General features: G+C 49.6%; 1 protein-coding gene across 4 annotated transcripts; it reads left to right on the top strand.

The window, feature by feature from the left end:
* The first annotated feature begins 388 nt into the window (after positions 1-388).
* On the top strand, positions 389-30,448 carry UBE2D2 (ubiquitin conjugating enzyme E2 D2). Of its 4 annotated transcripts, none has more exons than XM_037396404.1 (7): positions 389-683; positions 10,242-10,305; positions 14,793-14,824; positions 14,916-14,993; positions 15,075-15,180; positions 26,857-26,950; positions 28,796-30,448. In XM_037396404.1, exons 1-7 carry the CDS (start codon positions 660-662, stop codon positions 28,839-28,841), a joined length of 444 nt encoding a protein of 147 aa, XP_037252301.1. In that variant the 5' UTR covers positions 389-659; the 3' UTR covers positions 28,842-30,448. The 4 variants fall into 4 exon arrangements, with proteins under 4 accessions (XP_037252301.1, XP_037252303.1, XP_037252302.1 ...); XM_037396406.1 differs by lacking the exon at positions 28,796-30,448 and adding an exon at positions 27,651-28,788; XM_037396405.1 differs by lacking the exon at positions 28,796-30,448 and adding an exon at positions 27,092-27,638.
* Positions 30,449-56,813: the final 26,365 nt, after the last annotated feature.

A 56,813-nucleotide genomic window follows, 5' to 3' on the forward strand; every position in this document is an offset into this window, starting at 1 on the left:
CCGGCGCCTCAGGCCCGGCCCCACAGCGGCGGCGCGGCCGGGACTCGTTCCCATCCCGCTTTCTCGCGAGATCACTCCGTCACGCGCGCCGCCGTATCCTTCCGCGCTCTCCCCCTCCCCCTTCTGGAGAGTTCTGCACGGCGGCCGCAGGACAAATAGTCCTCCTCCGTCCTCCCTCTCCCCCACCCGGCCGCCTCCGCTCTCCTCCAGCCCGCCCTCGGCTCCCCGCTTCCCGCGCCGTCGCAGCGGCCGCCTCCGTGCCGCCAAGTGCGGGCCGTCGTCGGGCGGCGGAGCGCGGCGGGGGCAGGGGAGCCGCGGCGGAGTGATACGCGGAAGGCCGGCGAGGAGGCGCCAGCGCATAAAGCGGCGGCGGAGGGATGCGGTAGGAGCTGCGGCAGCGAGCTCTAGCTCAGCGGCGCCGCCGGGCAGCACCGCCAGGCCGGCTCGCCGCCGGCCGCCGCCGCCGCCTTCAGGGGGGGGCCCCCTTCCCTTCCTCCTTCCCTCCCCCCCTTCTCTCTCTCCTTCCCCTCCCCCCTTCTCCTCCCCCCCCTCTTCCGCGCCGCCACCTCCGCGCTCCTCCTCCCCCCCTCCCCCTCGGAAAATAGTCCCCGCGGGCTGCCCCCTCCCCGCCCGCTCCTCCTCGCCGCCTCGCGCACACAATGGCGCTGAAGAGAATCCACAAGGTAAGGGCAGGGCCCCGCCGCCCCGGCCCGGCCCCGGCTCGCCTTACATAACCCGCGCGGGCCGCTGCCGCCGCCCGGGCCTGGCGCGGGGGGGGAGGCTGGGCCGGGGCCGCCCCGGCTGCGCGGGGTCCCCGGCCCCCCCGTACCCCCCCCCCCCCCCGGGTCCGCGGACGCCACTCCCCGCCCGCGCTGAGGGGCCGGCGGCGGCGAAGTTCCCCCGGCGGGGCGGGCCCGGGGGCTGAGGCCTGCCGGGCCGCTTTGTTTGCTCCGCCGACCGGGAGGGTCCCGCTGCGGCGGGGCCGGGGGCCGCTCTCCGCGGCGGGCGGGCCCCTCGGAGGCAACGTGGCCCCCGGAGGCCGGGCCCGGGGGCCGCGAGGGGGCGCCGGCGGCGGGGCACGGCGGCGGGCCCGGGGGTGGCAGCGGCCGCCGCCGCTTGGCGGGTGCCGGAGCCGCACCGGGCGTGGAGCGGGGCAGCGTGGGCCCGGCGGCCCCGCGCGGGAAGCGCTGGCGGCGCTCCCCGGGAGTGGCGAGCGGCCCCGCTGCGCCCTCGGGGGCCGCGTGTTCGGTGCCGGGTGCTGAAGCGTGAGCCAAGCGTAGTAAACTTGTCATGTTAGACTAGTCAAAATAGTGTGATTTGTGGTTTTAAAGGAGCTGGTTCTGTTGGAACATCCTGAGTCATCTAGTAGACTTGTAGGGGAAGCCACGCGAGGTGCCTTCTCCCGGAGCAGGAGCTGCACCGCACTTGGTGTCCCAGCATTTTAGAAGAACGCTGCTGCTGACCCCCCTGTAGTCTTAGAACTATGCTTTGCTGGATTCGCACAGTATCTTTTACCAGGAGGCAAAAAAAAACCCAAACAACGGATTATGGAAGTATACTTTTACTACATTGGTGAGTCGAGTCAGGCAGGGAATTTCTGTCCTTTTCCCTGCAAAACCTGTAACTGTCAGTTTGGAGTCCCCATGCAAGGTTCAGGTGTAGAAGCCAGTCCCTCCTGTAGAGTTTCTAGTCTCTGTTACTATGTAAATGTAGTTTTTGTCCCAAACCAGATGTGAACCAGCTACCTAATATTCAGCATTGGTTTGCTGCCTCTGTTTTGTTGTGTGGTGTGTCAGGTTTGGCTTATGCGTTTACATCTCTGCTTTGATTGTAGGTTATCTTGAAGTTTTTGTGAAGCTTCATGTGTAATACTGATCGAATTAAAGATAAGGTGGAGAAGAAAACTGGAGAGCTTATGTATGCTTGTGGAATAAATAGAGCTTGAAAGGAAAGGATTTTAATTTTAGTGTATTGAAATCTCCAGATAAGTGTATGGTAGGGGGCTACATAAGGAAGTTGGCCTGCAGCTGAGTATTGCTTGTCTGCAACATTCTGTCACGTTAGTGATACTCAGTACACTGTGAGGACTGCTCTGTGGCATGTGTGTGGCCTTGCAGGTGTTTTGAAAGAGCATGTGTCCTCCTTGGGAGTGGGACGTGTGCTTGCCATCGGAATAGACCTAGGAGACACGGCAGCGAATGCTGCACAGGGTAAATGTGACTGCTGTGGGTGGGGGGACACGTGCAGATAGCACAGGGCTTTTGTGGGGAGGGTATATCTTCTATTGGGTAACTTGTGAAGCAGGGAAAGCTGCTTTGTTGTAGTTTGGTGCGTGCTGAGGTTCAAGATTCAACACTCAGCGCTTCTGTTGCTGGCCGGTGGTTTTTGACAGGAGAGAAGCCAGATGTGTTGGGCCTTTGTTAATGCTAGGTGCTTGTGGACCGACTCTTCGTGCTGCTTTTCAAAGATAAAAGAATCCTGAGGGATAATGGGGGCTGCGTAAAGTTACGAAGCATATGAAGGGAAATGAATCAGCTTGTTCTAGTAGTCCAGATGCTTTAAAAGTTATATGGGAGTTAAACTATAGGCTGGGAAGGAGGAGCACTCTTAATTTGAGTTACTGTGGCTGTCTCACTTAAGTAGTAATCACTGCTTGTTTACACTCCTGCTATTAAACCCTGTGGAGAGTGTTCCTATCATCATCTTTTTATTCTCATTTCTGGGAAAAGCAGTGGTATCTTAAGCATAGTGACCATCCCTGTCAAGGTAATGAGGAAACAGCCAAGTTTCTGACCTTTGCTGTTGCACCTTGTGGCAAGAACAAAAGCCTGCGGAATGTGGATCAAGTAGAAATAATCCCAATAGACTTGAGCACAAAGAAAGGATGGGAAGGAAAGCTGCTGCTTAGGCATTTTTAGAGAGTTTTATCAGTCTTGATACATCTGGGTTCAGGTCTCAGTCTTGCCACTGGCTCTTGTGCTTGGTGGTTTTGTTCTTGACCACAGGCTATGAGGCTTTCTCCAAAATTTTTGTGTCCTTGGATAATACAAGGATGGGAGCTCCGAAGCAAGCAGAAAATCCCAAGAGTAAACCTTAGATACAGTGTTACTGAAATGGCCTCTTGCATGTTGAACTCTTCTGGGCTGGAAGAGGGGTAAACAAGAAGTTTTTTGCAGCTGGGTAAGTACTGTTGTTACTGATGTGTGAGGTAGTGCCAGAGCCTGTGCGTTTCATCCGAGGGTGTCTGGTGATGCAGTTCCTCTTGGGGTTGTGCAGAGGCTCAAGCTGGGATAAGTGTGCATGAAGCAGCAGCTGTTCTTTAAGCAGATGCTCTGAAAGAGCTCAGACTTAAGACCTGCTATCAGATTGCTGCTTGTATTATTTGCTACGATCTTTGAGGCAGTGGTGGACTTGATTCTTGCTTAGGTGCTTGCTGGCTTGCAAATCTAAAACTTGGAACTTTTTTTTTCCCCTTGTGAGAAATGTTTGATGTGTAAGAAATCATGCCAGCCAGAGTCCTCATGAAGTGTGGGGATAGCAATGAAGTGTAACACTTGTTAATTTTTTATATATATAAAACTGATCTATTTTATCATGGATATATTTTAGAAGAAATGGATTGTGAAGATATCCAGAGGTAGGATGGGAGTGATACTGGAGGCCTGTAATGAATAGTTTCCATTTTAACATTTAAGCTGAAGTACTTTGGATTCAGCTGCATCCTCATCTGTTGCTTATCTTTAGGAAATGCATTACCTGAAAGTGAATAACGAGGGCACTGTTTGTAGCGGGCACTGTTTGTAGCGCTTTGAGTGGGAGAGCAAGTAGAAAGTTCATTGTCTTTTATGGGTTCCCCCATGTTAACTGCTTGATGGACCCTGCAGTGGGGGGCAGTTGGATGCTGTGCTTCAGCCCTGCTGAAGTAAAACATTTTCTTACAGCAGAGGAATGGTGGCTTATTACTGCTTATAATGTGGAGGCCCAAAAAACAGGTAATGCTTTGCAGAACTAAACTGCATGTTCCACAGCTATTTCCCTGTTAAAGTGCAGAAGACAATGGGCTTGCCAGTAGTCCAGAGCTGCTTGACCTCCTGAGATGCTCAAGTATCACTTCTGCCAAAATGAACACTAGTGGTGGATGGGATGTGTTGGATAGATTGGCTAGGTAAACAATGTTCACAGAATTGTATGCATGCCACCTGTGCTGGAGCAAACTTTGTGTTATTTTTGTGCTACCAGTTCTGCTTTACAACAGCCAGTGGGAACAACTTGGTTCTTCCGTTACGGCCTCTTGCTGTGTTTGTGGAGCTGCCAGCGCAGCCCATCTGTGTTAAATATCTTGTGTGTTGCTAGTACAGAGACTACTGGTTAAGCTTCTGTTGGCTAGTTTGGCTTTTTAATACTTGGATTCCACACCAGGAGGAAGTTATACATCACTCTGGTGATCTTCTTGATGTTTGGGCTTTTAAAAAAGTGAGTTACATCAGAGCTTGTTTGTAACTTGTGCTTTGGTTATTCCTGTATTTAATGCAGCTTGACTCTTCTCATGCTACTCACTTAACTGCTTGCCTTCTGACTTTTGCAGAGCCTTGTAAGAAGTCAAAGTCAGTGGATCTGAGCCACTTCAAGCATTGAGAAAGGAGATTCTGTCAAAGGGAAAGGATTAAAATATTTCTGAAGATTAAAATGCTCTGTTAATAGGGGTAGCAGCCTTAGAACGGCAGATGCTCTGGAATCACAAAAGTCCTGTAGACTGGGAGAGCACCGACAGATGCTGTAGGGAATTGGTGATCTGACCACGGTGCGCATGTGTGAGTGCTACCTTGTACGGAGGTACTGTTTGGCAAGTAGGGAGCAGCTGATGAAATGCATGATGGATGTATGCTCTTGCACCTCACCTGACACAGTACCTTCAGCAACAGGTAAAGGTAGAACCTGCTGGCCCAGGGAGTGTGCAGCAGGGTCTGGCCTAACCTAATGTCTGCATCAGACCTGCACAGGTAGCTGGCAGCTGCTTGTCTGCGCCATGGTCTCGCTGCTGAGGTAAGGCAGAGTGCTATTGATTTGGCTTTGGCCCTGATTCCGTACTGCTTGGCAGTGCTCTGGTGAAAGCTGCTAGCAGTTCATGGTTGAGTGGCTGAAAGTTGTTTTTTGGTTGGGTAAGTCACGATTTTGTAACATGGCCCTAGACTGCCTGTCACAGAAGGGTTCAGGCAAATAAACTTGCTGAAGTTTAATTAAAAGTTTGCTTTGCTTATAGCAGCAACCTGAAGCAAAAATTAGGCTTATGATCAAGCTAATGATGTGGTCCCTGAGTAAATTAGGTTTTGAAAACAGCTCAAACCGTAGTAGAGAGGAAAGATCATGGAGTCCAACCTAAAAGGACTTTGACTGTTTGTAGGCATATACAAAGTGTTTTGGAGTGTATTTGAGAAACTGTGCTGTGTACCAAAGCATTAAAATTGCTGGAAATAACTGGCGCTTTACTTGCTTGATGTTGCTAGTTACGTTGATGGTTCTTACTAAAGGCTGTATTGGCATTAACTTAATCCTTAAAACCAGCCTTATTCTGGCCAGACCAGCTTTTACCAGTACTATGTTAGACTGGGGAGGGAATTGTTGTCTAGAGGAATAACTCAAACTGCAACAAATGTCTTTAGAGTTTACAGTTACAACTAATTATAACTTTAAACATGTGCAGGGTTAAACTTTAAGGTAAGACTTTAAACACTTGTGTGTGGTAGTGCTTTAAAAACTTCCTGTGCAATTTGTGAAATGCTTGATCAAGACATGTTTGAGATGCAATGTTATGGCTGCTGGGAAATAGACTGTGGGGAGGAGGGTGGTGTGGGCCTGAGTGAGACTTGAGGCACTGACTTCCCTGTGTGCCCTGAGGCCTCGCTAGCTGCTGATGCTTTTCATGGTTTGGGAAGTGCAGCTTGGGATTCAGTGGCATAAGCACACTCCCATCTTCCTTAAAATGCTCTCCTGGAACCCCTGAGTAGTTTGTAGTGTTGGGAGCTTAGGAGCACAATAAAATCTACTTTTGGAGCTTAAATGTCAGTTCCATGTGCGAGTTTAGTAGCTTTTGGGATATCTAGTTTATGCATGCAACAGTAGTTTCATTCAGCTTGGCCTTGGGCAGGACACTTGAAACCTTTGTGCCATGCTTCCACTTCATTTTTTTGCTGAGGAACTAATACTTTTAGCTGTGAGATGGGTGAAGTTAATGGCATGATCTGCAGCAGTGGGCCCAACCTCAAGGGTATTTTGCTGTAGGGGAGACGGCAAAAACTTTAAATTCTGTAAGTTGGCTTTCTAGCTGAAGGCAGCTTGTGAGGTGGCCTCCTGGAAGCTGAGTAACTCAAACTGAAACGTCATCCAAAGGCTGCTTGAATCCTCACTTTTAAGTTCCTAAAGCAAAATGTTCTACATGTGCTTAAGTATCAGAAACTGTCTCAAATGGTAACCAGCTATGGCTTTCTTCAGGTTTTGGTTCAAAATCAGTGCTGCCAAGGTCAGACTGGATCATTGACCAGCAAGCCTTCCCAGATTGCAGGGAAACACAGCAGACTTTGCAGCTTAGGATCAGATTCATGCAGTAATGGCTGGCTTGTAGATGATACTAAGCTGTAGTTGAATCCTCCATGTATTGCGAGTTCCAGTTTTATGTGAACTCCAGAGTAACTTGTTCTGAGTTACAACTAGCTGGTTGTCAGTCTCCTTCAGCAGCATCTGGAAGCAAAGACCTCACTAGGTCTGGTGTTGGGCTAGCAGTACCTTGGAAAACTGCACAGAAGTTTTCAAAAGGCAAAGTAACCTCTCTGATAGATGTAGAGGCTTGGCACTGTGCTGCAGCAGTGGATGCTCCCCTCCATTTGTACCTGGATAAATGCAGCTCTCTATAGCTACCATTCCTGTTTTTAAATGTGGCTCTGCAGGTCTGACAAGCGCATAGTGGGAGTATTACTAGTGTGTCAGCAGCTTGGAGAGAATGGCTTGTTAAAGCGATAATCTGTGCCCTCCAGGAAATCTGGTAATGTGTTAGCCTCTCCGGTGGGCAGAGGCAACTGCCAGTCTACTGCAGCTAGTGGCTGTGCTCCAGAGATGTCTTGTGGAGGTTATGCTCCCTCATTGTTACCTGAGCTATTGTTCTGCATGGGCTTGAGTTGAGAATAGTTGCTAGACTTTTCCAAGCGTGAGGAGTGTATATGTTGCTTTTTACATGGTACTTTTAATCTGTGATGTTGCAGTCTGAATTTATAGAGCAGAACATGAAATGCTGCTTTGGGTGAGAACTGTATCACTGAGACAAGTGGTATGAGTGTTCCCTGTAAGTCATCTCTTCCCAGTAAGATACTACACATGGCTTCAGAACACTGAAGTATTCCTTCTAGCTGGAACTGAAGATTGAAAAGAAATAGTATTTTGATGAGAAACAGGGTTGCTACTAACTGAACTTCATAGTTGCCTCTGCATATGTTGTGAGATTTACACTGTGCTGTCACTGAAGGTGTGGGTTTCATCCAGTTCAGTTAAGTGGCGCTTTTTAGCAGTGGGACATAAGGTAAATGTCAGGGCAGCTTTAGAGCTGTGTATCTACTAGATCAGGGGTCCTCAAACTACAGCCCGCAGGCTGGATACAGCCCCCCAGGGTCCTCAGTCCGGCCCTCAGTATTTACAGAACCTCCCTGCCAGGGGTTGGGGGGAACCAAGCAGCCGCAGATGACTGCCTGCCACTTCATCCACATGCCGGCCCCCCGGTTAAAAAGTTTGAGGACCCCTGTACTAGATGGTAGAGTATGGGCTCATGCTGCAGCCTGTGTTTTTAACTATTTCTCCTTTGTAGGAGGGAAGGTGTGTACTAGGTTCTTAAATACAGTTCATAGTAGGTTGTGGTCTTACACAGAAAACATGGGTTCTTACAATTGTGCTTCTTCAGGATCTAGTGTTGTTGCATTGTATTTAGGTGTAAAACAGGAGTGAAGGGGATGAGAAATGGTAAGGAAGAGAGGTTTCAATATATGGTGTTTTTTAACAGATGTTTGGGGTTTTGAGTACCGTAGCATTAAATTATTTTTTTCAGAGGAGTTCAATAGCATTTAGAAGTCGACCATACTCTATACACCTTTAGTAAGAGTGGGTATATTCCTGTTTTTAAGTTTTCATGCCCATGCTTCTGGATTTGTGCATGTGGAGACTCACTTCATTCTTTTTAGCTGTGGCTAGACTGATTACGAAGGTGTGGCCTTCAAGTGCCAGTGAAGTTGTGTGTAAGTGGCTGCATGTTCCTTCACTGCACTGATGGCACAGGGTGTCTCTTGGTTTGCTGATGCTGAAGTAGAACACAGTGGTGTCTGCTACTCTGTATTTTTCAGACTGTTGCCATCTGAGAACTTTGTAGTACATGCACTTCTCTAGGTTAGAGCAGTATTCTTCATTGCTCAGGATGCTCCTTGACACATTTAATGTTCTGGAGTTAAAACAGAGGTGTACAGCAGGTGGTGTGAAGTGTGCTGGTGGGGAGTGAGTGCATTACTGATCTTTGTGCTAGCTGATGGTTGCAACCAGGAAGTAAGGAGGGAGTCCTCAGGTGGATGAGGTTGGCTGCTCTGAGTTTACATGCGTAACTGACAACTGTGAAGGGCTTTCCTCCTTCAGAGGGTATCTGGGAGGTACTCCTCACCTTCAGGAGGGAGTAGGCTCTTGAGCGAGTGCTGCATGCTCAGTACCTACTCCTGCCGAAGTTCGTGCTGAACCACAAAGTATGGGGGCAAGGTTTGCTTGGGTCAGCAAAGAAGCTTGGTAGGAGCACTAGCAGAGTGTCAGGAGACTTTCAGCTGGGTTCTTTAGAAGTTGGGAGCTACTGCAAGCAAAACCAGTACTCAGGGTATGTGAAGCTTTATTTCCACTGCCAGGCTTCTGGGGGAGTGCATACTGAGGAAAATCCTGAGATTCACCTGTTTGATGTAAGGCAGTGTTCTTGTGTTGTAGAAGAGGGTTTGGTTAGTGGTGGCCTCCCACCCAGTCCATGGGAAGTAGAAGCTGAAACTCCTAGAGATCATCTATTCAAGAACTTAAATATTGCCTGTAAATAACAAAAGGCTGTTAAGTGGCAAGCTTTTTCCATTCCTGCAGTCAGCTTGTCTTGGTCATTGTACTTAAGTGTTTTGTCTATCAAAACTTCAGATAAGTCTGGTATCTGAGAGTCCACTGTGGACTGTGGCTTGCAACCCGTGAGGTGAAAAGCTGAATGTGCAGAGGGCCAGGGACAGCATAGGATGTTGTTTCCTGAATGCTAGATTTAGTTGTCCGTGTAATGGTTGTCTGGTGTTTGTTTAGCTTTCTAGACTGAGCTAGCACAGAAAAAAGTTGGTATGTTTGGGTCCATCATGCAAAGCAGGTCAGTGGCTGAGCCAGAAATAGAGCAGACGAAGTTTGACTTTAAAGTTTTACTCTATTTGCACTTGCCACTAAACGTCCACTTCCTGAGCAGATTGCCCATGTGAGTTACTGGTGACAATGTGTGGCCTCTCTGATCTGGGCTGAGATTTTGCTTCAAATTGAAACTTGGCATATAGTTCAGAAATACTCTGAATGACTCAACCTGTCCAGTCAGAGCAATTGAGACTCATAATAGGATTTTTTCAGAGGAAAACTTGACTTGACGCTTGACTTAACCACCTGTATCCACAGATGCACACATCTGGAAACGGAACAACCACAGGCTATTGAAGTTTTGCATACTGCATAAAGGCTACTGCAGGCTTGGATGATAAACTAGATTACTATAGCTGGAGCAGCCTGGGAGCCCTTACAATGCAGGGGATGAAATACAGCTGATATTGAGAATTGCTGGATTGAGGCCATTTTAGCGCTCTGACCTGGAGATAGTGGAATATATATTCACCTTGGTAGTGCTTGCGATTTCTTAAGTTCTGTTATCAAAGAATTTAAATCTGAAAAGATTGGGGATTGCTGTTACTTAATCCTCTGTGGAAACCTAGAGGGGTAACTAGTGCATATGCCAAATGTGTTTCCTGAATTTAAGATGCAACTTTGCTTTCTGAGGTCCTGGCTATTAGTCTTGTACTGTTGCCATTCTTGTGGTTTCAGGAAACTGATAGGAGCATTCTGTTTGTGAGCAAGAATGATGGCCAAAGTGCCACCAACAGGGTTTGGTTTTTTTTAGCAATGGTGTGATTGGTTTTGAAATTATATAAATTGTTCATGTTTTTCAGGAGTTGAATGATCTGGCACGTGATCCTCCAGCACAGTGTTCAGCAGGGCCTGTTGGTGATGACAGTAAGTATGCTGCTATCAGACACCTGCAGTCTCTTAACTCTTTTCCTTTCTTCTAAAACGGGGTGTCCAGCTCCTTAGCAAGGAGAACCCTTCTGTTTCTTTATAGAGTACTAGATGCTACTCCACATGCTAATCATAAATTTGTTGCCCTTCAGTATATATTACAGAATACCTGCCTTATGTATCATTGAAGATTTGTGTTACTCCCATTTTATTGATTGAGCAACTCTACACTGAAGACATGCCAAGTTAGACCTTTTGAATTAACTGTTCTCATAGGGTGTGAAGTTATAAACTCTGCAGGTCTGTGGCCAAACCAGCCAGCAGCTGCATACAGCTTTCTGAACTTTTTTGATATCTGAACTGTATATGATGTGGTCACATGGTCCTGTAGAAGCAAAACAGTCTGTTCCTAATACTAGATGCTAGCACAGCAAAATCAGGGCTGACTGTATTTTGCACAGGAGTGAGTTAACACTTTAAGAGTGTTACATGCAGTCTTTGGGGATAAGAGGTTAAAAAGTGAACAGAGGAAAAAGTAGTTGGTAAATTAAAGTTTAAATCATAAAGTAATGTTAGTTTTCTTAATTTTTAGGCAGGATTTCACACAGTTTGGAATACTGCTTGTGGCTTTCTCAGTAAGCAAAATCAAAATGTCTAAATCCTGCTTCTGGTTTGATTTGGACATAGCTGCTTAGGTATGAGATAGGAAGTGCAGGCAGAGCATCCTTAAATCACATAGTACTGTTATGTTTGAAAGCTGTACTCAAGTCAGTTGGCCCTGCCAGGTTCCATGTAAGGCAGCCTAGGACAGTCTCTTTGGCTGAAACATCAGCTGGTCATGTTTCCTATGCAAAATTGTTCACCTGGTGCATGATTTGGAGTTCTTATTTTGTCCTTTTGAAGCTCAAGGAGCTGTGTTAAAGCAGAAAAAAGCAGTTACTTTAAAGTCCTACCCTGAATTTTTTTGTATAACATAATTTTATAGTAAGAAGATGTATTGTCACCTTGTGCATGCATTTTTGCCTAGGGAGGAGGGCAAGATACATTGTGTGATTTGACTTAATGGTGTTTGTATGGATACTTCTTTGTCTTGGTTATAGGTAATGTTCCCCAGTCTGCTTTGATTAGCTGTGAATGAGGCAATGTAATTGTTGCCCTGTACATTACGGTGGCTTTCTGTGAGAGGCCTTTAAACTGCAATGGTTTTGCAAGCTTTACGGTCTTACCTGTATTGACTAGGATTTTACACTTTCTGGTGAACTGCTTTTTTTGTAGCAGCATTAAACTCTTGGTTAGGTGAGCAAGATCAGTAGGATATTTGCAATGAGACAAGAACACTTGCAAATTCACCACCTGCTTTATAACTTTACCATGGGCCCTGGGGTAAATTCAGGTACTTGCATTATAAAATGCTTGAGATGAGGGCATGTGTTTACACTCTTTCTAGCAGTTCTGCTGTGTAGAGAAGGCTATGTAAGAAGCCTTCTGTGTAAGAACTCTCTACTCTTCTATGTAAGAACTCTTTACACGGTTCTGCTGTGTAGAGAAGGCTACTTGGAGGCATTGACTGGCATGCCCATTAAATAGCATGCATTGAACTTGCTGTGCAGTGTGGTCTCTCTGACAAGTGTGCTGTTCAGCAAAGCATCCAAGCTTGTGAGAGTAGGGGATATTTAGGTAGGGAAACCCTCAATCTACGTGCTAAGAGCTCTAAGCTTAGGTATACTTTCTAAAAGGAAAAAATTACCTGGCAAGGTCTTCCTGAATCATTTGTGAACTATGCAGAAATGCTGAAATGTACAGAAATGTATGTTCCTTTGGAAATCTAGGACTAGATTAAAAAAAAGCACTTGAAACCTGAGAACGAAAATACTGAAAGTAGTGGAGATCTTACTGTTCAGCAATGTTTTCCAACAAGTGAAAGCTGTGTTTTGTTTTGAGGGTTTTCAACAGCAGCATTAAGCTTCTAGCTATTCCACATCTTATTTCTGCTTTGGAAATAGTATTTTGGAGAAGGTTGTAGTTTCATGGAAGAGTAATTACTAGGGCATAGAGCCAGCTGAGGCTTTTTTCCCTTAAATTAGCAAGTGTGATTTGTGCCATGATAAACTACTTTGTAGTTTCCAAAGACTATCAAAGGTGGAGATTGTCTGGTGGTGAAGTTGGTAATGTAAGTTTGAGTGCTTATAATGGAAAGTTACTACTGAATACAGAAAGCTTTAAAGTAATACTCAATTCTTCTCCTCTGTGCCACCTTTCTGAAAGCCCTCTGATGAAAGACACTGTTGAGACCAGCCCTTTGGGTGTATGTAAGTGGATAGCAGTGGCAGCAATGGAAATGTGCCTTCTCTGAGATACCTGTGTTCTAGGTCTGCCTTAATTGTCTTGAGAGAAAGACGTTTCTGAAAGCTCAGAACATACTGTGCTTGCAGAGTGGCATCTTGTGGTTAGTCTGCTGATGTAAACTGTCCCCAGTTATAAGCTTCTCATCCCCATAGTTCATAAACTTTGGAAAGTGAGGAGCCATTCCTGCCTTGCTAACTGTGGGGACAGGATTTTCTTTCTCTTAATAATTTTAGCCCTCTTCCACCCACCTCTGGCCTTTGTTTTGGAAATATGCTTGGGACTGCAGAATGCTATGCGGTAGCTTAGCTCACTTCCAGACGTACACCTGTGTTTAGCTACTGAAAGTTAGCAATCCTCTTACTTTGTAAATAACTTTGAGTGGCAGATTTCAAAGTAAAGAATCAATTTTAAAAAGCCCTCCATGACAAATCCATCTCTTAGTTCATCAGACTTGTCCTGGATATTGTGAGAATTCAAAGCTTAGTATAAACAAGCACTTTCCTTGAGTCTGAGTGGGAGTGAAGGGCAGGGGATGGATCCAGACAACTAAATGGCCCTTCTAGCTTGTAAAATGTTAAGTTCTACTATGAAAGTGTTCTTCTTTTCTGGGTTTTTCTTGGGTTTAAGACTATATGTGGTTGTATCAGCTTCTCTTTTCAGTGTGCAGAGGTATTTGGGTTAAGGTCCATTGCAGTCACAGTGAACCTTATCAGCATCCTACTGATGCCTAGGGAATTCATGGTGGCTTTTCTGTGGTGACCTGCCATCTCCACTGCAGGGTTTCTGCTGTTCCTTTGTCCTCTTGCTCTAGGTTTCTCAGTGTCTTGCTATGGGTGATAGGGTTCAGACAGCCTCACAGGAGTCTTTTAAAATGAGTGAATGCTACATATGAGCACATGAACCGCTCTCTCTATTCGCTGATTCTGCACTGAATGTAGAGTTTTACCAGCTGCAGTACCCTTTGTAACAAACATGTTGCTCTAACCAAACATTCTTCTCCCCTTACCTTGGCAGGGCTGTTCCTAGCTGTAATGCCTGTACCACAGGTAGTTAAAAACTGCTCATGCTAGATTAGAACAGGTAGCCCACTGTGGGCCAAGATTGCTTTTGACCCAGGTAGTCCTGCAAGCTGTAGACACCAGCTGCAAGTGAAGTATGCAGCTGCAGGTGGCTTCAGCTTCTGTGTCTTGAAGCAACAACAGGAGTCTTCTGTACAGTTCCCCAGTTCTGAAGATACTATGTAGCTGACATGCATACAGAGGGAAACTTCCCATGGTACTGTTTCACAGATAATTTGTTAAGCTAGTACTCTTTGCAGGGACTAGCAGTAGGGCCTTTAGAGAACACAAGCCCCAAGAACTTCCTAACATGCATTATACAGAGTAACAGCTTTGTTTTCCTTGTGTTCTGCAGCATAAAGACATTCTTCGTGAATCTTCTGTATTACCAGATTAAGATGTTCTCTTGGACAGATGCATATGAGTGAGACTCCATTTAACCTAAAGTGTGTACTAGCACATCCTGGCTCCAAGTATCGAGCAGACAGACTCTTGTCATTCTTGCATTCTCTTAAGACTTGTATTGCTTTCTGCTGCTTTAATGAAATCTTGAGGCGTCTGTGGAGATTAAGCTTAAACATTCAGTCAAGATACTACTGGTTTTGCCTCTTTACATATGGTGTATGCAAACTTTAGGCTTACTCTCCATTTGACTAAGGATCTGTGTAGGAGAGATCCTACCTAGGAAAGGTATGACTTCATACTGTACTTTTGTTGTAGCTTGTTCCAAGAGGGCAGTCATCGGAGACTGGACTTTAATTCGGGTGCTTCACTGGAAACAACAAAGCTGAAGTAACAATTTGTTGGGTCTGAAAAGCTGACTATAACTGTCTAGATTTCATTGTAATGGGATTTTTTTGCAGGGCACATGTGGGGTACCACAGCAATCCCAAAGTGTGGACCAAGCGATTGTGGAGTGTTGAGTACTTTGCTCTGTGTCTGTTTAATTCGTTGGCTGGCTTCCCTGCAGCCTTTCAGAAGGCTTTGTTTTTAAAATAGACTTCTCTGCTGCTTTGTCTGGAAGAAAGTAGTTCATTACTTGAGCTTCTACAAACTGAAGTAAATCTTTCTCTTTTTCAGTGTTCCACTGGCAAGCTACAATAATGGGACCAGTAAGTATGAGGGAATTGATGTTCATAGCTTTTTATGACTAGTCTTCTTGTAGTAACTTCTCAAACTGCAATGATTCTTTCTCATTAACAGAATGACAGTCCCTATCAAGGTGGAGTATTTTTCTTGACAATTCACTTCCCAACAGATTATCCCTTCAAACCACCTAAGGTGAGTGGCTGGTACCATAAATCTATTCATTACCATGTGATGTAATGTGTATCCCATACTGAAATTTTCTTTCTTCTGCAGGTTGCATTTACAACAAGAATCTATCATCCAAATATTAACAGTAATGGCAGCATTTGTCTTGATATTCTACGATCACAGTGGTCCCCAGCACTAACTATTTCAAAAGGTACCTCCAATGCTCATTTAATTTTTACTCTGCTAAAATGAGTTACTGATATTTGGATTTGGAATGTAAAAACTACTGCATTCCCGCTGTCAACCATTTCTGTGCTCACTGCTTCAGTCTTGTGACTCTACATCTAGCTTGCAGCCAATTCATGAACACAGGATGCTTTGGACATCCAGTTTCCCTGCGGCCATAGGGACACTGTTCAACTCTACTCAGTGTAGTACAACTTCTCTGATCCACTGGAACACAGTTGTGCCACTTCACCTCAGACTCTGAACACTTTAACTAAAAAATAAAAATGTAGTGTGTGAAAATGGAAGACTTCAATGTTCAAAATACACACCAAGTAAAATACATAGGGGAACAGTTGCAGCTTTTTCAATGGTCAAGCTGCTTTGATTCTGTCATCTTCCAAAAAAAAGTCCCTCTTTCAAGGGAACATCAGAACTCCATGTCGGTCATTTTTAACAAAATCTTTGAATGACAACTTAAGAAGGACATGAACCTGTTGAAGCAAGTCCAGAGGGGGCCACGAAGGTGATCAGAGGGCTGGAGCCCCTCTCCTATGCAGACAGGCTGAGAGGGTTGGGGTTGTTCAGCCTGGAGAAGAGAAGGCGCTGGGGAGACCTTACAGCAGCTTCTAGTACCTAAAGGGGCTGACCACAAAGCTGGAGAGGGTCTTTATACAGGGGCGTGCAGTGATAGGACAAGGGGTAATGGCTTTAAGCTTGAAGAGGGTAGACTTGGATTATATGTTAGGAGGAAATCCTTTCCTGTGAGGGTGGTGAGGCACGGGCACCGGTTGCCTAGAGAAGTTGTGGGTGCCCCGTCCCTGGCAGTGCTCAGGACCAGGTTGGACTGGGCTTTGAGCAGCCTTGTCTAATGGAAGGTGTCCCTGCCCATGGCAGGGGGTTGGAACTAGATGATCTTTAAGGTCCCTTCTAACCCAGACTGCTCTAGGATTTTATGACATGGGCTAAAATATGTTTTGAAACTTAACTAGCTTGCACTATCTTAAGTTTGGGGGGGTTTTTGCTTAGCTAAAAACATCTGTGTGTGAACTGTGTTAGGTTGTGGGGCACTGGAATATATCCTTTGCCTGGTAAAGCAGTATTCATGTTTAAAGCCTACTATTTACATTAAACACCTTGAAAGAAGACTCAGGTTTGAATTTTGATTTTTCTGGCTATTGAAACTGTAGATCTGCAGTTTGTAGATGTAGCCATGGCTATGAGGAATATTTTGGGTCTCTTCTATGCATGGACCATGTCTTGACCATTCTATTTTGTAGCTTCGCACAGTCTTTGTAATTAAATATGTGATAACTGCAGCATTTAACTACAGTATCTTCCACATCATGTCCCACCTCTGAGGCTATCCTGTTGCCTGTAATTCTTCTCTTCAACTGCCTGTGGTGTTCCTGGATACTCTTGGGTTCAGCAGCTGACTCTTGGTACCCTTCCCTTGGACATCGTAATTGCCTCCCTTCTACTGAACTCACAAAAGTTCCTACCTTCTCTGTCCAGCTAAAGGTTTCTGCCTCTGTAGAAACAGTTGGAAAGGCAAAACAATGTGTTGACTTGCCTCTTGACAGAAGTGAATCTGCTAGTGCAGGAAGCTGGAAGTCTTCACTGTGAGTTGAAAGATCTAAAGAAATGGTGTAAGTAAAGGGAAAATGATTGTCAGGTTGATGCAGCTTTCATTACAAATTCTTTCAGTTGAGTACTGGTGACTGCTAAAGCACTAAGTTAGTGTAAGTACTGACACCTGCTATGTTTTGATTAAATTGCTTTATAACTGGTTAGAATGTTGTATTGGAGAATGTGTATCTTTTCTTTTAGAGAGCCTAAAATTACCATATAGGCAGTGGAGTGATAGCCTGCAATTAGGATAGTGGGAAAAAGATTGGGCAAGAATGTAAGAGGTTAGTTAAGGGCATCAGTAAACTTGTCTATTAATGGTAGTCAGCTTTAATCACTCCTATATCCTCATTAACTTTGCAACCCAAATACTGTTGCAATATGCTTTTAACATCTCTTATCTCCTGTTTTCTGCCTTGAACTTCTTACCTTCTCCAAACTGCATCCTTGTGGCTTGGCTGGACTAAGTCATGGGATCGATGTGGCCATTCTGTGCTACTTAGCCCATTCTGTTGCTCCATCTCCCTCCCAGATTATGCTCCCTGAGATGAGGTGCCTTTATACTGCTGATCGTTTTTCACTCATTGCAGAAGAGCTTGTGTGAATACATAAACTCCTACTTATAGCACAAAACATACAGATCTAACGAGTGAGAAAACAATCTTACCTTGTCTGAGTTCCCTTGGTGTTCATTTCATTAAGGGAATTAAAGGCAGCAAAAGAAATTCTTTGAGATGACTCCATAGGAATTCAGAATACTCCTCAGAAATAACAGGGATGGCTTGCCAGAAAGCAGACCTCAACTTAAGAAGAGAGAGCTGATGCTTGTAAGAAGCATTCCCATCTTGAACAAGTGTAAATAAATTCCATGAAGGCAACCTGAATCTTTTAGGGTGGAAATCTTGTTTTTAGTCAGGTTAAAACTGTGTCATTAGAGAGCCTGAAATAGCAGCAAAGTCTATAGTTAACTCTTTGATTAGCCTTATCAAAGAGTAAATGTGTTCCTAGTAGGAAAAGATGTTGGATTAGGTAACTTAAAGTGAATAACAAGACTTAAGACATAAGTTATTCAGCATGAAGCTTACATCACTTCCAAAGCAGGAATTTAGTATTTGTTACGTAAATTTCTTAAGAGTATTTCCTAAATTATGCTACCTTTTAAAAGGGGATGCTATTGGGAGCAAACTGTTTGAATTTAAAATCTGTAAGCAGATAATAAGTACACTTTTTTTAATAGCTGTGTTCTATCTACTGATAATCAGGGAAGAGTAGAAATGGCCCTTCTAGGAAACAGCTTATCCTACGCAGCTTCCTGCTCCGGAGGCATCTGGTAGGCACCCTTGTCAGCAGCTTGCATGGGCTAGATGTTTATGTTGCAATTAACATGCAGTACATGAATGTGTTTTTCACCCTGACCTGCAAGAAGAAAGGTGAAGGGGTATCCTTTTATCTGTAGTGCTACTTCTTGGTGGAAAGGCTATGAAAAATCATGTCACTGCTACTTTGTCATCCCTGTTAAGTAGTAAAGGTAGGGGTCTTGGCTCCTCATGCTCTGTAGGATGGTAGGTGGCTGCTCGCGGGGGCACTAGGAGTATCTGGCTTGGGAGCTTGTCCCTACCCTGTTTGCTGGGTAAAATAGTGTGAGGGCTATTGGGGCAGTTTTATTTCAGACTGCTGAATAGATAAGGAAGTTTTCCTCTCTGTAAGCAACTTGATAAAATGATCTTGGCTACAATAATAGAGGTGACTAGCATCTTGGACTTTGTGTCTTTCTAAATGTTTGTCCCTCCTAGACCTGTTAAAACAGGTTCTGAAGAATTGGGAGAACAGCACTGTCTCAGTAGAATAGCTAACTTGCTTATATTGGTAATTCTGAAGTAAGTGTTCCTTAAAGAATGCATGTTGTTGTATTTTGAAATGGTTTATTCAGTCTTAAACACACTTTGGTGGTTAACTTAAACTCCAAAGCTTAAGCAGAATGTGTAGGATTAAATTGAAAATGTAATCTCAGCTTGCATAAATAAGAATCCCTGTTACCTTAGAATAAAGTGTTTTAACATAATTATAACTGTTCTCAGCCATTTTGGGGAAAATCGTGCTTTCTCTTGAATTTAGTGAGTGGATATGCAAGAGTTAATACTAAACTGAAGTACTACTTCACTGAAAGTCAGGCTAACTTGCACAGTCCTGTCCCTCTTCTCCTTGCTGTGTTTTATAGCTAATGAACCATGGAGCTTGTGAAGTGTATTGGAAGACCCTGCCTGGTGAGTGGCAGTGAGTAACTTCAGTCTCATTCATTCATGAGTTTAGCTCGTACTGTTCAAACCCTTATGAGCCCAGTACAGTGTGGATTTGTTGTGGTGCTGCTCTTACAGATGTTCAAGAGTCACTTTACCAAGACTTAGTGGGTGGGAATTCCCAAGTACCCAGCAACCTAAATAAACTTGATCTTCACAGTGCAGTTTTCAAAATTGGGAGGTTGTTTCTGATCATCCTTCTGGCTTTTAATTTCCCTCTTGTAATGCCTACCCAGATAACTGGGGCAGGGGCATGACTTTGTCACACAGCATGGATTAGTCTCTCCATATGTGCTGAGTTAAGGTTCTAAGGGAAACTTTCATTCTTGCATTGCAACTTTAATGCAGCTCTCTGTGTGGCTTTGCCCGTGCTGCAAAGAAGGCTGCACTAGGAGTGAGTGTTGCCCACGGGTCAGGGGAGGTGGCCCTACCCTCTGCTTGGCAATGGGGAGGCCACACCTGGAGTATGTGTCTAGTGCTGGGCTCCCCAGAATGAGAAAGGTGTTTAGGTACAGGAGAGAGTCCAGTGAAGGGTTGTGAACATGGTGAAGGAACTGGAGCATCTCCTATTATGAAGACTGGCCAAGATAGCTGGGGCTCTTCAGCCTGGAGAAGAGGAGGCTCAGGGGGAATCTTACCAATGTATACAAACACTTAAAGGGAGGGTGTAGAGATGAAGAGGGCCAGACTTTTCTCAGTGGTGCCCAGTGACAGGACAAGAGGCAGTGGATACAAACTGAAACACAGGAGGGTTCCTCTGAACATCAGGAAACACTTTTTTTCCCCTTTCCTGTGATGAATTGAGCACTGGCACAGCTTCCCTTGGGAGGTTGTGGAATCTCCCACAGTGGAGACTTCAAAAGCTGTCTGGATGTGGTCATGAGGAACCTATTCTAGGTGGCCCTGTTTGAGCAGAGGGGTTGGACAAGATGATGTGCAGTGATCCCTTTGAACCTCAACCAGCATGTGATACACTGAGCAATACTTAACTTTTCTTCTCTTGTTACCAGAAATTGTTGAACTGACTTAGCAGGAGTTCAAGTTCCTTTGAAGCAAGAAGTTTAAACTGCTCAGATTTAAAGGTACACTTCCTGTAAGACTCTCCTAAGATTGCTGGAAGAGTTTGAAATGGGACTATGGTTAAGAAACAGGATGTAACTTGAGCAGAGTCTGGAGTTCCCTTTAACTTACTCAGATGCATCTTGCCCATTCTGTCAGAAGCCAGTCACTTGGTAGTTAGTGCTTGAACTTGGTGGACAGTAGTGTTTTAAGTTGTGTTTTCATGTTACAAGCTTAACATTTGTCAGACAGATGAAATTTTTGACAACTGTATGCCTCAAAGGTTTCAAGGGTCTGGGGCCTCGTACTCAAAAGTAGTGATTGTATAAGCAAAGACTCCTTCCAGGAGTCAGATTTCTTCCTATTTTTGAGGCACAGATCTAAGTAGTGGACTTTGATGTGTAGGCTTTAGCTGTCAGGCTGATGATTAGCAAAGGAGGAACCCTAGCTGGTGTAAGAAGTAGGACAGCTGGATAAAGCCTCTGAAATGGGATTAAAAATTCCTCAGCAGTATTGTGTCCAAAGCTCAAATTTATGCTAGTAGAGATGTTTCATAATCTCCTGAGTACCAGGCTCAATTAAGCCTGAGATGACAAACTTTGTTACTTTCGTATTCAGAAAGTTGGCTGGATGAGCTGGATCAAAAAGCACAGCACTAGCACTGTTTGTCAGAGTCTGTGGCCTGGTCTCTAGGAGGGTGACAAATTGTGTTCCTTGGAAAGAACTGACTAGCACAGTATTTGTCATTCACCTGGAACAGAACAGGCAGGATGGACTACTTCCTTTACTGTGAGCTCATGATACTGGCATGGTGTCCAAGAATTTAGACTTCCTGGTTTTACCTGACCGCATCCTGTCAGTGCGTGAGCTTTTTGATTATATGGTGGTCTTGACACTACTGTGCAACTTCAGCCAGGACTGATAACTGGGTAAGTATTGTCCTGCGTCCTGACAATCTGCCATACAAAGTAACTCATCACCTTCTCAGTACTTCCAACAAACATTCTGTTGGTGCAGTCTTTATGCTTGCTTAGAAATGGGCCTTCCTTTGGTGGGAGAAGACTGGCTTAGGGTCTGCTGAAGCCTTTTGCCCCATGCAGGAGTTTTGCTTACAGGAATAACGTTTTATTTTTTTAAAAAGCTACTTGTCTCTCCTTCTCATGCTACTGATAGTGGTGTGCTCTTTGCCTTTAACATAAAAGTTGGGTGGCAGGGACCTTCAAGGAGAGAGCTAAGGCTTTCGCTCGTTTGCTTTTGACCTAAGCTGCTTGGTGCCCAAGAATACCCTTTACTCCTAAATGAATTCTAAATTGGCTCTTCTTTAGAGAGCAATAACTGTACCAAACAACGGTTTGAATAGGAACACACCAGATAAGATGTTTCTTCTGGGTAGCTCATTACCTTGGAAGAATTGATGCTTGCTTTTTATCTCCCTGCTGTAATTCAGCTGGAGGTTCCATTGCTCCCATAGAGGAGTGCTTTATTGGGGCAAGTTTTGTTTGCAATTCCAGCTAGACTTAAATAATAGTGCCTGTAGTGGCTAGTACCCTATGTTAAGGGGACAGCTGGAAGTGATGGATATTAGAGCTGTTCAGGTTTTGCAAACGAAGGGAATGATTTGAGTTTTGCATTTGGAAGATGACTTCTGCGTTGAGAAGGTAGAAATAATAAGCAGCTGCTTTTGCCACTCTTTTGGAAGTCTGTGCTTTACCAGTCATGTCTCAGGCTTCTATGTGAAAAGCATTTACACTTCTTGGTTAACTGGGGTCACTGTCTTGGTACAGGGTGAAAGGGCAGAACCAATCACTTGCCTTTATAGTGCTGATATCAAAAGAAACCAGACGGTGTAGCTTTTGGGTCTTAGGTCATGCCCTAACAAAGCTTAAATAGTTTTTTCAGTGATAACCTGGACTGTTGAGCTTCTGTAGGAATCAACCCAAATGACTTGAACATCAACACGATGTGTGTAAAGATGTGGTAAACACCATGGCTTGTACACAACTGCTTCTGGCTCCTAAAGACCACTTTGAGCTGCAGCTACGTGTTCTGGACATACCAGGGTGTGTCATAGTTGCGTGATGCACTTGGTTATAAAGTCATCCCTAACATCAAGAGAAGCTAATTGCCATGTATAAATTGCTAGGCACCTTTGACTTCCTTCCCCTGGTGACAGTATAGGGAAGATGTCTTGTCTTCTGGCTGTGGAGCTTATTCTCTCCACATGGAGCTGGAGTCTTGTGGCTTTTAAATGAGTCTATTCACTTCTCAGTTCCAGGAGCTTTGATGTGCATCTTAGATTAGTGTGAGCCAATAGATGTTCAAGTAGGCAGGTGGGAGTTTAAACTGTTTTCTGTATTGCCCATTTGGCTAGTGGTGGAGAGCTGACTTCATGAGTTGTCCTGACTAATGATCGAGCTGCTTCATAGCAAAACAAACACAGGCATGGAGTTTACACATTGAATTTGCATTTACCTGCACATTCAGTCTGGGGTGTGGCAAACCCAGGAAGATTAAATTGCTCATCAGAAATAGCAGATTACTCTTAGTGGTGTAAGAACACAGCACAGAAGCCTACTGAGAAGATGAGTTTGGTGTGGTGGTAAACTGTAGCTAAACTTGTTGACAGCTGTAAATTACATGATGCTCTGTATGGAGGAGCCTCAAAAGATTGTCCTTGTATTTTGAGGTGGTATGAGCTCTGCAAAAGGAAGTCTTGCAGCGGAAGCAGACTTGTGCTCTGTTACACTGGTAGACTTCATTTTGCTTCAAAGAGTATGTTGCTGGAGTATTCTTAATTTTAAGTGTTAAGTGATCGTTCTGCTTGATGAGAATGCATTTGTATCACTGCTCTATGGGGAAGCTAAACTTGTAGAAACACTTTTGCTTGATAAGTTTGGTTCACCCAGTTCCTTGGTCATTGTAAAGTACTTGGTCCATGCTGGTCCACAGCAGTAGGAAGCCTGCTATAGGATAAGTTGATTTTGTTGTCTGCAGGAGGTAGATGGGGATCACAGTTGAAGTATTGGAGTTAAGTAGGCTGCGTAGTTGCTGAAACGAAAGAAAAAACAATTTTTGAATGAAAGGGAGTTTGACAGTGTTTTAAGTTGCTTAATGTTTTGTTGCAGACTAGACTGCTTTAACTGAAGATATGAGGAAAAAACTGTACGTGAACCCCTTGAATCAATGGGAAGTAAAATTCATCTATTTTGCTTTTACTGACAAAAATCCAAACTTAAATTCTGAAGAGTACACACTGGTACTACTATATCTCTTTTAGTGAAAGACTCAAGAAGGGGTGCTGTCAGATACCACTAGAGCAGCTTCGGCTTTTGTCATGCAGGATGAGAACAAGGTGCAAAACAATGTCACTTACCTGTCTTGTGTAGTTATCCAACCTGATTCTGTGACTACAGAACTTGATTTTTTGTGAACTATTTTGTCTTCTAATGTGGTTGTCATTTGACTAGTAAATATCAAGGCTTTGCTATGAAACTTATTGCAATAACACTTGATTGCAGAAGAAGGTGGTCTGGTGATTCTCTCTGCACCCCACATTATTGGTTTAATTAGTTACTCTGATGCATCAAAGGACTATACACAACTGACCTTTTAAAGGATTACTTCCTCTTCCCTCATGTGCTTGGCTCTTTAAACTTTATGAGAAGGTACCTTTTTCCAAGGGGTGTGTTGTAGTGGTCTGGAGACTGGTTATGTTGGTTGCTCTAAAACATGTGCGTATATGCAATCTTTTGGTGGAAAACCTCAAGAGACAAACTTCCTGAATTTATTTTTGGACAAATAACTGGGTTCAGCAGGCTATTAAAATTAAACCAGTTTAGGTAACTGAGTTCATGTTTTTCCTGCTGAGGCTATACAGCTAAAAAGGGAAAGATGTGAAGTTACCAGCAAGAGCAAGCATAATGGAGAATAGTTTTGATTAATGAAGAATTACAAAAATAAAACAAAGCAGCTGAATGTGGCAGTACGGCTTGAAGCAGAGTCATTGTGTTCACTTTAATTCAGTGTTTTTGGAGTGATGCTTACAAAAGTAGTGAACTGCTGAGGAATGAAATCTAGAAATTTGTTTCAAGTGGCTAGTTTGACATAATTCAGCATGTGAAGATTGAGTTATAACAAACCACAGCCCATTTTTAGTAAAGAGTATTAGTGGCATGTGATTTTTTTTTTTTTTAATGGCCAGCAAGTAGCAATGATACACTTGTGTTGATAGCCTGTAAACCAAGAACTAAAACTCCTGGACTGGGACAGAGGTTAACTCTCCCTTTCAGCAAAGGAGGTCCTGTTCAAAGCAGACCTGCATCTTGCCAGACAAAACTGACTTGAGGGCAGTGTCAGGCTGGCTGATGTTGCTCTGCAACACCCTGGTTATCCTGGTGCCCATGCTGACCAGCAGCTGAACACCACCTTTGTCTGGTGCTTAGAGCAGATGGTGATGGTTTTGCAAGGTTGATGCGATGTGTGCAAGAAGGAACTTGCACCGAGGACCGTGAGTGTTGGGGTCATTATGGTGGTTGGAGAAGGTAGGCAGAGGGAACTGGGCAAACCAGCAGCTTGGTTCTGCTGACAAAGACTGAGCTATCTTGTTAAGGTAAGTCCTTGGTTAAAGAACTGTGTTAAGATAAAACTTGAAGGAGTAGTTATAATAGCTGACCAGAAAACTTTGAGTTTCCTGTGGCTTCTGTTAAAGGAAGGGGACAGATGTTATCTATTCTACTCATCCCTACCACCTGAAGACACCAGTGGAGTCAGAATATAAAGAAACAAACTACAGGAAAATAGCTGGAGAAAATACTGTTTTAAAGCTAAATGGACTGGCACTAGCTGGGTGTGAGGTGGCAGAGACACTCCCATTAGTGAACACTAATGTGAGTTTTACTTGGTGTACATGGTGGGGGAAAAAAGTGCTGAAGCTGTTGGAAAGCCCTACAGGTACTAAATAAACCTGCTGTGTCCCTTGCAAAGGGACAGCAGTTCAGGACTAGTGGTCTGTGTGCCACCTGCAGGAAATCAAAGTCTTCATGCTCTGAAGCTGTATTCTGAAAGGTGGGTGAATAAATGGTCTGAGTGTCAGTTGATGGTAGAGAATAATTAAGCTCTTAACTCCTTCACAAGTCTAAGTAGAAAATCAGGAGAGGGAGGAAGAGGTTGTTCTTTACTCTGGAACAAGAAATATGTTCACTTAAATCAAGAACATTTTATTACTAAACCTGCTCTAGGAGCTTTTAACTTGAAACTGATAATTCATTAGTGAAAGGTCTACAGAAGTAGGTAGGAAAACTGAGCTAACTGGGTTTCTTGCTGCTTGGTGCTCTCATCATGAAGCCACTAGCTCAGTTAACACCTAGTAAAGTTTTTACTTTTGTCCCGCTTCAAAAATCCTCTGCAATTCCAGTGTATTATCAGATCTGTTCACCTGCTTCTCTTTGGCTTGATCTAGCTGTTCTTTGTTTTGTGGCCTCTGTTTTAACCTATCTTAACATCAAAAGAGGGTTTCGGAAGGCATGCTGTTCTCTTTTGTTTTTCAGCTGCTGTCTTTTTGGTGTGGTAGCTCTGCCGCCTGCTCCACAGCACAGTAGCAACCGATGGAAGTTTGAACAGATTTGTGTTTAGTGCTTTCAGACTTGCAACTGCTGTCATCTCCAACTTGCTTGGAGGATGCACTGTGACAACTCTGCTGTTGCTGCCATTGGCGAAGGGACATATGGAGTGGCGCTGTTTGATTAAAACAGGCTGAGAGAAAGCAATAGAAAGGAATGTTTAGCATTTCTTGGGAGGGGGTGGGGGGGGCAAGATGCCCCTGACATACCTCATGTAGTGTTGTCCCAATGTGCTTTGCTTATTACTTAGTGCCTTCTCATCTCTTCTACTTTGGTGTGAACGTAGGAATGTGCATGTGCTATTTGTAGCTTTGCAGGCAGCCTCCTGACTCCTTATATGGACAAAGGTTGATGCTATGCCGAGTGGCATCATATGAGCGGGATGTGGCTTCTGGAATATATACAGTATATATTTATAGTGAAACTTTAAAGTTTGGGGCCTTGTGGTTGGTATAAGTGCAGTAAGCTATTCTTTCTTGATTCATTGTGAGTACTATTCTACATTTAATCCATCTCAACCTTCCTTATGCTCAAAAAATAATTGGATAAAACCTCTTAATTCTCTGCAAGACTAGCATTTTTAAAAATGGTTCTTAAGTAACTGAGCAGCTTGTGCTTCCTTCATCTCAGTTGGACCTGTCTGCTGTTTGACTTCTTATGAGTGCTTCTGCAAGTAATTAACAATGAGGCTGTCCAGTTTAGGGAAAAGCTGAATTTCAAGTGCAAAATCAAGGATGTTTTCTGAGAAGGCTTTTGGGTACTATTTCAGACAACACTTCTGCCTTATGATTTAAGGCAGTAATCAGATACAGCTATCCAGGAGATAACAAGTTTTTAAATATCACAATGGGTAGTCATGCAAAGTTGCGTTACTAAATGGTAAGGATTTCTGTTCAAAATCACTTGGCTGAAGTATGTGGGATTGCTGCTCCTTGGCATTTTTTTTTTTTAAATTGATGCTAATACTAATGGCTAGAGGGGAAGCAAGTGTGCGGGCTGACTTCTGTGGGTGTCTTCAGCTGCACTTAAACTCTAATTCAATTTTTTTTCTCTCCCTAGTACTTTTGTCCATCTGTTCTCTGTTGTGTGATCCCAATCCAGATGATCCATTAGTGCCTGAGATTGCACGGATCTACAAAACAGATAGAGAAAAGTGAGTATGGAAGCCAAAAAACTTCGACCATTCCTGACAGGGCAGAATCCACACTTAAATAGTAAAGGGGAGGTGAAAAGGACCTGCTTCTTGGAAAAGTGTGGAGTTTGATTTGCCTTTTTCGCTCTGGTCTCTTTACAGATTTCTTTTCCTGGGTTCTGTAATATCACTATCTTAACAGCACTGCATTGTTGTAGGAAAAAGGTATATATGCCAGTAGAAGTGAAGGATGTAGAAGCCTTGTACATCTGTGATTTTATTACTGCATTTTCATTCCATACAATGGTCTTTCGTTAGCGTTGTAGCTGTTAATTACATGTTTGCTTGATTTAATGAAAATGTGAAGTGAACAAAGCGAATTTGTTTCATAAGGAGCTCTTTAAGTTGAATGTGACCAGCTCTTCGGAGCCTTCACTGCCTGCTTTAATTCGACATAACCAGCAGAGGGAGAACAAGTTACTCTAGTTGGGAGAACATTGCCATACTAGCTGTTGGTGATGGATCATACAAGGAAAGAAATAACAAAAATACCCCCTTCATTTGAGGGAAGAACAAGTGGTGGAGAGGTGGGGTGGGAGGACTTCAGGCTTCTATGAAGTAAACAGCAAGACCAGAGAGAACTGTAGTGCTAATGAGCACTTTAAAAGCAACAGCTTAATGACCGTTGTAAACACTTTTCTACCTTGCTGTTCCCTTCCAGATCTGATCAGTAGTGTTAATTTCTGAAGCTACATGGTCATCTGATGAGAACAAGATAGGAAGGGAAAATGATCCACAAACTTGCTTACTCTACATACTCTTGCATACTTGAGAAGCAGTGTTAGAGAAGTTCATGCATCCTGCTTTTAATGAGAGCTGCAAGAGTAGCAGTACGTATTTCAAAACGCAGCTAACGTTGACTGTTCCACAAAATAGGGAAAGTTTGTGCTTAAACGTAACTGGATTTGCTTCTTGAGTAGACTCTGGACAGTGGCGTGAAGGCAAGTGGATTGTCAGTTTCTTCAAGCTAAAGAACACTATCTACAGACTAAATTCCAGCACGAGAACCTAGTTGGTATATATAACTAGGGAACTTCTTGCTACGTGTCTTACGCTTTTTTTCTACAAGTTCTGTAGAATAAGAACAACTTGCCTTCTGTTGTCAGAAATAAGCTTTTAACAGTACTATTAGTCACGACTGCTTTGTTTTACATAAGTATCCTGAGCTTCCTCTAGCAGTGGCTCTGACTATAAAGGGTATTTGGGTGCAAAAGCTGCAGGTGGCTTGGGAAACAGCATATTGTGCCTTCAGAATAAAAAAAATCCTGGTGGAGAAATAGTTGTGCCCTGATAGTCATAGAAATAGCCAAATGCAATGTGTAGCAAGAAACAAGAAGTCTGTATCAGGGTTTGGCAGCCTGGTAGATAACAGGTATACTAAACTTTCTAAGGGAACAAGAGTAATGAGGTGGGAGGGATGTATTAATCTGTTTTCTTTTCAAGAATACCAAAATGAAAACCTGCAGTAATAGTTTTCTCAGGGATGCAGCAGCTGGGGGCAGGGGGAGGTGCAGGTAAAACTTCCTGAAAATACTTTTCCCTCAGACCTGTTCTAGCTCTGTTTTGTGGTTTGAATCACAAAGATCTATTACTGTTGTAAATACAACTAGTTAACTACTTTTCCATGAATAACTGTGGGCTTTCTACTTTCCTCTGATTGCCTGAAATTTCAGTTTGCTCTTAAATTTTACATACTCATGTTACTACTGGACAGAGTGTAAGTTCATGCCATGTGTAGACTAGGCTGCTGGAGATGAAATACTGTTCAGATGCTATGTTAAGTAAATCCTCTTTTTATACATACAGGTACAACAGAATAGCTCGGGAATGGACTCAGAAGTATGCGATGTAATTAAAGAAATTATTGGATAACCTCTACAAATAAAGATAGGGGAACTCTGAAAGAGAAAGTCCTTTTGATTTCCATTTGACTGCTTTCTATGAGCCCACGCCTCATCTTCCCCTGTGCACATGTTTACCTGATACAGCAGTGCTGCGTGTTGTACATACTTGGAACAACAAAATAGAAATACTGTATTTCCCCGTACCAACATTGACTCCTAGCAGAGAAGTGTGTGTGTGAAAAGCTGGTTCTTCAGTCATAACTTTGTGAGCCTAAAAGCATTCCTTGTTGATTTAAATTGGGTAATAAAATGTGAATGGGAGAGTTAGAGTGGATTTCATAGTTCTAGGGACAGTGGTGGTGATCCATGAAGGATTTTAAGTGGAATCCTTTTAAACTCATAACAGTTATGAAAAGCAAGGTGAAGAACTTGAAGCTGTTTCTGTATTCATTTTATTCTGAAGGACCTACACCTTAGGTAAATGTTATGACCAATGAGAGAAACTGTACCCACATCCTGTGTTTAAGGTCTAAGTTGAACCGGTCAACATATAAATGGATTGGAGCTATTAGTGCATCAAGTGATGTTGATTTGTTTCAACTCTCCCTTCCTTCATACTTCTTTTGGTTTGTATGTGGTTTCTCAGTTAATACATAGCTAATAGCTCTTATTTTTCTTAAGTTTTTTAACTGCTTAGGTCTTTCTGGATGTAAGGGTAAAAATCCATTTGACAGAAAACTTGTGTGTATTTAAAGACCCAGCTGCTCCCCTGGAGCTTGTACGTTCAAGAATGATTAATCTGTGTAATAAACTGATTACTACAGTCATTACATATAACTTTGTGTGAATAGGCTTTTAATTTTAAGAGCAATTTGTTACAGGCTAAAACTAATGGTGGATTTCTCTAAGACTTTTGCGTTCATGAATGGTTGCATTTGGAAGTCATGAAGCAGTTTGGTTTGCATCACACAAGGCTATGCACCTGAACAGGACAAACGTAAGCTTAAGCACTTACATGAAATCAGGATGTGTGGTGTGCCAGGAACTTGACTGTTAAACCAAATAAGCAGTTTACTAAATGAGAATCTTGAGTGATATTTTACAAAGCCTAATGGTATTACTCCCACTTGCATGGGACCTAACACAATGCATATGTACTGTAGGTAAGTGAAACCTTATGTAACTAAAATAATGGATGTAAAAGGGTAAAAAAAAAACAAACCAACAACAAACAACCTACCAAACACATCAGCACAAACTTTCATAAAATGTAGCTTTTACATAATTACTTTGCACTAAACATTTGCAAATGTTCATACAGTTTTAAATTGTACTTGTATGTGTCTTTTTTGAACAAAGTCTTCACTTGAATCTAGTGAAAAAATGTAGTTTGAAACTTTTCTTTGTATACAAGTGTATTTGCCAGCATCCTTGGTGTGACAATAGGTGAGTCTACAAGTTTATCTCCTCTTAGTAGAATCGTAAACAAAGCCATCCGAAGGAGAGGCTGTAGCCTCCAGCTTTCCAGCCACAGGGGTCTGTCCCATCCATTTTCAAATGCATCTTTACACTCTTGCACAAATGAGGAATAAATGTCCACTGCTTTTGGTCTAAATTTGTTCCACTTGTCTCATCTCTCAATGTCCTTGTGTATGCACCGCTGGATGTAAATGTTAGCAGTGTTTCTTGGAGTCCTCTTGCAGCAAGCTATAGGCGAAAGCCAGGTATGTGTGCATCTCCAGCAGGCACGAAGACCCCTGCTCTAGCAGGGTGACACTGCTGGTTGGGGAAGAAGCAGCTCTAAAGCAGTGGAGCAGAGCTTCACTTGAAATGGAGCACGTGGGGGTGTTTCCTGGCTGAGTGCCAATGCAGGGATGACGGGTACGGGGGAGGGGGAGTGACATGGCGGGCAGGAGTATGGGCCTGGGTATTGGGTCATCCTGAGCTCTTGGCACTCTCATTCCACAAGGTGTTGGTGTTCTTCCTGGTTTAGAAAGCACTGTGTAGCCCTGGGATAAAAGCTTGTTGCGTTGCTCAAACTAGAGTGTAAGCTAGTGGCTGCTTGTGTATCCTGGCTTTGTGTTAACCTTTAACCATGTCTGGCCTTACCTTCTAAGCTTTCTAACGCACAGGCTGACACTCCTGCTAGACCCTGTGTGACCAAGGGAGACGACATGCATCAGTGATGGTGGAATTGGCCTCCTGCGTTTTGCAGTGGGGTAACCACGTACTTGCTCTGAGGACAGGGAGGGTGGGTTGGAATGATTGCAAACCTTGCAGCATGCTTTTTTGGAGGTGGGGAGGGATTCCCCTTAATTGCTTTACAGGTGAGCTGCCTGAGAATTGTTTTTGCGGCATACTTGGCTTGGTTGTGGCATTGGTAGTTACTGGAAGAGATTGAAGGGTCTGTACAGGAGAGAGAAAAAGGAGCAGTGACACATGTGGAGGTTGAGGGTGCGTGGTGTTTGTCCTTTCTGGTGGGGCAGAAGTTGGGTGCGCTAGGTGACAGGGGCAATACAGCCATATGTGAATTGAAACAGAGTCCTGAATGTTGCAACAGCTTCAGTTTGGGTGATACGTTAACACACCTGCCTGTGTTGGGATGATTCTCATTCTTGCAGTGAAGTGTTTGTAAACAGTTCAGACTTCCTTGCTGATGGTGTGACAAAAAGTTGTGGCATAATAAAAGCAAGTCTGGAGATCTTTAAGTAGGGAGTACATATGCTGTCCCTTGTGAGTTGACTCTTTGTTGTTGAGGGTTGTACTGTGAATTAGATGAAGGAACCTTTGTTTCTAGGTTTTAACTTAAAACCTGCTCCAGCTTAGCCTTTTTTGGGGACTAGAAACTTGTTCTTTTGAAACTGTGTATTGTGCATGCTCTAATGTAAAACAGCACAAGAAGCCAGGGGCTCTGATTGTTGTCTTTCTAGGAACTCTGAGCTTTGTCAGGTCGTGAATTTCAGTCCCTGTCTTAACTTAAAAGTATTAAATCAAGTAAAAGGAGAAAAAAAAAAAGTAACCACTTCGCATGGCTTTCTTTGCACTGGGACTTTTATGGATACAGCTTGTACCTGCAATTTCCCCCCCCCCTTTTTTTTTTCATGTCATGTGCTAAGCAAATGTGTTTTAGTCAAAAAAAAAAAAAACCAAAAAAACCAAAAACCACATACATAAAAAATGCTGGACTGCTTAGATTCCTCCAGCTCTGGCAGTGCTGTAAAGCTGAAATGCTGTGCTCGGATATGTTACTTGTGTTCATCAGCACCCATCCAATGCAGAGTGAACCAGAGGACAAATAACTCCAAGTTCAGTGAGCCGTGCAACCTGTAACTGTTCTATGACCACTGCCTCCACTGAGCAGCTGGCATTACTGAACGGTACATGCACCTACTGTATTGTGCATTGCCTGTAACCCAGGTTTTCAGGGGGAGCTTGTGTATCTGTGCTGTGCTTGCATACAAGAGAACATGATCCAATGTGTTTCAGAAACTCCTCTAGCTCAGTACTGAATAGCCACTCAGGGGTGTGCAGGTGTTGCCAGTTAGATGTTACTGTGGCTCAGTCTGACATCCCTGGACCTACAGACGGGTGGAGCTGATTCTGATCAGTAGTGGTGACCTGATTGCTTGGAGTGTGCTGCTACTTTTCTTTGATAGCTTTTTGGCAGTGCAAGAGTGACTTATTTTTTTGTTTAATTGTGTTTTTTCCTTTTCTTTTGTATTACTACCTTGCTGTACGAATGCTTTCAAGCTGGCTGCCTACTGAAGTGTCTATAGACTCTTCTGTTCGCTCTGCACACATTGAATGATGTGGAAAAAACAGTGGGACTGAGCTAGATACGATCTTATGTCCCTAGTGTGCTCAGTAAAGCAAACCATAGCCTGTCCCTTGCCACTGAAGGCCCAAGGCTTTCGTAGCTTTTAGTAGCTGCAGTTGCTGACAGAAATGCCTGGCTGTATTTTCTGACAGTCTTAGTCATCTTGCTATTCACAGCAGCAAAACAGCTCTGGAGCTGTTCTTGTTCCCAGTTCTGATGTACAGTAGAAGATCAGAAGCCTAAAGGAAGGATGATGGGAAGTGCTTTGCCCAGTTAGAGGGATTTCCTTGTGCCCTGAGCAGCTCTTGCTGGGGAGTGCATGGCAGGAGCCCTGGGCGTGTGGGAGGTGCAGGAGAAAACGACTGCTCAAAGCAGTTAAAACTTGGTGATATGTCACCTTGCTCTAATGAGCCAGGATAACAACAAAACATCTCTGAGGGTGCTCAGCATGTCCACACTAGGTGGAGGAGCCCTGGGCTCAAGCTCAGGCTCCAGGCATGCCTGCTTGCCCAGGCAGGGCTTGGAAGCTGCTGCCAGCAAGAATAAAAGCCCCACTGTATACTTGAGTAGAAGGAAGGCTGTCCTCCACAAATAACCTTGGAGCAGTTCGCTCTCATCCTTTCAGCGTTGGGGAAGCCTACCTCTGTTTTCTACAGATAACTAGAAAATAATTTCATCCCCCCCCAGTTATTGTTTCCTTCCATTCCTTGGCTCCTTTGTGTAGACTTAGAGCAGGTCTGTGATCAGAGTTGGAAGCTGTAGTTGTTTTGGGGGTTGGCAGAAGCTGTTTTCCTACAGGAAATGCACAGGGACAAGAGGTGCATTGAGGGCATCTGATAGAGGGTTGAAAATGGGGACAAAACCTGCTGTCCAGCTTTCTGGATGTGTGGAGACCAGCCCCTGCATGAGTAACAGCGAGGCTTCAGGAGGGATTCCTGCAGCCCTTGCCTCCCTGCCCTCACCTGGAAGTGTGTGTGACTAGGTCTATGCTAACACTACCTGTACTGTTGTAATGTGTTCAATTTCATCACCATTAAATAATTCCCTTAAACTTACTGTGGCTTGATTGCTTTTTTTGCTTTACCTGTGCCTTTTACACATTTAAATTATTGGTTTTGGCTGGTTTTGTTTTCTTTCCTCGTGGCTACTGTCTTCCTTCTCCCTGATGATCCAGTTCTGTGCTGTCCTCAGCTCAGCTGTCTCCAGTCACCTTCATCTTGTTTTTTTAACTTCCTGCAAAGCCTGGCTTGCTCTCAGAACGTGGGTGGTGCATTGCAGGCACTGTTGTGTGGCCTTGGTGGTCTTCTGCCTACTTTTTGGTGCAGAAATGCGTGTGCTCTCACCAAGCCCACAGCTGTCATCCTGCTTGTTGGAAGTTGTGACTTAATAGCAGGCTTATTGGTGTGCTGATTCCATAGTGCTACTGCCAGCACCTGTGTTCTTGATTCCATGGTCTTGCTGTTCTGCAAAGCTGGGGTCAGCTCTGGTGCAAGAGCAGAAGGCACGTGTGGCATTGGGGGAGGCCAGAGCCATCTTGGCTGCTCGGGGGTTCCCACAACTCAGGACTTGCCCTTGTGGCTTCTCGGTGTCCCCTTCCTGTGTGGCAGTATTCAGTTCTTTGACATACAGTTCAAAAGTCAAAACATCTCGGGTTGAGTGGGGATTGGATGTATTTACAGTTCTTGTCCTTTCATGAATAAATGTATTTATAATGAATACTAGTCTTAAGGATAAATCTCTTGCCCAGTTGCTAGGTGAGAGCTTTATTGGCAGGTTGCTCAGCTGTATGTGCTTCTTCCTTGCTCCCAGCTGTGGTGAAGTCGGTCAGCTCCCATTGATGAAGGCTTTTGCTGGTGTCAAGCTTCTTGTAGATGGCCACTGAGCCTGCAGAGCAGGTTCAGAATGGAATTGTGCAGGACTGTGTTGGAAGACGATGTCACAGGGTTTAGATGCAAGTGGGTGTTTTGAATAAGCTGGGAACTTGAGTTCATTTGGTCACCACACGCCCTAGTGTTCTCAGCTCTGCCCTGCCTGCCTGAGAGAAACCATGTTTATCAGCACTGGAAGTCCACCTGGATGCTGTTCTTTCTCCAACTCCAACAGTGACCAAAATACAGGCGTGTGTGCGAAGATGGGAACAGAATGGGCAGCTGTGATGCTTGATCTGCACTTGTTTCCAGCTGAAGAGTTTCCTGAAGGGAGGTGTGGGCTCTATAACCTCTCTGGTTATCTTGAGTAGACTTCTGTGACTGTGTTCTCTCTGTCCTTACATTTGTGTAACCTTTTCTTTTTTTATCCCAAATTGATCTTGTCAATCCAAAGTAGTTGATGCTGAGGTGGTGCTGATGCAGGGTTTGGGGGCAGCGGGGCTTCTCTGAAGTGGTCAGCCAGGGACAGTCAGATGGAGGGAACTTGAGTGACTTGGAATAGCATCGTTGGTCAGAGCTGACATAAGAATTGCTGTTAAACGTCTACCTTAGAAAACTACTGGTGTATGATGCCCATGATAGAAAAGCATTTTTTCTTAATGGAAGGTAAACACAGAAGGAACAGCTTCCAAAGCCTGGTGGCAGGCAGGCAGTGCCATGGTGCCCCTGCCCTGACGTGAGACCCTGCTTTGCTTCACCTCCTTTTTGGTCTTGACAACAGTGGATTTACAGTCTGCAAAATTTTTTAGGGCTTTTTTCTTGCTGTTCTTTGACATTTTTTTTTTTTCAGAAGAAAACCTAGTTTGGGGATTTTTTTTTTATTTGGTTTGGGTTTTGTTTTTAAATAGTGATTTATGCAATATCATTCGTAAGTTGGTACTGATAAGAGGGCTGAGCAGACCAAGGGGAGCTGTGTACCTGTGTACTCTCAGGCTGTTGTTACAAGATCAATATGAAAAGCATCATGTTAGAGTAGTTAGGGAATACCTTCCCCTGAGAGCAAAGCTGGAAGAGAGTATAAAGCAGAGTAACCAGGACTGCATTACAGAAATCAGTCTTAAACTTGGACCAGGTCATGGAATGAAGGAAGGTGGCAGGGTGTGAAGCTACAGGCATGGTCATCTGTGTCCATGCTGCAGGGATTTGCCTGTTTCAGCGGTGGCTGCTGGGGAGTGTGAGCTCTCCCTCCAAGCGTGTTTTCCAGGTTCCTGTGATACCAAGATGAGAGGTGCCCTGAAGCCATGAACACCATGCATGTAACTTCCCTCTTACCTGCATACATGGTCACACCAGCCCCGGCTGCTGGAGGTGACTCAGGAGATGGCTCCGGCTCCAGCAGGCAGTGTCTTGTTCTCTGCTCTCAGTGGTGGAGGCGGCACCTGGGCTGATCAGGCTGGGGGAGAGGAACAAGCTGGCCTTGAGACACTGTAGCTGGTGGCAAGATGGGGAAAAAGTGCCAGTGTTGGTGTTCTAGATGGGGAGAGCATTAATTTTTTGGTCTGATGGAGCAAAGATGAACCTGGAGTTGTCATGCAGAAGTTTCTGGCCTCCTTTCCCTTAAAAATGGTGTTTTGTGTCTAAATCCTCTCCTTGCTCAGCTCCTGGGGCACCCTCAGTAGTTGTGCTTCTTGGGACACTTGATTTCCCTGCCTTGTGTCTCCTCTAGAGCCAGCATTCGGCATTTTATTAAAACTTGTTCAGCTTGGGAGTGTGACCCCGCTCCCTTAATCTTGACCTAGAGCTTTGTGAATTGATGCAGTGACACCGTCAGCGGTTCTTTGTGAGGTCTTCGTATTGCCAGTTCAATGTGGGGCTCAGTAAGATTGCAGTTCTGCAGGGCATCATGTATGTCCTCACTCTGTGCTTGGGAGCAGCCCAGGAAATTCAGCAGTCCTGTTGTGAGTCATGTTGAGCAGACAAATAACTCTGTCATCAGAGCTTCCAGAAAAACAACATTGTACCTTATGACTTAGCCTTGGCTGTCGCATGGCTGCCTTATGTTGACCTGACCCTGCTCAGCTGGGGAAAGGGTGCTCTGAAATGTCTGATCCGCTGTCCTCTTGTTAATTCTGTGTGTGGCTTCCCTGATTTACCCCCTTTTCTTTTTATCGGCCGTGGCTGACACCTTGCAGGATAACAGCTCGGATCTTCAGGAAAACAAATGGAATGGGGCAGAACGGTTGGTGAAGATGGGTGAGCAGGGTGATGCAGGATGGTGTTGTGACAGCCTGCTTCTGGACATACTCGGGCTGTTTGCTGTAACTAAGCAGGTGCAAGTGGCAACTCGGCTGCAGAGATAAAGGTTGCGTGCATAGCCCAGACATGGCACCTTGGTCCCTGGTGAGCTGTCAGCAGCATGTGCTGCATGTTGATCTTGTTGAGTTAGTGACTAGGATTGACCCTGTTGGATTTATCACTTGTGTAAAGCTCTGTGTAATTTTTTTTCCTGTTGTAACTCTAAATACCAGCATGAAGTACTTGGTGTTTCAACTTGCAATCCTTTCTTGGAAAATGCTGATGAAAAAACTGTAGGAACTTCTCCATTTCAATGTTGGATGCCTCACTGGAGAAAAGGCTTTTGCCAGGCAGACTTTGAGTTCATTGTGGGGTAACTTTTCAAATGCTGTAGTCTGAGGCCACGTACAACAAGTAAGCATCAACACTCTGTATGTAAATGCTAAAATCTTCTCTCGAGTCAAATCTTGCCTTGGTCAAGTAACTCTGCTCACAAAAGACACTGGCCTCTGTAAGGCACCCACAAGGAAAACCATATTCCTTGTTCAGAGGCTTATTTGTGAGACTCCCCTGTGTCGGTGCCGCCTCTAGAGAAGAGGTGGCCATGGCTGGGTGTCTGGGAGTTGATGGTGCCCTAGCTCAGCCCCATGGAGGAGCTGGTGGGGCAGACCTGGGAGCACCTTCTGCCAGCAGCTCCTCGAGCCCCATGCTGAGGGCACGTGCCCTGCACAGAGATGATATGGGCCAAGGCCGCATAATGGCAACGTGCTGGGCTGGCTAGATGGTGAATGCAAACCCGAGGCTGCTGCTCTGGTTGTAGCTAATGGAACCTGTCTGGGCGTGAGGTGCATGTGGGGAAGGCATGGGAGCAGTGGTTGCAGGCGTGGGAAGGTGCCACTTTGCTTTTGCCATGGGTTTGCAGACCAGCTGTAAGCTGGGCATGGAGGATGAAATACCCTGCCCCTGCCTGGACATGGCTCCTGTGTCCTTCCTAGGAAGGCAGGTGTGCTGAATGCCTGGAGGAGGGGCATGGCCCGCAGGCAATCCAGCCCACTGATGGGGGAGCCTGGTCCTTTCCTCCTCATAAAGTTGAGCTGATGACTGCAGAGGGTCCCTTGGCTTCACTTGTGGGAAGGCAGCTGGCAAAGGCTATGGGACCGGCTTCCATGATAGATTGGCATTATAGGACCGGGCTGGTGGGGAGCTGGAAGCCTCCTGGGGCTGTCCAGCCACCGAGGGAAAATCTGCTTGTCCAACTGCTGTAAAAATGGCCCAGTGTTTCTAGGTTTGGTGGGTTTTGTTTGTGGGCGTTTTTGTGGTGTGTTGTTTATTTTTTTTTTCCTAGCTCTGCCTTTCAGCCTGTGCCTATGAGACTTACTGCAATTTTGTTTGCTGGGAGAGGAGCTGGTGATGAGGCCAGGAGTCCTCAAACCTCTGGTATAAATAGGGCATCTGCTGAATTCATGCCCCTTTCCTGGCTCCCAAGCTAAACCTACCCCTGAAGTGAAATGACCCAGACCGAGCCTTTACACAAGGGAAGAAACTTACCCCAGAAACTGTTCCCAAAGAGAAACCATCCATCCTGCCCTGAGACTGCCTGTCTATGGGTACCGCTGCTGGAAGCTTAAGGTCTTCTCCAGGAAGGACCAAGAATGGGCCCACCTCCTCCCTGGGTGGGGGGCTGAGGCTGATCTGGTGCTGCCTTTGCTGAGCTGCTTGGTGGGCTGGGGCTGAGGTTGCACAAGTCCCTGCCCCGTGCTGGCCCTGGGGCTTGCAGCCCTCCCCAGTTCCCTCAGGGGCCCGTCAGTGTCACATCCCTGCTGCCTGGAGGTTTCCCAGGAGAAGGGGGATGCAGTGGTGCCTGCTCCTGGGCAGCTGCCTGCAGTGGGGAGGCCAGGGCTGCGGCTCCAAGCAGGGATGTATCACCCTGCGTGGATGTCGCACCTTTGCCAAGGGCCCGGGGATGCTGCAGGCACCCCCCTCGAGGGCCCGGGGGGTCGTGGGGCAGAAGCTCCCCCTGCAGCTGCACTGCAGGGAAAGCAAGGGCGGGTTGGGGCGGCGGTGGTGGGGTGGGTGCAGCCTCACCCCCGTGGGAACGGGGCGTTTATCATTTAGGTGGGGTTTGTCGGGGCGGATTTAGTCTTTCCAGCTGCTGGGCGTGTGGGGGCCGGGGTAAGAGGGAGGTGAGGACAAGGGGGAGGGGGCTGGGGGACAGTAGCTGGCGACCCTCCACCCTACTGGTGAGCCCATTGCATCGCTCGATCTGGGTGGAAAAAAAAATACAGCAGAAAATAGGAATTATTCCCCCAGCAGGACCAAAAATAGAAAATATCCCCCTAGTAAGGGCGGGGTATCGCCGCCCCCTCCTCCGCCCGGCAGCGGGGCCGGGCTGGGGCGGGACCCCGCGTCCCTGCGCCCGCGGGGGGGCCGCGCCGATGCGCCGCGCTGCCGGGGGGTGGCAGCAGAGGCCGGGGGACGGGGACGGCGCGGGCCGGGCACCGGGGGCCTCGGGTGTGGGACGCTGCTTTCATTAGGGTTGTTGTTGTTACTATTAGTTAATTATCGCTGTTGTTATTATTATTTGTTAATTATTGTTCGTTATTATTATAAAAAGCAAGCTTCCCCCTCCCTAAATGAGCAGATGCGCTCTGCGATGCTCCAGTGCCCCAAATCCCCACCCCCAAGGTGTCTTTAGGAGGTGTGGAGCACTTGTCCTGCTGCTGTGACAGCTCAGCACCTCCTGGGAAACCCACTGAGCCGTACAGGGGAGGCCATGGTGTGCTCCACACAGAGAACAGGAGACATCACCTTACTGCAGCATTCACTTGCAGAGACAAGACCAGGATGGGGAATGCTGGATCTGCTCACCACCCCCAGCACCGCCCCACACCCTGGCCTCCAGCAGCCATCCTGGCAGCCTGGTCGTGAGGGGTGGCTTGGGCAGACCAGCACCAGCCATCTGCCACTGGCATGAGGCACCTCAGGGCTCCACAGCACCAGGCTGGGTGCAGCTGGGGCTGGTGCATCATCCTGGGGCCCTCGCAGCCCTGCTGAGGAGCTGGTGGTTCCTGACACATGGGGTGGCTTGGCCCTGTTGCCCGCATGCCCCACGGATGGGTTGTGGCTTAGGGTGCCACCATGGCGCCAGCTCCCCCCTCCCCGGCCTGGCTTGCTCCGTGTCCTGCCATCTTGTGCCTGTGAATAATTCACCGCCTCTGTCCCCGTTGTTTCCTTGCAGGTATTTATAGCCTGTGATCACGTCTCCTTGGAGGCAGCTTGCTTCGCGGCGGTGTAAATTTAGCTCCCACCGTCTCTCACATGTCATGCCCTCCAGTCCTTGCAGGAGCCCTTCTGTGCAGCTCCTCACCAGCAGGGACTGGAGCCCTCACGTCCCTGCTCTGCTGCTGCGGCCCCCTTGCTCCCCCCCATGGCTGCCTGCTGCCCACCCTGGCCCATGGGCAGCGCTCCTAGGGCAGGGAGATGCTGTGCTGTGCGTGCTATGCCATGCCATGTATCCTCCTCTTGGCTGCCCGGCCCAGGGCAGCTCAGCTTGCCTCCGGCAGCTGCACGAGGCCACCGAGCCGTTCAGCTGCTGTGGCACGGGGGATGCTTTGAAATTCCTGGGCTGCCATCTGTGCTATGCAAATCCCCCAATCTGACGGTTGTGTGTGGACCCGCTTCCGGACCCAGTGCTGGGAGCTGTTATTATCTTGCTCCTCCTCCCTTCCAGCACCCAGCGGCAGATTTGGAGCAGCAGAAACATCACCCTTCCCCACGGAAAGAAGCCTGACATCCTTTGACAAAAGGTCTTTACTCTGCCCAAGTTGGCCCACAGAGTCAGGATGGATCTGGTCGGCTGTGGGGGCTCAGGTTGTGCCACTGGGTCACCAGTCACCTTGGGGCTCCAGGGTGCTGGGTCAGGCTGCCAGTATCACAGGACGCTGTGAGCATCTGTCCTCCCCAGGCACAAGTTATGAGGCCAGGGCTGAGGAGGAGAGGCAGCAAGCTCGGCACCTGGGGACAGACCTGGGCTTGTGGCTGCATGGCTTGGCTGTGCTGTGGGCTCAGAGCATGGGGACTGGCTGGAACTGAGGCACAGTTAGCTGCTGGAGCAGCTGACACAGCCGGTGGCGCAGGGTCCTCTGCACTGGGAACTGGGCAGGAGGCAAGTGCAGCCCCTGGAGCAGCATGGATGTCCTGAGTGCAGGGTGAGTGCCAGCTGGCCGGGTGGGTGGCACTCAGGACTGAGCTGTTCCCATCGCACACCCTGCTCCCCCACACCAGGGACCCTGTCCCCCAGCCCGGGGTCTGCCTGAGCCACATGCAGATGCAAAAAAAGCAGAACCAAGCCCTGTCCTCCCCTGCTCCTTTCCTCACTATGGAGCTGATGTGCAAATACCTCCGTGAGCTGCCCCAGCTCACCCCAAGCTGTGTCAGGACCAGACCGTACCGGAGGGTGCTGAGATGGCAGCAAAGGGCTGCCTTCACCAGCACAGCCCCCTGCTATGTACTCTTTAAATGCTGAGCCGGTGGGAAGGCAGCAGTTCCCCGGCTCAGGGTCGGAGCAGCAGCAGCTCTCCGGGGTAGCGAGGGAAGCGGGGGGCAGGTTTGCTAACACCGAGCGCAGAAGGTAATTAATGAGCATCCTGCACTGCTCCCCGCTGTGCCTCCATCCCCCGGGGACCCCTCGGCCGGCAGCTCGGGTACTGCCTGCTCCTGCCGGCGTTGGGGGCCAGGGGACCTGGCGGCACGGGGCCTCGTTAATATTTTAGGAGCTCTTTTGTCCGCAGGGGATGGGGAGGCTCGCTCGCAATCGCCTTTCATCTCTGTGAGGCCTCAGCACGGGCTCCAGCCTCTTATCTGCCGCCTCCTCGCCGCTTCGCTACAGCCAGCTTGTTATGGGGCTTGGTTGGTTTTTTTTTCTGGCCAGGGCTGGAAAAAAACCTTGGCTGCTGCTGGCCAAAGGGCATCCACCAGCCATGCTGGCGGCAGCTGCTGGAGCATCCCTGCACGTCTCCTGCCTGCCTTGCTGCTGCTCCTGGGTTGGGGCCCCTGCCCAGGCAGGGCTCTGCCAAGGGGCTGGATGAGTCCGCAGGGCCCTGGGGAGGGCTTGGAGGTGGCTGCTGAGCCTGGGCACATCTGGGTCCCTGTGGTGGCAAGGAAAGGGATGAGGGGAAGGTGTGTGCACTGCCTGCCAGGTCTCTGGCCATGAGTGAAGCTGGGGTAGGATGTGCCAGGGGCTGGCTGCATCCCTAGGGCTGTGCCGATGAGAGCATTTAAACCCTGTCCCCTGTGGGGATGCTCAGTGTGGCAGTGGAACACCAGCTCTGGTGCTTCCCAGCTGGCTGGAATGGGGCAGAGCCAAGGGACGGAGCTGGGCTGGTGCGAGGAGGAACAGCGTAATGAAGTAGCAAGTGACTAGAAGGGGAAATTAGCTGCATTTCTGCTCCCCTGAGCTGGAGAGAGCAAGCAAAGATAGGGGAGCGGCATGTGCCCTGGGAACAGCTCTGGCTCAGCCCTGGGGCTTTTTCCAGCCATGCCCTAAGGTGGCCTTCTTCTTGGTCCTCTCCCTGGTCCTCTCCCTGCCTTGGCCGATGGCTGGCTGTCCCCTGTTCCCACACTCCCAGGCTTGGCCCTCTGGCTTCCCCAGTCAGTGTTGCTCATGGTTATCCTTTCGTCGGTGCTGGTCCCAAATCACTGAGAGGTGTGGGCTGCTTGGGGTCCATGGGGACTCTGCAGGTGACCTCCACACACATATTGGCTCTGCTGAGGACAGTGTTGCATTGCTCTTGCTGACTCTGTCTATCACCTGTGTCACAGAGGAATGATGCAGCAGGACTCAGCTTGCCCTGGGAGAAACCCAGCCCATATCCCTGGCCGTCTCCAAGTGTGGGGAATGGCCCTGGCAAGGATAAGAAGTGGCTGCCCATGTATCTGTCCCACCAGATCCGAACCCCCTTGGCCCAAGCAAGAACTTGGGTCCCAGGGGGAGATCTGGCTGAAGACCTTCAGGTGACTTTGCCGGCCGTGTCCTGCCAGGGCTGATGGGACCTTCCCGTGGGAAGGTCCTTCACCACCACCCAGTGATGCATCGTGGGGTTCAAAGCTCCTCCATCCCACACCAGCACCAGCTGCAGGCACACTGGCGGGGACTGCTGCCAGCCCCCAGGGAGGTGGGCAACCTTCCCAGCACTGGCACCACTGCCTGGACGCCACAGCCAGCAGGCCAGGCTCTGGGACCACAGGGATGGCTGGCGCCTGCGCTCAGGAAAGCAGTGAGCTCACGGGTTTAATTTTCTCAAGGCTTCGTTCGGCTCTGACATGTGATCCTCGTTACAGGAAGGACGCGGCAAACGTGTCGTCCCCCGGGGCTGGCTGGCTCGACCTTGTGGGGAGAGGTAAGAGCACATCACAGCTTTTCCGCCCCGCTGGTGTTGCTTCCAACAGCAATTTAATATCTCACTGATAACCCAGGCTGAGTTTCAGGCACCGTTAAAAAAAAATAAAGAAGCATCTGCTGACAAAAGTACACATCCTCAGTTGATGTCCCCAGGTGTGGGTGTACGTGGCTGGCCCCTCTGTGCTGTGGCTAGCCAGTGCTGCCCACTGCCAGCCCCCCTTGTCCTTGTCCTCTGGCAGGGAGTGGGTTCCTCCAGCCAGGGACCTGATGCCCTCTCAGAGAAGCAAGCAGGACCATGGGGGCTCATGGTGTGGCTCCCCGCTGTCACCCCTGGGCTCCATGCCCAGTGGAGAGGGAATGGCCGCCAGCCCCATCTAGGACAAGGTGGGAGCTATTGCAGCTCCAACCCATCCCATGCTCAAGCTGCTGTTGCTCCCCCTGGCATCCCAGCTGTCCCCATGTGATCCCGCCCAGCCCTCAACCCTGGGGCAAGTGCCTGGGGGCTTTCCCCACACCTAGAGCAGCTGCAGGGGAAGGGCTGGGGTGCTCCCATTGGTTTTGCACAGCACTGAGCACAGCCACTGACCACACTGGTGGACCAGCATGGGCAGCGGGGATGGGGCTCATCTTTGGATGAAGCAGGACTGGAGATGGGCTTGTCTGCCTGGGTATGGCCCTCCAGGCTTGGCTCTCCAGGGCTGGTCTGGCCATGCATGTCTCCCCAGGTCCAGGTCTCTGATCACGGCTCCATGGGCTCAGTCCCCCAGGCTCAGCTTGTTGAACTCAGTTCTCTAGACTCAATTTCCCTGGCTCCTTCCCTTGGGCTCAGGTCCCTCTGTGCTCACCTCTGCGCGGTTCCCTGGGGATGGCTTGCTGGACATGGCTCTCCAGGCTTAACTCTCCAGGCACAGCTTCTGGAGGTGGCTCTCCAGGCTTGATGCCTCCATTGTGGTTCACCAGCTGGCTCTTGGGGACAGGCTCCCCGGCCAGCCCAGTGCCAGTAGAGGGCCTCCCTTACTAAACAGAGCACCACGCCAGCACAAAATTATAAAACACATTATCTATTTGGCAAAACTTTGTGCAAGGACCAGGAAATGGGCTGGAGTTTATTCTCCTCCAGAAGACTGGAGACAACGTGTCCCCCCCTGCTTCATTTTTTAATGCCAGCACTCAAGATGCATTAAAGCCGTGGGAGCGTTCATCATTAAAATGGCAATTGCGAAGCCAGGCAATAAATTTAGCATCATAAAAGGCACTGGGAGGGTCTCGCTCATCTGTTGCTCTTCAAAGAAAAGTGTTAGTTGCTTCTGAAAAAAAACAATTGGGAAGAAACAGGTGAGAGGGAAAGGGGTGGCAGCTCTCCCTTGCGATGGGGGTGCCACAGGGGAGCTGGTGGGGCGGCTTTGGCTGGGGAGACGTGACCCTTCGGGCTGCCCACCCTGGGCTGGGGCTGCTGGAGGAGGGAGTGCTCGGGCTGTGGCTCTGTGCAGGTGACGGAGAAGGCGGCTGCGCCGGCCCAGCCGGGTTTTCCTCTTGGCTCTGCGGGCAGCGCTGGGGGACGAGCGGGGGAGCGGGGCTGCTGTGAGCATCTCCGTCCGCTGGGTGAGGGGGCTCTGTCCTTCGCCCCGGCCGGCCAGCAGCAAGGGGATGCGAAAACCCAGCAGGGAGGGTGAAAATCAGGCAGGGACCCCTGCTCTTCCCTGCACTGCTGCGGCGCCGCTGGGACCCCCCGGCGGGCGGGAGCTGCCCTGGGCTGGGACCACCCGGCTCCCACCGCCAGCGCCCGCCGCGCCGGCCCTCGCCGATAGCCATCTCCCGAGCCAGGCTCCGGCAGCCGGCGTCTGCCAGCAGAATTAGCTGTCGTATTGGAACTGTTTGCTAAATAATTCAGGAGATTACTTTTTTTTTTTTTTGAGAAAGCTGTTTTCTTTTCTTTCTTTTTTTTTTTTTTTTTTTCCTTAAGGTCGTAGAATTTTCCAAGCTGGGTTTCAAGCAGGGGGGCACAGACACGCTCAGGCAATACTGCCATGTGTTTACAGCTCAGCTCCCGGCGTTATTTAGGGATTGTAAAACCACAGCAGCTCGCTCGCTCCCCCTCTCTCGCCGCAGCCGATTTTTTTCCTCCATGCGGCTCTCACTGCAGCGGCAAAGGTCAACCCTGCTCCTTTGAAAGCAGCACCCCCCCCTCTGTTATCAGATTTAGGAATCCTAGGGGGAGGCTGAAGCTGAAATGCAGGCGAAACCAGCTGGCCGTGGCCCGGCAAGCAGGGGTGCCGGGTGCTGGCTGGGGGGGACAGTCGGGCTGGAGGGTGGGCTGGAGGTGGCTGCTGTGGGAGGTGGAGGGCGGCAGGATAGGGTGCAGTGCGGGGGGCAGCAGGGCTGGGAGGACCGACAGCAGCGAGCGTGTGAATAATGGGGACGAAGATAATATAGCTGATTAGAGGCAGCTATGGCGAGGAGATGCTGAGCCGGTCTTGGTGGTGGGAGTTATGCTGCGAGGATAAAAATCTCTGCCAGGGGGAAGTGAGCGTGGCTTGGAGGCGGTGTGCAGGGTGGATGGGTGAGCCCCACAGCAGAGGGATGGGGGTTGTGCAGAGGGTTGAGCCCTACAGAAGAGGGCTGGGAGTCACGGTGATGGGATGAGCCTCATGGAAGAGGGTTGCGGGGGTCACAGCAATGGTATGAGCCATGTGGAAGAGGATTAGGAGTCACTGCAACAGGGTGAGCCCATGGAAGAGGGGTGAGGGTTGTGGCAGAGGGGTGAGCCCATGGAAGAGGACTGGGGGGATCATAGTGATGGGATAAACCCTGTGGCAGGGGGATGGGGGTCACAGTGGAGGGATAGGGCCTGTCGCAAAGTGCTGGGGCCCGTTGGAGAGGGCTGGGGGCAGGTGCTCCCCTGGGGTGCCCTGCTCTGGAGTGCCCAGCAGTGCCCCAGTGAGGCTGGACATGGGGAGGGCTCCCCATGGGGGCATGGCCATCGATGGGGTGACCAGGGCATGGCAGAGCAGTGGCTCTGGGGTCCCTGGGAAGAGGTAATGAGGCAAGAGGCAGCAGAGGGAGGGGTGAGGGAAGAGCCCAGGTGTGGGGCAGACCCTGGCATGGGGCAGACCCAGGCATGAGGCAGACCCTGGTGTGGGACAGGAGGTCCTGGCAGTGCTGCAGGCAGCCAGCGGTCCTGGTGCCGGTCGCTCTCCTGGAGCCATTCCCTGCTGGCCTTGTCCTAGCCCAGGCACCGCTCACGCCTTACAACTTTGCCAGCGGATGGTTTTTAATTAAAACCAGAAGATGCTGCTCTGCACCCTGGCCCTTCAGGGATGACCACGGCTCACATCCTCTGCCTTTGGTCTTCCTGGCTGCACAGCTTGATGTGGGGAGATGAAAGTCACCCCCCCCTGCCAAAAAAGCACTAGAAAAAAGGCAGTCATAAAATCACACCACCGAGACGTCCCCAGCTGAGGGTCCGAGGTACTGGCTACCAGGAGCCGTGGCCAGAGCCGAGCAGCAGCCTGGGGAGTGGGGCCGTCACTTTCAGCCCTTCTAAAAATAACAGCTCAGAGCGTGGCGAGTGCTGGGCGCCTAACTGGAACCAGCTTTCCAAACTCCCAGCTGGAAGCGGCTTTCGAAGCCTACACCAGCCTTTCTGGGAAAAAGCAATTAAAAATAGTGAAGAACTGAAAGCACCGTCCCTGCTGCCTGTCCTGCTCCTGCCCAGGGAACATACGGAGAGCCAGGTTTGGAGGGCAGGTGTTTTCCCTTGCTCAGCTTGGAAAGACCAGCAGGGTCGGGAGCAACGAAGGCAGGGCAGGAGGAGTGTCATGGGGAGGAATTCAGCCTCCCGGGTCCTGGAAGAAGGGGGGCAGTGGGCCTAAAGCCCCCCAGGGAGAGCCGCTGGGGCTATTCCACCATTTTCCCCAGCCAGTTGCCAGCACTCTTGAGCTGGAACTGGCATGCAGCTGGGGCTGCGTCCAGGCTGGATCCCAGAAGGGCAAAGGCCAGGCTGTCCCTGGGGGGGCTTGGGTAGGGCAATGTCCTACAGTCTCCCTCCAGCCGGCCATGATGGGAGGATGGCTCTGGGGCCAGGTGGGGGGCTCTGAGCAACCCACAAGGTTTCCAGCCCATTTTCTTTGGGGCTCAGCCCTACCACCCTGAAGGTGCCCATGGCTGGGAAAGGTGCTGGACCCCCGCCCGTGCTGAGGCTGGAGGTGGCCCCATGCAGGTCTAGCCAGCAGCACCCACCCAATACCCTGTGCCAAGCCTGTCACCTCCCTGATCAACCCTCCATCGCGCCGGCATGGAGCCTGCGAGCCCAAGTGCTGCTGCCCGCTGTGCCCACTCCTGCTGCACCTGCAGCTGCACACTCGTTCGCCTTCCCTGCCAGCAGCCTCGTGGCTCAGCCCTTCCCCAGCCGCGGCTGGCTCAGCCCGTTGGGCGGCTCGGCTGGCCTTTGGCTGGGCGTGCTCCCAGGGGCACAGGGCTGCTCCAGGTAACCCTGCTGTCTCGCTTTCCCCAGGTTGTGGGTTGCTTGCCAGAGTCTGCCTGTGTTTCCTTCCACCTCCCTAATGAGAGCAAACGGGGCCAGGGCAGAGCCCCTGAAACTCCCCCAGCAGCAGCTCCCCTGGCATTTGTTTCCTCTCCACTGCATTCATCTCGTTACGTTCTAATTCCCTAACGAAGGGCCATGAGAGAGGAAGTCTTGCGGAAGCCCATCCTGGCAGCAGTCTTCCTGCTGCCAACCCACACATCGGCTCCGGCAGATTTCCTTGGGATTGGACAAGACCGAGTTCATGTGTTTGGATGGGCATAAGCCACTCAGCTCTCCATCCCCTCTTGATTGAACAGGACCCCACTCACTCTTCTTCCCATTTACCGAGATTGCAAACAAGGCCGTCCCATGCCCTCCTTTAAAATACTGGCAAAATGCTCTTTTTTTCCCATGCCATCTCATGCAGTGGATTTCAGGGTGCCTCTGAGCATCCCAAGTGCTCCCTGTGTGCCAGCAGCCACCAGCTGAGTGGCTGCCACCAGTACCTGCAGCTAGACAAAGTCCTGCTGGTGCCTGTGGGGGTGGTGGTGTTTTGGCACCATCCTGGGATATCAACTGCCCTGTCCCAGCAGAGTTTCTGAACACAAATGTAAATATCCACCATCACTCGTTCTCCTTAGCAATGCCCCTGATCACCTCTTCTTTATGGCTGCTAGGGAGAAACGGTCACCCTTTCCCTTTTTTCTGTGGTCCAGGGAACTCCTGCATCCCTTGGCTTCCCTCACCAACTTCTTCCAGCTCCTGCAAACTCTTTATCATCCCTCATCACCCAGTAACAACCTTCAGATCTGTGACAAATGGGGCAACTGTCCATGTGTGGAGCTGTGCAAGCCCCCTGGGACTGGGCAGGGGGGCAGGGGAGCGGTGGACACCACCGAGGTTGTGCAATTGTTGTGGAGCAGATCTACCACCACTTGGTGTGGTGCTCAGCCTGGCTGCCCGCTAGCCACCCCTGCCGGCTCAAACAATGGATGTGCTGCCACTTCTCAGTAATAACTCTTCCTCCACATACATGTATGCACAATCAATGGCTTCTATTGAGTTTTTTGTTTTCTTTTAGAGCCAGCCACGTCCACATGGTGACACTGGAGACACTGGGCAGACAGAGCAGCATAGGCAGGTCTTCTCTGCTGCTGCCGCAGGACCACAGCGTCTCAGCAGGGACGGATGCAGACGTGAGTGGACACAGTTGGGCTGCATGTAGGTAATGAGTTTACAGGTCTAGAAGTCTCCTCCAAAGGAGGAGGAGGAAAAAGAAAAGCCTTGCAAGGTGGCAAACACTGGGGTGTCAGCTGGCTGGGACGCAACCGTGTGATGCTCGTGGCTCACTGCTCAGCCAGCTGGGGAAGCCCAGCAAAGCACATTCTGCCCCTGCACCCTTTCCTGAGGAAGTTTTGCTCCTGTAAAGAGCCAAGGGAAACCCCAGGGTAGGGGGGCTCAGCTGAGCAGTGGATGCCCTGGAGGGGATGCCCACAGCATCGATGTCTCTGCACTGGTGGTTCACTGGGAAGAGGGGCAGCTCATGAGGTGCTCCACCAGATAAGTGAAGACCCGCCATGGAGATGGCAGTGATCAAAAAGGGAGACGGGGCTTCTCCTCCTGCTTCTGCGCTTGCTGCCTTCCCGAGCTCAGCTCAGCCCTGCCAGGTGAAAGCAGGAAGGCGGCAGGCAGCCGAGCAGGCTGTGCAGGCAGGAGCACAGCAGGGGCGGTGGGAGTAGCATGGTGGGGGGCCCAGCTGGTGCGTGGGCCCACAGAGAGGCTGCACAGAGGAAGGAGAAATGGGAAAACGGTTTCTTTAAATCCCCGGGCTCCAGGTGCCTGGGGAGGCAGGAGTAGGGCAAGGCAGGGAGGGCAGAGCCCAAGGGGAGCTCGGCCTCTGGCCCTGGTGGGGCAGTGGGGCAGTGTCCTGACAGGGAGCTGGGTGGGAGGAAGGCGGAGCCCATGGGGCTGGACAGGCTCCAGCAGCTGGGCTCCACCAGTGACCACAGGCATTGCCAATGCGGCTGCTGGTCTTGGAGCAAGATTTTCCCACTAACACACAAACGCCACTGAAGCTTGGTCCCCACGAGCCACCAACACATAGGCTAAGCCACTGCACCCCCACCCCAGCCCAGGTCCTGGGGGGCAAGGTGCAGACAGGAGCCCTTTCTCCTGAAGCTGCCATCCTGCCCTGCCCAGGGAGGTGCTGGGACCTGCCCAAGGGAACAGGCTCCCACTCCAGTATTTTCAGACCTTCTGGGCTTAGATCCTGACTCACAACAGACCTTCTGGCTCAGGGGGGGCAGAGCTCCAGCTGTGCAGGGCTGCAGTGGGACATCTCTTCCAGACAGTTGGGTACATGCTGGGGTGATACATGTATGGCCCAGAGAGGCGGAGCATGTTGCTAATCTGTATCTGTTCTTCTATACATGTCTTCTATGTCCACCTGTGCATCCTTCCTCTCCTGTTTGGCACCAGTTGTTTCCCTGATTGAAGGTGATGGCTAGTGACAGACTCGTCCACTGTCCCATGAGTGCTGATACCCATTCCCAAGGGATTGGGAGCACCCATAAGGAAGCATGGCCAGCTGCTTTCTGGTGACCACAAGAGCTTGGCTCTGCCCGGGAAGCATCTCTCTGGCTGTCTCAGAAGCAAAGCCAGAAGCCCAGGGAAGCCTGGGAGCGCCTCACCATAAGATGGTTGTCAACAGCTGGAGCTGGCCCTGCAGCAGCTCCATTTTGTGTTGAGAAATGTGAATCCAGCACTGAGAAGACATTTGGTGTACTTGGGACATGGAGTGAGTCCCTCTACGAGATGCCCACTTGGTAATACCTTCATGTCTTCAGTGTTGGCAGCTCAACTCTTCAAGCGTGTCACCTCATCTGCCTGGCTTCAAGGGTTTCTCTGTCCTGACACCACAAGGAGTAGGACCCTGCCACCTCCCACCAGTGGGGCCACCTACATGGCTTTCTGCCCATGTAGGAGTTGGTCCCCAGGGACAGCTACCCCCAAGAGCTGCTGAAATGCCATGAGTAAGGTCATGGCATGGGCAACCACTTCTCAGAACAGCATCTCCTGGGGGCAACAGCTGATGGAGAGTGGACTGCGACCAAACTGTGAGCTGAGCTTGACCAAAAGGGATCATTTCAATGAGGTGCAGGGAAAAATAAGCCGGGGCAGGAGCCTTCCAACCATGGGAGACAGCAGGAGACGGCTGTAGAGGAGCGTCAAGGGAGGAGGTGGCATCCTGAGAGAAGCCTGCGTTGGTGGGAGGTTGGAGGGGTGAAGATGCAACAAGGTGTGTTTAATTCCCTGGATGGCTTTAGCAAAGGACTCCCTAGCAGCATGGCACAGTTTCTCCCAGCTGTGCTTGTCTGCAATACAGCCATCCCTGCTTCCCCAAAATACTTGGGAGGGCTGGAGTAGGCCAACTCCACCACCCTCATCGATGCTGCAGGGAGCCTATTTTAAGCCTTGCTAACGTAGGAGGATTAAATTTGGCTGGCTGAGACACGTCCTGCTCCCAGCTGTCCCCCAGCCTCCCCTGAGGTTGGCAGCTCTGCTGCAGGCACAGCTCTCATGATGCAGGAGGCTGCCCTGGACCTCCAGGGCTGGCTGTCCTGCACAAGGGGAAGCCAAAACGGGGGCATCTTCTCAGCCACAGAGGCACCCGGCTCATGTTGACAGCGAAAACTCTTCCAAGCATTGGCATCAATGGGTTGGCCTGCAGGAACCTGGTGGGAAGCACCATGGGATGAATCCCCGTGGTATGGATGGGTTTGAAGCAAGCTGAGGTCTCTAGCCCCACAGTTCCCTATTCAGTGCCCTTACAGGGGGGAGCTGAGTGATGAGGGAACCCATGCCTTCCCCAGCCAGGGCACTGCCAGGGCCAGGGCAGAAAGCCAGCCCTGGGGCCACCTGCCCCTGCCCTGCCTGCCAAGGGTGCAGGTGTCTGGGGAGCCCTGCCAAGCCCAACTTGGTGATCCACCTCCACAGGCGTCAGGCTCCCCGCTTGCTTGTTCCTGCAGACCCCTGCATACCCTGTGCATTCCTGGTGAACCATGTTGTTTTATTAATTGATGGAGTGCTTGTTATTGGAGACCTTGCAGAAGAGCCTCATGGAAAATTGCATTTTGCCTGCGTAGATTTATCTGCCCAGAGCCTGCAGTGTGTATATTTAAGCGAGCATCACACCCAGCCATTGCTGGCTGCATTACCAAACGCCGTCTGAAGGCTGGGCAGCGAGGGACAAACGGTTTGGCCGGAGGAAATGAGACAAGCAGTGGAGGGGAGAGCACCGATTTACACCCAGTGGGGCAGACCACCACCTCCTCCCGAGCACTGTACCAGCCTTCATCGCTGATTCCTGCTGCCACCAGGAACGTCATTTGATGGCTCTTCCTCCGTTTGCTCTGCTCATTTGGAAGACGGGGGTAATAATACCCATCACCTATTTGCGAGGCTGTTGTGAATTTTCATGAGCTACCATCTGAACAGGGCTTTGAGCAGGAAAACTGCTGTATCAGCTCTAGGCAATGATAAACAATACTCAGCATTTACATATTCAAAGCACTTTGATTAACTCTTGGGGTTTAAGGACTTGAGTCAATTCCCACCTGACCATACTGGCAGCTGGACAGGGTTAGCGGTGGCGATGGCTGCGAGCTGGGGGGAGAGCTGGGGCTTCACCCCACTGGGCAGGGCCAGGGGAACCCCCCTGCCGAAGTCATGCAAAGCCCCTCCTGCCTAAATCCCTGCCTGGTAAAGGAGAAATAAATAAGTCTCATCCCCACCTGCAGGAAGGGGTGAGAGCCCACGATGCGAAGCAGGTGCAGAGCGTGGAGTATCATCGGTTCTGCTGCAAAAGCTGTAACCAGGTGTTAAATAGCTGTGAAATTCTAACTTGATTCATGCAGGAGTTGCCAAATAAAGGGATTTTTCTTTTCCTTTAAAAAAAAAAATTAGGCAAAGATGGGCCTGTGCCTCCCCTGATGCAAAGCGCCGTAGATACCGTGTGACCTCCTCCCCAGCCAGCCTGCTAGTGCCGCAGGGGCAAAAAGCAGAGGAGACCAAACCCGGGAGCACGATTCATCATTTTATTCAGCAGGTTTTCTTCTTTCTTACCAAGTCTTTTCAGTCCCCTAGCTTTAATTCCCCCCACCCCACCAGCGGAAAATCAGCCTCCCCCGGTGTGCCTGCTGCAAGGGGATCCCGCGGCATTATTATTAAAATCACTGTCAGACAAGAACCAGAGCCGGTGAAACTTTGGTCCCGTCGTCACCCAGCGAGGGGCTGCCTGCCCAGGGCAGGGGGTGTCGGCGGGGCTGCCTGCTCCCAGGCTGACACCCTCCCTGAGTGCTGCCCAGCCGCCCCGTCGGCTCCTTCTGCCATTAATTACAGGCACTCTTGGAAAAAGTAGCTGTCCCTGCTCCAGCGCTCGGGGACAGCCGTCACCGCGCACCGCGCGATGTGGGCGCATCCCCCCGCCCCGAGGCAGCCAGGGGGTTGCTGCTGCCGTGCCCGGTGCCGCCGTTCCGCCCTGCTGCGTGTCCCTGGCCCCGAACACCCGGCGCTGGCTGGCAAAGGCAAAGTGCAGGGACACAGCCATCCCTGCGGGCTGCGCTGGCTGCGGCGCATGTGCGCTGCCCGCAGCCGCCCCGCTTCCCTGCGCGAGGAAAGGTTTCCCTGCCGCCAGGCAGGAAACTTTGGGCAACATCCCCTGCGCAGCAGCCTGGAAGCAGCAGCCTGGAAGCAGCAGCCGGAGCTGAGCCCCCGCCAGCTCCGGGGACGGCAGATGCTCGGAGCTGGCAGGGACGGGCCGAGCGTGGGGGTCTGCGGGGGCGCAGCCCTTCTGGGTCTGGTCCCCGCGCCGGTGGCCGGTCGTGGAGCTCTTTGTAGCCCGTGGTGGAGACACCTGCAAGGAGCTGCGAGGCCCAGGGTCACAGACCGAGACCGGCGGGAGGGCCGGGTCCAGCCGCCGTGTCTGAAACGGCTCCGCGAACTGGGGAAGGGCAAATGGGAGCAAAACTGGAGCAAAACGTCCCGGCTGATGCCTTCCGCGGTAGGAAGGACCCGGGTGGGCAAGGGGACGGCCCGAGCTGCGGGGGGGGGGGGGGGGGGCAGGGCTGAGCCCACCTGTCCGGCGTCCCACCGGGTCACAAGGACACGGGTGACGGGGCAGCATCACCGCGGCAAAACTTGCTGCTGGCTCCCGCAACCCCGGGGGCCCGTGTGCCCCCCCAACTCCCAGCCCCCAGGGGGTCCTCCCGGGCCTGGCAGGACACTCCCGGAGCTGAGCTATCGGCGTTAAGCTCCCTGCCCGGTCCCGGGGGCCGCGCATCCCCCGCTGCCCCCCCCGCGCCCTTAGCGCGGCCCCTCCCGCGGAGCGCCGGGGGAGGACGCGGGCGGGCTCGGAGGAGCCCCCGCGGGCTGCGGGGCGACGCGGAGCGGGGGGTCCCGGGGGGCCGGGGGCCGTGCCGAGCCGAGCCGTGCCGTGCCGAGCCGTGCCAAGCTGTGCCGTGCCGTGCCGCGGTGCCGCCCGCGCCGCGATCGATCCGCATCGACCGTCCCCGCCGCGCTGCTCCACTTTCCAGCCAATGTCAGGCGGCGGCGGCGACGGCCCGGGGAGCCCCGCCGGTGGCACCGCACACCCCGCCTGGCGCGCCGCCCGCGCCGCGCTGCCCCGAAGAGCCGGCCTGGACTACGCCGCGGAGCCGCACCGGCAGCGGCGGGACGCGCCCCGCACACCGCGCACCGGGCGGGCACGCAGCCGGGCCGGGCGCCGCGCCGGGTACTGGACCGGGCAGAGGGCCGGGCACCGAGCTAGGCACTGAACTGAGGACCGGACCGGGCAAACAATTGGGCGCTGGAGCAGGCAGAGAACCAGGCACCAAACTATGCACGGAACTGGGGACCAGTCTGGGCAAACAGCTGGGCACCAGAGCAAGCACAGAACTGGGCATCAGCCCAGGCACTGTGCCAGGTACTGGCCAAGGCATTGAACTAGGCACTCAACTGGGCACCGGACTGAGCAAACAACTGGGCACTGGACCAGGCACAGAACCGGGCATGGAATCAGGCAACAGGCCAGGCATTGCACAGAACCCAGCACTGTGCCAGGTACCACTGCAGTCAGCACTGAACCAGGTATCAAACCACGTGCTGCAGCACCGGCTACTGAACTGGGGACAAAACTGGGCATCACTGTGGCCACTGTGCTGCATCAGGCATCACCACACCGGATGTATCCACCACATTGGTTACTGGGTGCTGTGCTGCAGAGGGCACCAATAGTGGGCATTGCCGCAGCAGGTACTACACTGCTGCCCTACACTGCACCACTGTCCTGCAGCATCACCCTACACCAACACTCTACACCCCTACTTGACACTGCACCCCTCCTCCAGTCCCACCCCAGCACCCCACCCTGCCGCCTAGTGTGACACTGTGCCAGGTCCCCACCCTGCACGCTGCTTCCTGTCATACTTGCTCCCTCTGCCAGCAGACCCCTGGGAAGGTGCATGTGTGACCCCTGGACACTGACACCACAGCTCTGTCCCCTTGGCACCTGTGAGGGACTGCACCTGCACCCGCCCAGCACTGCTGCCCTGAGAGCCTGTCCGAAGGGTGCAAGTGACACTGACCACCCACAGTTAACTGGGTGCTGCTGCAACAGGTCTGCTGCTCCTGGGCTGCCAGAGTGGGCGAAGCAGTACCCCGCTGCCCTTAATGCCTTTTGGATTTTGGGGAGGAGATTGACCTGCAGAGCTGGGGGCTTTGCCCAGCTTTACCCCAACAGCCCCCACAACACGACCAGGCCTGTGGTCCCCCCAAGAGCCCGCAGCACTGGGAGGGTGCCACGGCCATCGTGCAGCTGCAGGAGGATTGCCGGCTTGCATTGTTTCCGTGATAGCGCCAAAATATGTCCAAACACTGCCTCCATTATCTCCTTCTCGGTTCTCGGCACAAGCGGGAGAGCAACCCGAGCATGTTTTGAAACGCAGCCTTTGCGCTAGGTACACAAACCGGCGACTTTTGCTTACCACGGAAACGCTCACCACCTACTTAATAGAGCAGCTTTTGATTGTGTGGGTAATGCTTTCGAAACCCTCCCGCTGCTCGCCTCAACCGCTTTACAACTGGCAGTGCAAACAGTTGAAAAACAAGGCTGGCCAGAGCCTGATTTGGAATAAGTGCCTAATAAAGGTCCCACCAGAGGAGCTGCGCTTCAAACCATACCTTAAGATGAAAGCACTGGCAAGGTGTTTTTTCAGGCATCCTTTGTGAAAAAGCTGGGGAAAGGGGATTTTTAGCTATCTAATGCAGCGGCACTAAGAACTTCAAAAGACGGTTTTAAGAAGCAGTGAGTAGCTGGAAGGACAAGGAGAGGGACAAGGGTTGAGAGTGGCAGGAAAGGTGGCACAAAGCTGGAGGCTCCCAGGGTAGGTTCAGAGCCATGGAGCACCTGTCCCCACTGACAGACCTTGACCCTGGGTCGGCAACACCCATCTCCTGCTGGGATGCCCTGTGCCCCTCCAGTCCTGTGGGCAGGTTGAACAGGCTGGCTTAGGTTGATTTCCCATGTGGGATCATGCCAGCACCCTGGCAGCGTGGGGTGGTCCTGTAGATCATATAGTCTTTTGGGTAAGTGCTGCGTGCAACCAGTCTTCTCAGCAAGAAAGCGATGGATGACAGGCAAAGCAGGCAGTGATGGGGGCTGCCAGGTCCCAAGGGTGGGTCGAAGCACCCCACATGTGCCATTGTCACATGTGGCTGGTGCCAGCGGAGGTGAAGCCAGGACCTTGGAGTAGCTTGGGGAGGTGACTCAGTTTCCCCTGCACTGATGCTGGCAGGGGGGCTGGCTGCCCCTGCCTACTCTCTGGGAGGCTGGTGGCAGTGGTGGCAGCGATGGTGGCCGTTGGGCTGGCAGGCGGGTGGTTGCAGAGGCTTCCTGTTTCTGCAGGATCCGGCTGGCATTGTGCCGCACAGCGAGGGGGGCAGAGCCTCTTCTTGCACCTGCCCAGAGCATCTGCTAGGGAGAAAATCTCCATGGCAACTCTGCCGGTTCCTCCATCC

Source organism: Falco rusticolus, chromosome 8 (genome assembly GCF_015220075.1).
Source record: "Falco rusticolus isolate bFalRus1 chromosome 8, bFalRus1.pri, whole genome shotgun sequence".
Classification (NCBI taxonomy): Eukaryota; Metazoa; Chordata; class Aves; order Falconiformes; family Falconidae; genus Falco; species Falco rusticolus.

Excerpts from the sequence above, each read along its gene's own strand:
- UBE2D2 (XM_037396404.1), top strand. The coding sequence starts at position 660 with ATGGCGCTGAAGAGAATCCACAAG. Across the intron at positions 684-10,241 it reads CGCTGAAGAGAATCCACAAG|GAGTTGAATGATCTGGCACG; the intron begins GTAAGGGCAGGG and ends CATGTTTTTCAG. Across the intron at positions 26,951-28,795 it reads TACAAAACAGATAGAGAAAA|GTACAACAGAATAGCTCGGG; the intron begins GTGAGTATGGAA and ends TTATACATACAG.